We start from the raw sequence: 72,089 nt of genomic DNA on the forward strand, positions 1-72,089 counted from the left end.
AAAGAAATAGTATATATCGTTATACGTTATAACGTAATGCTGCATAACGTTATAAGGTATAAGGTAATAGTATATAACGTTATACGTTATAACGTAACAGTATATAACGTTGTACGCTTTAACGAAAAGCTACATAACGTTATACGTTATAAGGTAATAGTATACAACGTTATACGTTATAACGTAATGCTACATAACGTTATACGTTATAACGTTATTGTATATAACGTTATACGTTATAACGTAATGCTTCATAACGTTATACGTTATATGGCAATGGTATACAACGTTATACGTTATAACGTAACAGTATATAACGTTGTACGTTTTAACGAAAAGCTACATAACGTTATACGTTATAAGGTAATAGTATACAACGTTATACGTTATAACGTAATGCTTCATAACGTTATACGTTATAGCGTAATAGTATACTACGTTATACGTTATAAGGATATTGTATATAACGTTCCACGTTATAAGGTAACACTATATAACGTACTACGATACAAAGAAATAGTATGTAACGTTATACGTTATAACGTAATGCTGCATAACGTTATAAGAATTAAGGTAATCGTATACAACGTTATACAATATAACGTAGTGCTACATAACGTTATACGTTATATGGTAATGGTGTACAACGTTACACGTTATATCGTAACAGTATATAACGTTGTACGTTTTAACGTAAAGCTACAAAACATTATACGTTATAAGGTAATAGTATATAACGTATAACGTTATAAGGTAGCAGTATATAACGTATAACGATATAAGGTAATAGTATATAACGTTATACGTTATAACGTAATGCTACATATCGTTATACGATATAAGGTAATAGTATATATCGTTATACGTTATAACGTAATGCTACATAACGTTATTCGTTATAAGGTAATGGTATACATCGTTATACGCTATAACGTAATGCTACATAGCGTTATACGTTATATGGTAATGGTATACAACGTTATACGTTATAACGTAACAGTATATAACGTTGTAAGTTTTAACGTAATGCTACAAAACATTATACGTTATAAGGTAATAGTATATAACGTATAACGTTATAAGGTAGCAGTATATAACGTATAACGATATAAGGTAATAGTATATAACGTTATACGTTATAACGTAATGCTACATAACATTAGACGTTATAAGGTAATGGTATACATCGTTATACGCTATACCGTAGTGCTACATAACGTTATACGTTATATGGTAATGGTATACAACGTTATACGTTATAACGTAACAGTATATAACGTTGTACGTTTTAACGTAAAGCTACAAAACGTTATACGTTATAGGGTAATAATATACAACGTTATACGTTATACCGTAATGCTACATAACGTTATACGTAAAAAGGTAATAGTATATAACGTTATACGTTATAACGTAGTGCTACATGACGTTATACGTTATAACCTAATAGTATACTACGTTATACGTTATAAGGTTATTGTATATAACGTTCCACGTTATAAGGTAACACTATATAACGTATAACGATATAAAGAAATAGTATATAACGTTATACGTTATAACGTAATGCTGCATAACGTTATAAGGTATAAGGTAATAGTATATAACGTTATACGTTATAACGTAACAGTATATAACGTTGTACGTTTTACGGTAAAGCTACAAAACGTTATACGTTGTAAGGTAATAGTATATAACGTTATACGTTATAAGGTAATAGAATATAACGTTATACGTTATAACGTAATGCTACATGACGTTATACGTTATAACGTAATAGTATAGAACGTTATACGTTATAACGTAGTGCTACATGACGTTATACGTTATAACGTAATAGTATACTACGTTATACGTTATAAGGTTATTGTATATAACGTTCCACGTTATAAGGTAACACTATATAACGTATAACGATATAAAGAAATAGTATATAACGTTATACGTTATAACGTAATGCTGCATAACGTTATAAGGTATAAGGTAATAGTATATAACGTTATACGTTATAACGTAACAGTATATAACGTTGTACGTTTTACGGTAAAGCTACAAAACGTTATACGTTGTAAGGTAATAGTATATAACGTTATACGTTATATGGTTACAGAATATAACGTTATACGTTATATCGTAGTGCTACATAACGTTATACGCTATAAGGTAATAGTATATGACGTTATACGTTATAACGTAATGCTGCATAACGTTATACCTTATAACGTAATGCTACATAAGGTTATACGTTGTAAGGTAACAATATATAACGTGTAACGATATAAGGATATAGCATATAACGTTATACCTTATAAGGTAATAGTATATAACGTATAACGTTATAAGGTAACAATATATAACGTATAACGTTATACGGTAATAGCATATAACGTTATACGTTATAAGGTAATAGAATATAACGTTATACGTTATAACGTAATGCTACATGACGTTATACGTTATAACGTAATAGTATAGAACGTTATACGTTATAACGTAATGCTACATAACGTTATACGTTATAAGGTAATGGTATATAACGATATACGTAATAAGATAATAGTATATAAAGTTATACGTTAGAAGGTTACAGTATATAACGTTATACGTTATATGGTTACAGAATATAACGTTATACGTTATAACGTAATGCTACATAACGTTATACGTTATAAGGTAACAATATATAACGTGTAACGTTATAAGGATATAGCATATAACGTTATACCTTATAAGGTAATAGTGTATAACGTATAACGTTATAAGGTGACAATATATAACGTATAACGTTATAAGGTAATAGCATATAACGTTATACGTTATAAGGTAATAGAATATAACGTTATACGTTATAACGTAATGCTACATGACGTTATACGTTTTAACGTAATAGTATATAACGTTATACGTTATAACGTAATGCTACATAACGTTATACGTTATAAGGTAACAATATATAACGTGTAACGTTATAAGGATATAGCATATAACGTTATACCTTATAAGGTAATAGTGTATAACGTATAACGTTATAAGGTGACAATATATAACGTATAACGTTATAAGGTAATAGCATATAACGTTATACGTTTTAAGGTAATAGTATATAACGTTATACGTTATAACGTAATGCTTCATAACGTTATACGTTATAAGGTTATTGTATATAACGTTATACGTTATAAGGTAACACTATATAACGTATTACGATATAAAGAAATAGTATATAACGTTATACGTTATAACGTAATGCTGCATAACGTAATAAGATATAAGGTAATCGTATATAACGTTATACGTTATAACGTAATGCTAGATAACGTTATACGTTATAAGGTTATTTGTATAAAGTTATCGTTATAAGGTAACACTATATAACGTATTACGATATAAAGAAGTAGTATATAACGTTTTACGTTATAACGTCATGCTGCATATCGTTATAAGATATAAGGTGACCGTATATAACGTCATACCTTATAACGTAATGCTGCATAAGGTAATAAGATATAAGGTAATAGTATATAACGTTATACGCTATAACGTAATGCTACATAACGTTATACGTTATAAGGTAATTGTATATAACGTTATATGTTATAACGTAATGCTACATAACGTTATTCGTTATAACGTAATGGTATATAACGTTATGCGTTATAACGTAATGCTACCTATCGTTATACGTTATAAGGTAATAGTGTATAACGTTATACGTTATAGCGTAACGCTACATAACGTTATACGTTATAAGGTAATGGTATACAACGTTATACGCTATAACGTAATGCTACATAGCGTTATACGTTATAAGGTAATTGTATATAACGTTATAAGTTAGAACGTAGTGCTACATAACGTTATGCGTTATAACGTAATGGTATACAACGTTATACGTTATAACGTAATGCTACATATCGTTATACGTTATAAGGTAGTACTATATAAAGTTATACGTTATAACGTAATGCTACATAACGTTATAAGATATAAGGTAATCGTATATAACGTTTTACGTTATAACGTAATGCTGCATAACGTAATAAGATATAAGGTAATAGTATATAACGTTATACGCTATAACGTAATGCTACATAACGTTATACGTTATAAGGTAATAGTATACAACGTTATACGTTATAACGTAATGCTACATAACGTTATGCGTTATAACGTAATGGTATATAACGTTATACGTTATAACGTAATGCTACATATCGTTATACGTTATAAGGTAATAGTATATAAAGTTATACGTTATAACGTAATGCTACATAACATTATAAGATATAAGGTAATCGCATATAACGTTATACGTTATAACGTAATGCTACATAACGTTATGCGGTATAAGGTAATAGTTTATAACGTTATAAGTTATAACGTAATGCTACATAACGTTATACGTTATAAGGTTATTGTGTATAACGTTATGCGTTATGAGGTAACACTATATAACGTATTACGATATAAAGAAATAGTATATAACGTTATACGTTATAACGTAGTGCTACATTACGTTCGACGTTATAAGGTAATGGTATACAAGGTTATACACTATAACGTAGTGCTACATAACGTTATACGTTATATGGTAATGGTATACAACGTTATACGTGATAACGTAACAGTATATAACGTTGTACGTTTTAACGTAATGCTACAAAACGTTATACTTTATAAGGTAATAGTATATAACGTTATAAGTTATAACGTAATGATATATAACGTTATACGTTATAAGGTAATAGTATATAACGTATAATGATATAGAGTAATAGTATATAACGTTGTTCGTTATAACGTAATGCTACATAACGTTAGACGTTATAAGGTAATGGTATACAACGTTATACACTATAACGTAGTGCTACATAACATTATACGTTATATGGTAATGGTATACAACGTTATACGTTATAACGTAACAGTATATAACGTTGTACGTTTTAACGTAAAGCTACAAAACGTTATACGTTATAGGGTAATAATATACAACGTTATACGTTATACTGTAATGCTACATAACGTTATACGTTATATGGTAATGGTATACAACGTTAGACGCTATACCGTAGTGCTACATAACGTTATACGTTATATGGTAATGGTATACAACGTTATACGTTATAACGTAACAGTATATAACGTTTTACGTTTTAACGTAAAGCTACAAAACTTTATACGTTATAGGGTAATAATATACAGCGTTATACGTTATACCGTAATGCTACATAACGTTATACGTAAAAAGGTAATAGTATATAACGTTATACGTTATAACGTAGTGCTACATGACGTTATACGTTATAACGTAATAGTATACTACGTTATACGTTATAAGGTTATTGTATATAACGTTCCACGTTATAAGGTAACACTATATAACGTCTAACGATATAAAGAAATAGTATATAACTTTATACGTTATAACGTAATGCTGCATAACGTTATAAGGTATAAGGTAATAGTATATAACGTTATACGCTATAACGTAGTGCTACATAACGTTATACGTTATATGGTAATGGTGTACAACGTTATACGTTATAACGTAATGCTGCATAACGTTAGAAGATATAAGGTAATCGTATATAACGTTATACGTTATAACGTAATGCTAAATAACGTTATACGTTATAAGGTAATAGTATATAACGTTATACGTTATAACGTAGTGCTACATATTGTTATACGTTATAACGTAGTGCTACATAACGTTATACGTTATAACGTAGTGCTACATAACGTTATACGTTATATGGTAATGGTATACAACGTTATACGCTATACCGTAGTGCTACATAACGTTATACGTTATATGGTAATAGTACACAACGTTATACGTTATAACGTAATGCTGCATAACGTTATACGTTGTAACGTAATGCTACATAACGTTATACGTTACAACGTAATAATATACAACGTTATACGTTATAACGAAATGCTACATAACGTTATACGTTATAACGTAATGCTACATAACGTTATACGTTATAACGTAGTGCTACATAACGTTATACGTTATATGGTAATAGTACACAACGTTATACGTTATAACGTAATGCTGCATAACGTTATACCTTATAACGTAATGCTACATAACGTTATACGTTAAAAGGTAATAGTATACAACGTTGTACGTTATAACGTAGTGCTACATGACGTTATACGTTATAACGTAATAGTATAGAACGTTATACGTTATAACGTAGTGCTACATAACGTTATACGTTATAAGGTAATAGTATATAACGATATACGTAATAAGATAATAGTATATAAAGTTATACGTTAGAAGGTTACAGTATATAACGTTACACGTTATTACGTAGTGCTACATAACGTTATACGTTATAACGTAATGCTACATAACGTTATACGTTATAACGTAATGCTACATAACGTTATACGTTATAACGTAATAATATACAACGTTATACGTTATAACGTAATGCTACATAACGTTATACCTTATAAGGTAATAGTATATAACGTATAACGTTATAAGGTAACAATATATAACGTATAACGTTATACGGTAATAGCATATAACGTTATACGGTATAAGGTAATAGAATATAACGTTATACGTTATAACGTAATGCTACATGACGTTATACATTATAAGGTAATAGTATATAACGATATACGTAATAAGATATTAATATATAAAGTTATACGTTAGAAGGTTACAGTATATAACGTTATACGTTATATGGTTACAGAATATAACGTTATACGTTATAGCGTAGTGCTACATAACGTTATACGTTAAAAGGTAATGCTACATAACGTTGTACGGTATAAGGTAATCGTATATAACGTTATACGTTATAACGTAATGATACATAACGTTATAAGATATAAGGTAATCGTATATAACGTTTTACGTTATAACGTAATGCTGCATAACGTAATAAGATATAAAGTAATAGTATATAACGTTATACGCTATAACGTAATGCTACATAACGTTATACGTTATAAGGTAATAGTATACAACGTTATACGTTATAACGTAATGCTACATAACGTTATGCGTTATAACGTAATGGTATATAACGTTATACGTTATAACGTAATGCTACATATCGTTATACGTGATAAGGTAATACTATATAAAGTTATACGTTATAACGTAATGCTACATAACGTTATAAGATAAAAGGTAATCGCATATAACGTTATACGTTATAACGTAATGCTACATAACGTTATGCGGTATAAGGTTATTGTGTATAACGTTATGCGTTATGAGGTAACACTATATAACGTATTACGATATAAAGAAGTAGTATATAACGTTATACGTTATAACGTAATGCTGCATAACGTTATACGTTATAAGGTAATAGTATATAAAGTTATACGTTATAACGTAATGCTCCATAACGTTATACGTTCCAAGGTAACACTATATAACGTATTACGATATAAAGAAATAGTATATAACGTTATACGTTATAACGTAGTGCTACATTACGTTAGACGTTATAAGGTAATGGTATACAACGTTATACACTATAACGTAGTGCTACATAACGTTATACGTTATATGGTAATGGTATACAACGTTATACGTGATAACGTAACAGTATATAACGTTGTTCGTTATAACGTAATGCTACATAACGTTAGACGTTATAAGATAATGGTATACAACGTTATACACTATAACGTAGTGCTACATAACATTATACGTTATATGGTAATGGTATACAACGTTATACGTTATAACGTAATGCTACATAACGTTATACGTTATAAGGTAATAGTATATAACGTTATACGTTATATGGTAATGGTATACAACGTTATACGTTATAACGTAACAGTATATAACGTTGTACGTTTTAACGTAATGCTACAAAACGTTATACTTTATAAGGTAATAGTATATAACGTTATACGTTATAACGTAATGCTACATAACGTTATACGTTATAAGGTTATTGTGTATAACGTTATCCGTTATAAGGTAACACTATTTAACCTACTACGGTATAAAGAAATAGTTAATAACGTTATGCGTTATAACGTAATGCTGCATAACGTTATAAGATATAAGGTAATCGTATATAACGTTATACGTTATAACGTAATGGTACATAACGTTATACGATATAAGGTAATAGTATATAACGTTATACGTTATAACGTAATGCTACATACCGTTATACGTTATAAGGTTATTGTGTATAACGTTATACGTGATAAGGTAACACTATATAACGTACTACGATATAAAGAAATAGTACATAACGTTATACATTATAACGTAATGCTGCATAACGTTATACGTTATAAGGTAACAGTATATAACGTGTAACGTTATAGGGATATAGCATATAACGTTATACGTTATAAGGTTATTGTGTATAACGTTATACGTTATAACATAATGCTGCATAAGGTTATAAGATATAAGGTTATCGTATATAACGTTATACGTTATAACGTAGTGCTACATAACGTTATACGTTATAAGGTAATAGTGTATAACGTTATACGTTATAACGTAACGCTACATAACGTTATAAGATATAAGGTAATCGTATATAACGTTATACGTTATAACGTAATGCTTCATAACGTTATACGTTATAACGTAATGCTTCATAACGTTATACGTTATAAGGTTATTGTATATAACGTTATACGTTATAAGGTAACACTATATAACGTATTACGATATAAAGAAATAGTATATAACGTTATACATTATAACGTAATGCTGCATAACGTTATAAGATATAAGGTTATCGTATATAACGTTATACGTTATAACGTAATGCTGCATAACGTTATACCTTATAAGGTAATAGTATATAACGTAAAACGTTATAAGGTAGCAATATATAACGTATAACGTTATAAGGTAATAGCATATAACGTTATACGTTATAAGGTAATAGAATATAACGTTATACGTTATAACGTAATGCTACATGACGTTATACGTTATAACGTAATAGTATAGAACGTTATACGTTATAACGTAATGCTACATAACGTTATGCGTTATAAGTTTATTGTGTATAACGTTATCCGTTATAAGGTAACACTATTTAACGTACTACGGTATAAAGAAATAGTTAATAACGTTATGCGTTATAACGTAATGCTGCATAACGTTATAAGATATAAGGTAATCGTATATAACGTTATACGTTATAACGTAATGGTACATAACGTTATACGATATAAGGTAATAGTATATAACGTTATACGTTATAACGTAATGCTACATACCGTTATACGTTATAAGGTTATTGTGTATAACGTTATACGTGATAAGGTAACACTATATAACGTACTACGATATAAAGAAATAGTACATAACGTTATACATTATAACGTAATGCTGCATAACGTTATACGTTATAAGGTAACAGTATATAACGTGTAACGTTATAGGGATATAGCATATAACGTTATACGTTATAAGGTTATTGTGTATAACGTTATACGTTATAACATAATGCTGCATAAGGTTATAAGATATAAGGTTATCGTATATAACGTTATACGTTATAACGTAGTGCTACATAACGTTATACGTTATAAGGTAATAGTGTATAACGTTATACGTTATAACGTAACGCTACATAACGTTATAAGATATAAGGTAATCGTATATAACGTTATACGTTATAACGTAATGCTTCATAACGTTATACGTTATAAGGTTATTGTATATAACGTTATACGTTATAAGGTAACACTATATAACGTATTACGATATAAAGAAATTGTATATAACGTTATACATTATAACGTAATGCTGCATAACGTTATACGTTATAAGGTAACAATATATAACGTGTAACGTTATAGGGATATAGCATATAACGTTATACCTTATAAGGTAATAGTGTATAACGTATAACGTTATAAGGTGACAATATATAACGTATAACGTTATACGGTAATAGCATATAACGTTATACGTTATAAGGTAATAGAATATAACGTTATACGATATAACGTAATGCTACATGACGTTATACATTATAAGGTAATAGTATATAACGATATACGTAATAAGATAATAATATATAAAGTTATACGTTAGAAGGTTACAGTATATAACGTTATACGTTATATGGTTACAGAATATAACGTTATACCTTATAGCGTAGTGCTACATAACGTTATACGTTAAAAGGTAATAGTATATAACGTTATACGTTATAACGTAGTGCTACATAACGTTATACGTTATTACGTAGTGCTACATAACGTTATACGTTGTAACGTGATGCTACATAACGTTATACGTTATAACGTAGTGCTACATATCGTTCTACGTTATAACGTAGTGCTACATAACGTTATACGTTATAACGTAACAGTATACAACGTTACACGTTATAACGTAATGGTACATAACGTTATACGCTATAAGGTAATAGTATATGACGTTATACGTTATAACGTAATGCTACATAACGTTATACGTTAAAAGGTAATAGTATATAACGTTATACGTTATAAGGTTGTGCTACATAACGTTATACGTTATAACGTAATAGTATACAACGTTATACGTTATAACGTAATGCTACATAACGTTATACGTTATTAGGTAATAGTATATAACGTTATACGTTATAACGTAATGCTACATAACGTTATACGTTATAAGGTAACAATATATAACGTGTAACGATATAAGGATATAGCATATAACGTTATACCTTATAAGGTAATAGTATATAACGTATAACGTTATAAGGTAACAATATATAACGTATAACGTTATACGGTAATAGCATATAACGTTATACGTTATAAGGTAATGGAATATAACGTTATACGTTATAGCGTAATGCTAGGTAACGTTTTACGTTATATGGTAATAGTATATGTCGGAGATGAGAGCACAACGGGGCCACCCGTTGGAATTACTTGGAAAAACCTCAATAGCATTTACAAAATAACCCAAACACAGTCGTTCGAAACTTAAGACAATGAGCTTGGGCTCGGGGCGACGACCGGTCGTCGAGTGTAGCCACGGGATGAACGTTCCACCTAACAGCGATACGAACTTACATAGCTTTGGTTTAAAGAATTGGCCGTACCGGCACTTGACAATGAGACATTCCAGCGGCCACGCACAGACCCCATTCTTTGGGTGAGATGGTCGCCAGATGCCGACGTATCATTCGCAGTTTATGTTCAGATAGTCTGAGAAACCGTTACAGACCTTAGGATCTGGTTAACTAAAGTCCTTTAGATTGGAAAACAGTCTTTATTATATCAGCCAGTATATCTGTCACCTATTGCATCAAGATACGTGAGATCTGCTTTCCTCACGTACGACGTTTCCCGCTAGGAGCTCTCTCTCGAGAGCGGCTAGCATCCTTTTCTAACTACCAACATGGAGATTAACCAATTAACAGCAACGTCTATTTCCCTCACCCTCCGAGCGGAGGTTTTCTTTGACGAATCCTATGACCTCGTGCCCTTAGGCACATCCCACCATAGTTTTCCTCTGCAGCGTCGTCGCGACGGAGAGGCATTCTTTTTCTTACAGTTGCACTAGTTGGATACCTATTGTGTTTGTACGATCAGTGAATAATCTACGTCTTAGTAAAGAGTTAATCAAGCGATCCTTGCATCACAAGGAGTAAGTCGAGTTCGACTTAGACTTTGAAGTAAAGTAGATCAGTTATCCCGTGGGCCGTGGATTCGCTATACCGACCCCGTGATCATTGTCATTATCGTTCGAGTATCGACACCGGTAGTTTATCTTGTATTTGCGACAATAAAAGATATCATCGATCGTACACCGACGATGAGCGACCCTGGCGCAGATTCTTTACACGCCCCAAATCCAAGTGTTAACCCCAACCCGACATATATATTTATTTATTTATTTATTTATTTATTTGTTTATTTATTATTGTATATAGAAATATATGAAACATATCTATCTATCTATCAAACGAAAGATCTTACAAAAAGATTGCAAGTGTCACACACTCAAGGAAATCATCTGATTAGTAAATAAATAGACCGAACACTCTGAAAGCCACACCCGTTGAAACAATAGACTAACGAGACCCTCCCACAGGGACTAGGTCCTCGGTAGAGGAACCTTCGCAAACCAGCGTAAAACAGTCTGTCGTAGCATTTCGAAGTTATCTGTTGTAACCGTCACTCTGTTCGATTTCTGCAATAAATCTAATCTTTGCGTATCGAGTTCTATTTCCTTCACCCTATTCGTGAAAGAATCATATCGTTCGTGCCGCGGCGCGAGAACATCACCGGTGATCTGTTAATTTCGCGATCTTTTGTGTCTCCGACGTGACAAAATTGGCGATCCTGCCAGGATCCATTCATCGCATCAAGAGGAAACTTCAAAGGGAAGTCTACGGATTTTACAGCGAAGGATCACGGTCACCTCCTTGATCAAAAGAATATTTTCCTTCTGAAAATATCGCGTCTATCAAGATGAATCCAACTGACATGAATACGGCAAAGCAGAGTGAATCAATTATGACTATACTCGAACAACTTCAAAATCTGATTCACGAGTTCAGAAACTTCAAAAGTAATACGGATCAAAATATTAACAATATAAAAGAATTCGCGGAAACTTGTGATAGAAGTCGGGCCAAAGAAATACGAGGCCTTGCAAAGGCTATGGAACTAAGGTGCGACACCGAAACTGACCAACCGCTCACGAGCACGCCTTTAGCAACCGGTGTTGACCAAATGACAGACGACGAAACCGACGAACCAAATGTTTCACGAAAACAACGAAGTAATCACGTTACGACTAGACAGAGAAACGACCGCAACGAAGACCAAGGGCTTGACGCAGACAAGGCCATACAAACTATCGAGACACTACGGGGTCGAGATGACGTAGGCGTTGAAGATTTCATCTGATCGGTCCGCAAAGCAAGAGCCAGATGTAAGGCAAGTGAAAGAGAGCTATTATTAGACCTTATATTGATCCAAAGAATTATCGGTGATGCGAAAAGAAACATACGGTATCTAAGGATTGACTCGTTCGAAGAATTGTATTCGTGCTTGAGACAACATGTGCAAACACCAACAACTATCAGCAATTGTAGGGACAGACTAAAGAATTTAAAACAAGGGGCAACAGAAAGTGTGCAATCTTTCAACTCTAGATTCCGACAACAGCTCAATGAACTGAATTACGCAGTTCGAAACGAAAATCGTACACCAACCGAACGACGCATAGCCATAAATATTGAAGAACGCGAGGCGCTTAAAACATATTTACTCAACCTACGACATGAAATAGGACAGATGGTAGTGGTTAGCGACCCGAAAAACCTGAACCTTGCCTAACAACTAGCCGCTGATCGAGAACAATGGCTACGGGAAGCGAATCATGTCGCCAATCGCCCAAGGAACCAATCTTACAACACCATACCGGCACCCAAGCAAAATGTTACAGACCCACGACTGCGAAGTTTTGCTCGGTCATCTGGACGGTGGACCATTAGACGACCACGTGAAACCGAAGTGTCCCAAGTGTTTACGAACCGGACACACGGCCGGAGGTTGTTACCCCCAAAATTTTCCATTTGCCAACCAAGGAAAACTTCCACCTCGAGTAAACCAGACAACGGAGAACCGAGAAGAAACATCCCAAGAGTTAACTGTACCACCACCGGAAGATTATTGTCGATCGTGTTGCAACGAAGAGACGGAAAAAGAGCCAGATTTCTCGTCGATACTGGAGCAGGAATAAATCTCATAAAAGAAACCACTTCACTGAACGCTCAAACCTCCAGTCCAAAGACTTTCCTAATGGGAAACGACAAACACACCACAAACAAAGTTTGTAACCTAAATATTTTCAAGAAGGATCATCAGTTCCATATAGTTCCTGACAATTTTCCCCTAATCGGAGACGGAATAATCGGACTCCCATTCCTTAAGAAGTACCGATATAACGTCACTAACGATAAACTGACCCTAGACGAGATCACATTACCTTTCCAGAGCACCGATAACGAGATAGGACCAGGCGAAACTTTAACCTCAACCCAATACATCGGAGGAAAGCCCACCACAGTATGCTTTATCAACACTGGTAAGCAAATCTGCCATATTACAAACGAGATAGAAAAACCAGATAGATTAACACAAATTAATAAATTTGCGCGAGTAATACGCACTAAACATATTGATCCAGAAGTTCGAGAACCTCTTGAGAAAATCCTTCTTAACTACTTAGACGTTTTTAACATGGAAACAGACTCACTACCATGCACTAACTTAACCGAACATACGATCACGCTCAAAACAGACAAACCCATAAACGTCAAATCTTATAGACCGCCCGAATGTCATAAAAAAGAAATCGAGACTCAAATCAACGACATGTTACACAAACACATCATAGAACCATCGGATAGTCCATATAACGCACCAATTTGGGTAGTTCCAAAGAAATTAGACGCATCGGGTAAACAAAAGTGGAGGATTGTTATAGACTTTCGGAAGTTAAACGAGCAAACAGATCAAGACGCGTATCCTTTACCGAATGCGGACGAGATACTCGATCATTTAGGCAAGGCTAAATTTTTCTCAGCCCTAGACCTCTCGTCAGGATTTCACCAGATACCTATGGAACAAAAGTCAAAAAAATATACTGCGTTCTCAACCCCACAAGCTCACTTTCACTATAATCGCCTGCCCTTTGGACTCAAAAATGCACCGGCAACGTTCCAACGCATGATGGATACCGCGCTACGGGGCTTGGTAGGAAATAACTGCTTTGTATACTTAGACGATATCATAATATTCGGAAGCACCATCCAAGAACACAAGCGAAATCTAGCTATTGTATTAGACAAATTAGAAAATTTAGGGTTAAAAATACAACCAGACAAATGCGAATTTTTAAAACCAGAGTTAGAGTATTTAGGGCACGTAGTAACAAAAGAAGGAGTAAAGCCTAACCCCGAAAAGATCCAGGCCGTGAATGATTTTAAAATACCAAAAACCGCGACTCACGTAAGATCATTCTTAGGACTCGTTGGGTACTATAGGAAATTTATACGCAATTTTTCCAAAATCGCGAAACCACTGACGGACCTCACAAAGAAAGACACTCCATTCCACTGGACCGATAAACAACAGCTTGCATTTGACACACTGAAACAAAAACTCTGTGAAGCCCCTGTATTGCAATACCCGGACTTTGAAAAAACATTCACGTTAATAACAGACGCAAGTAACGACGGATTAGGAGCAATACTCTCCCAGGACGGACATCCATGCTGTTACATATCCCGAACCCTAAACCCTCCTGAGAAAAACTATTCCACAACCGAAAAGGAGTTACTAGCGATAGTATGGTCAATCAAAAGACTGAGACAATATTTGCTTGGTAGAAAATTTAAGATTCAAAGTGATCATCAAGCTTTGAAGTGGCTAAAAAATGTTAAGGATCCCTCATCGAGACTCATGCGATGGCGCTTGAGACTCGAGGAGTATGATTATGAAATAGAATACAAAAAGGGAAAAGAAAATACAGCTGCAGACGCTCTGTCCCGATTGTATCCTATCACCAATGAAGAAATTCAATCTGGCTTAGAAAACCCGAACTATTACGACGAATATATCGACTGGAAAACAAATATCACCCCAGCCCCAATAACTCAAAAGATTAACAGACCACACTTTAAACAAATTACAAAGACCGAATTAGGAGACTTTGACGAACAGCACTGGTTACATCAATTAACTAAACACTTTATTAACCAGACTGGACACTTGCATATAGGAATAAATGACAATAGCTTCAGTACATTAGAAAAGGTTAACATTCAACTCATGTTAAGGTTTCTAACAACTAGGTTCCCTCAAATAAAATTGGTATTTGGACAAGATCCGCCAGTAGACTACGACAACGAACAAAAACAAACTATACTGCGCGAGAACCATAACGAAATAGTAGGACACTTAGGTATACATCGCACCGTGAAACGAATACAAGAACACCATCACTGGACGAACCTAGAGCAGGACGTTACAGAATTTATACAAAACTGCGAAACCTGCCAACGAGAAAAATTAAACCGTATTAGGGCCAAAGAGCAACCCCTAATAACTGACACACCCGTTAACCCTAATGATAAAATCGCAATGGACACATTCGGACCCCTAACCAAAACCAGACGAGGCAACCAATTTATCCTATCTATCCAAGACCAATTAACCAAATATCTCGTTCTTATACCTTTAAAAGACCAAACAGCCAACTCGATTATTAACGAACTCCTGGATCACTATATATATATATATATTTTCTGCACCGAAAAGTATCCTCACGGACATGGGACGAAATTTCGTATGTAAACTGATGGATACATTCGAAGAGGCTTTCAAAATTCGACACGTAAAAACTACTTCTTTCCACCCTCAATCTAACGGATCTCTTGAACGGACACATGCTGTGGTAAAAGATCTCATTCGAACTTGTACGACCGACCGACAGAACGACTGGGACGAAAATTTAAAACTGATATGTATGGGATATAATACTTCAGTACACGAAACGACCGGACACACCCCATTCGAACTAACATTTGGACGACAAGCTAACATGCCATCCTCGATATCAAACACCCCCACCCTAACTAAAGATCAATTATTTAAACTCTGGAGGAACCGACATAATGCCTATATAGCGAAAGCGAGAGAAATCACTGAATCAAACAAAAGGCGGTATCAAAGAGATCAAATTCGAAAAATTATTAAAACACAAACTATATTCCGAGTAAAAGACAAAGTATGGGTACATAACGATCACAAAACCAACAAACTAGATCACGAGTGGCTAGGACCTGCAGAAATCCTCTCCTCCAATCCACCCACCTACCTTATCGAATATTCCAACGGTCACACGCAAAGAATCCACGGTAACAGGCTAAAACCCTACTTTTCAGGAAGAAAACCATAACATGGATCATTATAACACTCGAATACATTAAAAGCGATCTAGTGGTAAAACCACTAAATTACGCCAACATTTTCTTGGAACACATCGACGATTGCTATCTGTACAACAAACAAATAGATATCACCCTTATAGTAGGCCTTAACGATCCAATTGATCAAGTTGATAGATTACAACGCGTGATAGATTTAGTGACCCTGCGATTTTCTCGTTGAGAATTTACAATTCACATAATATATGAAATATTTCAATTTCAATTGAGAATGTATTAATTATTTTATCGAATTGTTCAAAACTCTATTTTGCAATACAGATCAAGAAAAAAAAGTTATTTAAAATAAAAGAAACGTTGAAGATATTTGAACTCTCTGAAAGTAATGATTTCTTGTTTAATCGCGCCTAGTTCAACCTTAGCATTCTTAAAGGAAACCATAGAATTACGTATAATTTAGTTGTATTACGTTAAATATTGCATGTCTATGTATATATTTATACCATTGATATATATATGTGGTATACATGATTGTCATATCATAAATCAAATGTTACTAAACATTAATGTATGAAAAAAAAAAAAAAAAAAAAACATAGAATAGAATGCTAATTATTCTATTATTCATTTCTACAATTAATCAATGAACTGTACAAAACAAAATCAATGATTTAAATAAACGTATTTAAACGTAGACATAAACGTACAAAATTAGAACAAATTATATTAAAGTGAAATAATAGTCGATTCTTGATTGTTGAGGCGGCGAGGTTTCGTTTCTATACAATGCGCGCGAGAAATTGAAATACCAAACCGCACTTATCAAACGCGTGGTAGACGACACCAAAACAGATCAACTCGAAAACCTTGCCAACAATATACACAAGATTGAAAACCACAATGAATGTAAAATAACTAAAATTTATCCGATACCTTTCAAACAAATCTCTGTATTCTCTGTAATTCTGTATAATGGAAACTGACTTGATATTAACCAACTCAGAACAATACATCTTAGCCGATAGTCACTACCTAGACTAAAAGAATTCAACCGAACGCAATAAAATTCACCAGAATGCGGGTCAAAATTAATTAATAATCAACAGACAGTCAAAACTTGCCCAACTGCTGTCTTCAAATTGGAAGGATTGATGTTCGTGCCTTTGCAGACAGGAAACCATTATATTATCATTCCTACGAAAAATGTACAAATGTAAACTTTTCGAATGTCTACACCGATCACTTGCCAAAAATGTATGTATCAGAATACTCTGTCCTACCGCTCGAGTAAACAGGATCGATCAAACATCAACAGCACCAAGGACGGTCACTTACCAAATCATCGCAGATGATGAAAATAGCGGGGTCATCCAAATCAGACGACCCACCAGAACCATACGCTTCCACGGAGTAAAGCGAATCTAAGAAGGGGGGAATGTCACACACTCAAGGAAATCATCTGATTAGTAAATAAATAGACCGAACACTCTGAAGGCCACACCCGTTGAAACAATGGATTAACGAGACCCCCTCCAAAGGGACTAGATCCTCGGTAGAGCGACCTTCCTAAACGAGCGTAAATACAGTCTATTGTGATATTTCGAATCTATCCGTTGTAACCGTTACTCAGTTGGATTTTCTATAATAAATTTGATCTTTGCGTATCAAATTCTATTTTCTTCACCCTATTTGTGAAAGAATCATTTCATTCGTGCCGCGGCGCGAGGATATCACCTGCGATTTGTTAATTTCGCGATCTTTTGTGCCTGCGACGTGACACAAGCATTATTTATACAAGTTATACAATAACAGGGAAGATTAGAAGAAGGATAGGAATGAAAGGATAGGAATAGAAAACGAAGCAGATTAAGATAAAAAGAAACTATAAAATTTGCAAAAGTATTATAAAGTAGCTCGTATAATAATCTGTTTGAAAGAAGGCGAAGAAAAAATGGGAAAATATTCTTAATGCAGCGGAAGACAACGTAAATATTCTACATCTGCTAATAAATCAAAGTGATTTAGCAAATTTTAAATCGTAATGAACAATAGGTAATAGTCTAGTATAGGGTGTATATTGAAGTTGAATGAGAGCGTGTGTGAAAAATCTATATAGATCAATATCATCCTATAGCCGGTAGGCAAAAATTAGTAAAATATATGTATAATACATAATGAGTAATATTAATTGCATAAGTTCTGTATTCATAGAATACGAACGTGAAGAATGAGCGAAGAGAACAAGTTTTAAAAACACAGTTTGGCCCAGTTGCGTAGGATTCTCTGTATTGAATTCATCTCAGATTTGTAAAGAGGCTAAGTCTTGTTCAATTTAATGTCGAAGTAACAACTGAGCGTCCAGTTTCGCCTTTCGGTATCATTGAACCTTACTTTGAGGAAAATAATCGGACTGTGACAGTAAGAGGAGAATGTCACTGGGAGATACATGTATATTGCTAGAATTTCCCGATACCGGGGAACACGGTAAGCTCTAGTTTCAGCAGGAAGATACAACGACACGTGGAGATTTTCTGCAAATTGCGCAAAAACTCTTTCCCATTCAACGGCAAACGAGATGTTCGGATTAACAGCTGCGAACACGTTCTTTTTCACGCTTGAAAATAAAAATTTATACAATGAAATCACGATTATCCGAACACGTTTCGTACACAAACAATTCGATCTTCTATAGAAAAACATTTGTTACAACCAACGATAATACCGACGGAAGGGTCATACAGCTTTGCAAGCAATTTTTAAAGGATTGCTGTCATACGGCGACGTAAACTTGTTTGGGTGTTAAATGTACGACGCTAAAAAGAACACGAAAAAAGCTAGTAAACTACGCTGAAGACACCATAAAGAAGAAATGGAAGATAATATTACGAAAGATATAAAAGAAGCTCCTTCTGCATTGAGTACAATACCAGGATTCAGTGATTGTGATAATGTCGACGCGACGTGATAGAACGGTTACAATGTGATGAAACTTCTTCAATAATTGACTATGGTACCATTGTTATGTGTGCTTGGAATAATGAATTGGAACACGAATATAACAGCAATGATGACATTCCCAACATTTTGAAGTATTTTAGGCTTTAGGTGTGGGGTTCGGATAATACGAGGTACAAAAGAAATGTAATTTTATCGAATTAAATCTGCAAGGGAAGTTGAGCGATTACGTAGCTAAAAGGATTCGAAATCAATAAATCTTTAGTCAAATATTTAGTTTCGTTAGTTGCATTCCGTATTTTTTTAATTCCATGTTCTTCCTTGAAATACAAATATAAAGATAAACATCAGCAAAGCGTCTATTTTGTTATCCGAAAGTTCGAAAATTCTTATCCGTACTCTTGTCCTTCAATTAGTCCGTATAACCGTTCTATAAACGTTCTACTGTATTATAAAGAACAATTTGTACAAAAAAAAGTGCTGACATATTAGGATTTCGAAACGCATTTTATTCCCAATAAGGTCATGATCCAATGTACAAGGTAACGTATAATGCGTCAATGACGTCTACATGCAGACTTACCAAACAACAGCTAGTATTTCACAATCACATAAATGAACACGTATGATAGGAACTTGGAAAATAGATGCACCAATATCGTACATCATTAAAATAATATCTCAAGGAATCTTTAAAAAGAGAACAGAAAACAATGTATTTCTTTTTCAATGAAAAATATACCAAATAGATTACAAGATGTTATTGGATAAAAATGAAATCTGAGGAGATAATATTAACATTAATATTAGTTAATGATAGTATGCACATATTTCTATCTTGGGAAAATATTATTGCTATATCATGAATTTTTTCATTAATTTTTATTTCTGTGTATATATAAGTATTTGCCTATCTGTCGCACCTGCTGTACATATACAGTGACTTGCAAAAGTATTCGTATTCCTGTTATAAAAAAGCTTTTATCTGAAGATTGTACGTATTTTAAAATTTTGCTATTTCGCTGCCACTATAACGAGACACGATTACCAAGACTATATTTTGCAAAATTTGAACCCAATCTGAAAATATACGTAACAGTTGCAAGATATTTACTGCAAATTTATATTTAGGGGAAAAAATTATACTGATATGTAAATATAAATAATTTTGTACCAAAATGCATTTCTAATTTCTTAGGTAAATTGAATACACGTCGGGAGTCCGCCGACTCTACGAGGGAGTGATCCGGTCCCGGGTCCTCTATGGGGCACCGGTGTGGGCCCAAGATCTGATGGCCAACCGTCGCAGTCGTACCCTGGTGAGGAGACTGCAAAGGACGATCGCTATCCGAATAGCCAGAGGATATCGAACAATATCCTACGAGTCGGCGACAGTGCTGGCGGCGTTCCCCCCCGTTCGAGCTGCGGGCCCTCGAGCTCTGTCGGGTGCATGAACGTCGCGTCCTGCAGCTCGACATCGCCGAGAGGTTAGCCCCGGAAGCGGTCGTCGAGGCCATGCTCCGTGGGCCCCAGGAGTTTAATGCTGTCCGCACCTACTGCGAGGAGGTCATACAGAAAAAGGAGAGGGCAGAAAGAGACCGGGAGAGAAGAGCCGATCCCAGTAGATCGTCGCACCAACATCGCAGAGGCTCCGCACGACGCAGGGGCGTGGCGCTAGGGGGAGTGGTCGCCCCCCTAGCTTCCCAACTCAAGCCGGGACGCCTCCCTAGACAACTACAATGGCAGGGAGATAGACGACGAGGTTGCACTCGGTAGTGATTCGCAAGAGACCCCGGGTGCACCTCTGAACGTCGGGATGACCACCGTGGGGTTTTAGTCGGTAGGAGTCCGACACTACACGGTCGTTGCTACGCAGCGCCGAGTGTCCATGAGGATTTCCCCACGATAAAAAAAAAAAAAAAAAAAAAAAAAAAAAGGTAAATTGAATACACAAAATTTGTAGTATATAATAAACTTTCCATTTATTTTCTTTTGTTCACCTCTAAAATACATGTAGCTAAAGTTTTGAACAAAACATATGTCAAGTACAAAGATATTAATTTAATAAATACAGTTAGTACAGATTTCTACAGCACGAACATACAATTAAATTTGATCATACGTTGACGATGTAAGATAATGTTGACAAATAGATCAGTACGTGCATATTTGTGTCGATGATTATGAAAATAATCTAAGTGGAGAATCTAAAAAAAGAAAGGAGCTTATCATTTATTTTGCGTCATGTCTATTTAAATCACAATAACTTGAAACCATCTTTGCAAAGTAACAGTAATCGAAACGTATCATTAAACATGATTCACATCATGCGTTCAAGCTTTAACTATCTCGAAACAAAAAAGACGTGACTTAAGCTACTTTCATAATCACCGATACATTTATACATATACAATAATCTTTATATCATAACAGCGACTAATTGTTAAATTATGCCACTCACACATTTGTTATATGGACAGTACATACAATTAGAGGGATCAATGTACAAAAGTTTTACGTAAATGAGTTATTAATCGCGTCCTACATTCTTTATTAATGAAAATCGTCAGATCAACTATTAAATTATAAGTTTAAAATGAATCAAACAGCACTAGTATGAATCATTTTATATGAGAAGTATAATATAATCCATAAAAACCATTTATTTGTAAACTATTTGCAAATAAAATTATTCTTATTATTCTTACAATAATCTCATAGTAAATTCTAACTTTCATGCTGCTTGCTTCCATACCCTTGGTCGAATATTGCTTGTTATTTTAATATACAATAGAACTTGGATTATATACACACATATACACATACATACATACATACATACATTATCCGAACGTTTTGTTACCTGAACGTTGTATAATACTCGCACTGTATTAACTGATTTTAAGAAACATTTTTCGAACCATTCATTCATTGTCTTCAGTATTGCAGTTAGTAAATGGGATTAATGTTTCCAGCAATTCTTCTCAGTACATTCGCTTGAAACATGCGATTATTCCACGATCCATTGATTGTATGAGCGGTGCAGCATCAAATGGAAAGTTCGTGAGTTGAACAAATTCATCTTTCGCATTTATGATCCCGCTATCGTAATATGCATCAAAGTTATCCACCAACATCGGAATCTTTTCTCTGTACGCGTCTTCAGTTGTCTTCATTTAACTGATTTTAAGAAATATGGATCGAACCATTCATTGAACATGTTACTGTTCATCAAAGGCTTGATGCTAGCTTTGTAGATGGTTGACAGATCGTTTATATTGAAAGTATCGAAATATGGAACTTTTATAACTGTGCCGATTATTAGTACCGACAACTTGTGGCATTCGGTAACATTTTCACAAAGAAATGTGGTAACTTGATCCTTGCGTGTTTCTTGCTTTGCTGTCGATTTCTCACTGCGAAAGATCATAGCTTTTTCTGGCACTGATTTTTCAACATTAGTCTTGTATTATCGGCAATGTCAACATCCTCCAATGTGTTCCCATCGTCTTGCAGAAGTTTTCTAAATACTAAACCTACCACTGCTGGTCAAATTGATCTTTTTTCAAATCTAACCTACTTAATGTATTGTACTAAATTAAAATATTATAATTAAATTTAATCTACTCAAATCTAATCTTATATAAACGTAACCTCAATTATCCTTATTTAATTAACATTATTTAATTATCCTTATTTAATTAACCTTATTCAATTAATATCCTTATTTAATTAACCTTGTTTAATTAACATTATTTAATTATCCTTATTTAATTATTTTTATTCAATTAACATTATCTAACTATCCTTATTTAATTAACCTTATTCAATTAATAACCTTATTTATCATATCGCTTCCTAACCTATGACTTTTCATAAAACATGCATACAATATATTCGTCGATATTTATTTCTAATTCGCTCTTTTTTTTTTCCTTCTAAGAAATATTTGTAGTCTGTCTTGCCTACCGCGGGCGGTTGATTTGGCCGCTCGATAAAATATTTTATTTACTCTTGTAATAAATGCAATCAGTACAAAGAAAAGGCTATCACAAGTAATCTTGTCATAAACCATAACCTATTCCACGATCATGACTTTGCTAAAATTACGAGTTTTATACGATTTGATAAGAAGAGAGGAAGAAGCCAACGTTTACGAACCAACAAATTTGTAATGGTATCTACAGTATGGGACCGATCTCTATATAAATAAAAGTGTAATTTTATTTAAGTCTATAGTTGAAATGAAATAAAAGTAAATTTTCTGAAAGTTTATCATTTTATATATATATATATATATATTTTTTTTTTTTTTCTTATAAAGTAACGTTATCTAAGTTAAATCATAAAAACTATTAAAAATTATTACTAAACTACTACTAAATTATTACTTAAAAAAAGATCATTTTGACCGGACACGGCAGGAATCAACATATAAGAAATGTCGATAGGTTAATTGCCGAAATCAGCTTTGATAATATCCTCTGTAGCCTTACTTGGATTCCGAAAATATTCATTGACATCCGCTTGAAGAGAATATCAATAAAGATTTTCGAAACGCAATAAAGCTACAGAGGATTTCTTTAAAGCTGATTTTAACAAACTTCTGCAAAACGAAGAGATCACATCGGAGAAAGTTTACAATGCCGATAACACAAAACTAATGTGAAGAGCAGTACCAGAAAAAACTTTGATCTTTCACAGCGAGATATCGACAGCAAAGCAAAAAATACGCAAGGATCAAATTACCATATTTCTTTGTGCAAATATTACCGAATGTCACAAGTTGCCGATACTAATAATCGGCACAGTTATAAAAGCTACATACTTCGACACTTTCAATATAAACGATCTGTCAACCATCTACAAAGCTAGCATCAAACCTTTGATGGACAGTTGCATGTTCCATGAATGGTTCGATCCATATTTCTTAAAACCAGTTAAAGAAAGATAACTAAAAACGGACACAGAGAGAAGACTCTATCGTTGGTAGATAACTCTGACGCGCATCACAATAGCAGGATAATAAGTACAAAAGATGAATTTGTTAAAATCAGGTACTTTCTATTTGACGTTGCACCGCTCATACAACCAATGGATCATGGAATAATCACATGTTTCAAGCGAATGTACCGAAAAGAATTCCTGGAAACATTAATCTCATTATCTAACTGCAGTACAGAGAAAGAACTGATAGATAACCATTACGAATTAAACATGAGCGATTGTTGTCGCATGGTATATGATGCGTCAAGTGTCAGTAATGTAATACTGAAAAATGAGTGGGACATGCGTTTGAAGCATGAAAGCGAACAAAGTTCGGAAGACTTCGAAATAATAAAAAAGGACATAGATGAAGAACTTGCAACCCTGAATAGATTATCAGTATGCGGAGGATGCGACAGAGTCGCTATGATGAATTGGTTTCAAATTGATAAAATACATAATAACGACATACAAGTAGATATCAACGATATTCTTCAAGATTTTATAAATGAAACCCTGGCTAAGGAACGGGCGAATTTACTGACGAAGATTTACTTTGAAGATATACTTTACAGAAGCTCTCAAGAAAAGACTTAGATGGTTTGAACTACAAAATGAAATTAACTCGGAGAAACTATTTATATGAAGACATATATATTAAAAAATATATTAAGAAATATAATATGTGACAAGAAAGCTATGGAACGCGTAAGATTTTATGTAGCATCCAATTGTTCGTTTGTACTATTTGATTTGAAATATATGACACTAGTATACGGAAAGCTCTTTTCCTACTATCCTGATATTTATTATCATGAATTACGATAAACAAGATTCAACAATATATGGAAAACAAGGAAAGATGCGAAACGGTCTCCTTGTATTTACGTCCTCCTTGCCTTTTATACCTCCAATTTGAGAAATTAGAGTTAAAGTAACTGTTAAACTAAATCTTTATAGAGAATATCGAGATGGATAGATTAATGTATTATCAAATATATGGTCCCACAAAAAAATAATGATGACCTTGAAATCTTATTTAAAAGAAGACTTTCAGAAAACTTCAACTTCATCCTGTGTAGTTTTTTTTTCATACAATCATTAAAAACGAAGATATTTAGATGTTGCCATTTGTATCCCATTCTGTATATCACCGAATATTTATCAGTTAGCAAAGCCGCTAGATACGTGAATAATCTATGCAAAACTTGAATTGAAATTAAATTTAGATTTATATAATTACTATATAATATATGATATAGAAACAAATACGTATAAACAGACTGGCTTCTTGTTTCCTCTTTTCTTTCTCGTATTCTTTATAATTTATCTTATTAAACGAAGAGAAAACTAATTGTAATTACTAGTATTTCCTAAGATTTACGAATTACTGAATATACGCTATTGAATGTGCAGTAGCGTTAAACTAAATCATTAAACACAACAAAGTTTGTACTCGTTAACACACGTCTCTAAAATATTTACTCCTCCTTAAAAGAAGGTAATAGTTTTTCGACATAACAGACTAATATTTCTTTAGAAGGAATGACAAACTACTTCGATCAATGCATGGAAAAATATAATCTTATTTTTAAAAATCTATATAACCTTCTTCTGACCTCAACGCCTACGTCTATCTATATTTCGCCTACAGGTTCTCGGATTTCCTCACGAACAATTTTATAGTCTTTAACCCCCGACATACCATGGTGCTCGCTGGTGTTGTTGAAATTGACGCTGCGTGATCGGTTTCAGTTGTCTGTTCGGATTTTTTTCATTTTGCTCGTACAGTGGACAACCTCGAAATCTTTCGGTTCACTTCGGCTCGTGTCACTTAGATTTTCGTCACTAGTGGACTATCCTTGCACGGAGATTCAGCTTTATCCAACAAACTCAATGAGCTGGAGTCGATGTGCTTTCGAGACTTTAACAGTATCCTCGACTTTTGTAAATTCTGAAGCTCCACTGCTTGCAATGGTAGCAGTGTCTCTTCCGACCTTTTGTTCGGCATCTTCGAAAGTTCGCTGCTCACGGGTATGATCAAGGACGTTCGTTCATCTTCGAAATTTTCGCTCGAAGATACTAAGGAACTCTTCAACGTTCCAGCGTCGCATCTTTTCAGTTTAGCAACGCTTTTTCTCTTTTCTTGTTCATATTATGAATTATTGTTTACCTGAAATTATTCCCAATTAATTATACTACTATTTCTATTTTTATAAAGTACAGTATATAATAAAATAACCAATTTAGTGATATTAAAATTAATTAAAAAGTTACACTATCGTTTATGACTAAATAAAGTTTCAAATATAAAAAACTGAATATAAAAACTAAATATAATAAACATTTAATATATATTAGATTATCCGAAATGTTTCTTTCATTTTATAAGGAAATAATAGATGCGCAGTGTTATTTGTTTTATATTAATTTCTTTATTTTATATTAGAGTTATGCACGAACATAATAATAGAAATATGACGGAATGGATCATACCTAATTCAATAAAATAATATAAAATAGAAATTGTTGTTCATCTATTATCACCTTATGAAACGAAAGAAACTTTTCGGACAACCTAATACCTTTAATTTGTTTTTTGTATAATCAATATGAGAAATCGTTAAATAAAATCATAACCGCAAAATATAATTGACCACTTAAATAATTGTTAGACTTCTTTGATTTTTAACTAGTGAACATTACTTTTTGATACTACGCGCGCGCGCGCGCGCGGTTGACGAAGAGTTAACGTCTCTACTATAATAATAATAATTAAAATTAAAATTAAAAAGAATAAGTAAGTAATAATTGCGACACACTAGACGCCTCCTCAGAGGATATACTTACATTGTTAAACTGCAATGCGATGTGCCCGCACTCTTGAAATTTGAAACATCTAGCACCTTTGCCTTTTGTTGGACATTTCGTACTTAGATGATCTTTGTTTTCGCACAGAAAACACCGTTGCACTGGTTTCTACGCAGCTCTGTCGCGACTCGTCCTCTCGGATTTTTCTTCAACCCGCTTGCTTTTCCTCTTTGCGTTTTATATCATGGCCTCACACAGGGCGAACTTCTCTTTCAATTTGCGAATATCATTGGCGCCATACAGTATTATTTTGTCGGTCACGAATTTCGTCCATATGCACTTGCTTAGGTATGCCGAATATTTTCTAGACGTACTATTGGTATGTCTCGGTGTCCTTGGTTCGATACGACAATCCCTTATGCACCTTGTGCGCGTCTACTTTTTGTGGAAACTCGGTACTCAATATTTCCTTCGTTATTTTGTAACTTTTAAAGCACATTTGATAGTCGACGAACAATTTTGCCGAACGCGTAAAAATCTCTTCACGTGCATTACTCCGTTACGCGTCAATCCAGCCACAAAGGTCGCACGTTTCCTCAATTTCTAGAAACCAGCTTTGCACATTGTTACTGCACATTGTTGTTACCAGCTCTGAATATTAAGACGAGAGCGCTCCTCTTGTCGACTCTCACGTGGGTTTCAAACACGTTGCGCTCTTCGTCCTTCATCTTTTGCCTCTTCGTCTTCTTCGTCCATGCTCGATTTCCAAGGCAATGAAAGCTCTTACACGCTTTTGCAGTTCTTTCTTCTTACCAACTGTTTTTTATCTTCGTTTCTGGAGTTTATCTTTGAACTCCGCAACTTTCACTGTTTCGATTCGTTCAGGCACATCGTTAACAATACACTGTTCTTCGATATCTACGATGGTACTATCCGCGTTTGATCCTTCGCTCGTCGTGATATCGACTTGATATCAATTCACTTGCACAATTACTACACGAATAGTTAAATTAGTTAACACGAGCACGAGGTCTCAGAATTTTATGAGACTTTATTTGTTATATAGATTTATTTATAATGATTGAAACTCATGACCAACAACTCACAACTCGACAACCACCGAGGGAAGACTGACAACTGCAACTGGTCGCAACTTATTGGTAACTGACCATTCTGTCTACCGAAACCGTCCTTTTATACCAAGGTTTTCGGTATTACCCCCACCATCATGCATTTTAGAATTATGAAGGACCCCAAATGGTCAGGTATACCTGACATTTTACAGTTAGTTGCAGTTCCAAAGGTTACATGAGTAACCTTGTCTGACCGCCAAGTCCTACACCTCGTTACGCTGACCCGCAATAATCCCAAGGAACCACCATAAACCAAATCTTCTTAGCTTAATCTCTATTTATATAAATATTTTCGGTTTATGGATGGTCCTTAAAGCAATCCTTAGGTTTATTGAACGCTCTTACTAATTACCATCTGCGATTAGTCGGTATTCTCCAAAACAATAGTTGATATTCATTAGTGTAAATAAAAAGCAAAACACAATTGAAGATGAATGAAAATTACTTCCATGTTAAGTTTAGTCACTGTAAGCATATATATCTGTGCAATATTGAAAGTTTAGAATGATTGCAATATGCATTTATTCAATTACATTCTACAAATTTATATATAGATTTTATCAAGTGTTAGTTATTTATTAATAATAAATATGGGACTTGCTTGACACAAGTCTATTTTCCTCGTTCCAGTTTCAATTTGGCAGTACATTTAATAGCAGTTACGACGAGAATTAAAGAGTTAACACTAGAGAAACATATTTCCATTATAATCTTTAAAATATAATAATTATATAAACGTTTTGTTTGAGTTGCAGCGAGTATCCGCATACTTGTGCATATAGCAGTGTATATAATTTTCTTAACACACTGGATTTGAGTAGCGATCGGGCAAACGCACATGCGTCATTCATGATTTCGTAGCCAGCGGCACATGGGGGGTTCCTATTGTCCTAAATTGGTGATTTATGACAACTGATCGATAGCACAGAACGACACTAAATTGAGTTTCCTAAATAGAATTCTCCTAAGTAATGGCCTTGTAAAGTGTCAAACGACATGTGCGTTTGAATAAAGTAGAGAATAACATCGGGGTTATTATACATTTTTATTTTCAAGATATCTGTATTTAATGATGGCAACTTTAGTATTGCTTATTTTCTGTCGAAAAAGACAAGCTGTTAACACGTTCGTCGCCACGTCGCACATATCTATGCGACGGGTATACTACCGTCGGGGCCCCGTCACCAAATGATGGTGACGCTCTTCTTGTTCGAGTTAATTAATTAAATATACGATATTATATATAGGATATACAACATAAAAATATTAAAAACACATTATACCATACTTTTTATTAATTTATATTCTGAATAATATATTACTGTATCCTATATCGTATGGTATTCGTTAAAACATTCCAAACACATTTGGGGTGATTTTGGGCACTTCGAAAAATAGTGAGACTCCGTTATCACTACTTTCCTCACTTTCAAATATATTTTCACGCTGTTTACCGAACATTTTGAAGATGAAAAAATCACTGATGTACGTCTCACAAGTATGCTTCTCGACTAAATGAAAGATCCGAGATATCTGCCATGAGATCCCTTGGAATACTCTAGCTGGATAGCTTATCGCTTTCTCCATTTCAGAAATAAATAATCTTTTCTTTATAATAAATCTAAGGCGATAAACAATGAATCGAAGGGGATAAACAATGAATCGAAGGCGATAAACAATGAATCGAAGGCGATAAACGATGAATTCCTGCTTGTCGCTCTATTTACGTTCTGCGTACCGGCGGTCGGATTTGGGCCCCGCAGGCAACTTAGCCGAATCACGCTGGGCGACGAACGTGTTAATACATACTATGCTTCCCTGTTGAGAAAGTTCGCAGAATGATTTTTTACTGTCATCTCAACAACGTTGCAGCGATCTGGTAGGGGAAGAAATACAGTTTATAGTTTTATCTATAAGCAGATTAAATTTCGCGAGCCTACGATAAGTCGTTCGACGCTTATGGAAAAGCATAAGCTTTTAATAATAAGCCTTTAATAAATCTTTAGCATACCTATTTTTCTTTCAGTCGTCACACGTCTCGAAAGCGGCTAGTGATCTTTTTTCAAATTGGCGAATCACTGTCTGAATAATCGCCGAAGAGCTTAGTATTACTTTATAAAGTGCACATCCAATTCCAAAAAATGATTTAAAAACGCGAAAACTTGATGCTAGAATTGCTGATCCCACGATTTGCTGATGTAATTCTACGAACATTTTTGACAGAATGTAAATGCTTTTCAACTTGTAACGATGTTAATAATTTATAGTAGCATGAGATGCAAATATTCTCAGTTCATCTTGTAAACATTCGTTGAGAAGTGTTGAAAATAGCTAAAGTCAAAGTGTACTTAGTATTTAGGCATTTTACGCAGGGTGCTCACACAGTTACTGATCAATGTTTCTACCCCAAATACTAAGTATACGAAAAAAAAAATTAACGTGGGAACCTTTTTACCACATTTTGCAATCAACATAATAATATATATTTTAATTTTTCATGCTTACAATATTTTCCGAAAAATGATGATTTCTAATTTCTTAAACAGAATGTGACATATTTTTTTTTTTTTTTTTTTGTACTATACATTACTGTTTCATACATTAATATAATTTTAATCATGTACAATATAGATAATTTCTTTTAAGATCTCAAGATTATACAAGATTGGAAATAAAAGAAATGTGTTTAAATATTGCGTATAATTTTACATTTACTAGTATCTCTTATTCATCAGGCTTAAGGAGCATGTTCAATACGACTATTACTGTCTATTATTCAAGATATAAATAAATGCGTACATTTTCAAGTAAATAAGTTCCCATCTTATAATTACGAAGCAGTGAACAATTTCCTAAACAACGTGTTTAAGTTTCAAATAAACGGATTTGAACTTATGAATTAGAGAAGTGACTTTCAAGACTGCAAACTAAAAAATTAACATATACCACAGATTATAATTGTATTACAACGCCAATGAGTTACATTTATTGAAAAACTCTAATGATGTTTACTTTAATAAGTACTTTACATTACAAGACACGTATGACGCGACTGAAACAACTCATTTACAATAAAAAATTTAGAAACTAAAAGCAGCGAAGAACATTCAATTTTTATTAACCGTTTGTGTCCCAACCAGCGCGATCGCGCTGTTTAGATTTTATGTCGAAAAGCCCCAGTACATTTCAACGCTACAAACGTCTGACGGTATTTTGAATTTTGTTGTTATATTCTTAATTATTTTTTATTGAAAAAAACTTGAAATATTTATAAACTAATAATACGCATATATAATAATATAGATGTATTTCATAAAAATAACAAATATGCGTCGCTAGTTTCTCTTCGCAATCAATAAAGACAAGCGCTATCGCTCTGTTCGGGATTTGTCGATCCTGTTTTTTCAAAGACCCCTGGGATTCAAACGGTTAAATATCATCAGATGTCTTAGAACCAGGACATTAGGGTTCAAGTACTAGTACTTCCGATCGATGGTGTACGTTGTTACGTTGATTATAAGAAAGGGTAAAATTGTGTATCCTTTCATTTTTCTCACATGTTTATCATATATGAGAAAAAAAGCTGGCTAGTATCTGTATAAAGATCCTGTATATTTAAATTATATATGTGAAAATTACAAAGAAGGAATTATCCGCTACGAGGAAAAACTAGATCAAAACGTCTAAAATGATCAACGTCTGTAAACGTCAAACTAACACTCCGTTGGGTGGCAAGATTTAGACAACGTCACATTTTGCCTCTGGCGGATATCGGTAAAGATTTAAAACAAGCCGCAGTGGATATCTTTAAAGTTGAATTTCATGAACATATGCAACAGGAGGGATACAAATTGGAGAACGTTTACAATGCCGAAACCACAGGACTACTGTGGAAAGCAGTACCACAATCAACTTTGCTCTCTGAGAAAGTGAAGTCATCGGAAAGCGAGAAGCACAAAGACCAATTTACTACATTCCTCTGTTCAAATGCTACCGGATGTCACAAGCTGCCGGTACTAACAATCTGCACGATTCAGGATCCTCCATCTACCCAGTGCACTTCCGGAACTAACACCAAGCCTATCATGGACAGTAACATATTCAATGAATGGTTCAATAAATGTTTCTTAAAATCAGTTATACAAAGACAACAGGAAAAAGGACGCAGAGAGAAAACTCTGTTGTTGTTAAATAACGCTGACTTGGAGCAGGCAAACAGAATAATAAGTACAAAAGATGAATTTGTTAATATCATGCATTTTTCACGTGACATTGCACCGCTCATACAACCAATGAATCATGGAATAATCGCATGCTTTAAGCGAATGTTCCGAATCGAATTGCTGGAATCATTAATGCCAACATCTAACAGCGTTTCAGAAGAAGAACTAATACACATCTATACCCACTTAAAAATGGACAATTATTGTAGTATGGTACATAATGCTTGGTCAAAAGTCAAGAATCCAATACTCAAAAACGCGTGGAACAAGCTTTTGAAGGATGAAAGCGAACCGAGTCCGAAATAATACAAAGAGACACAAATGAAGCACTTGAAAAACTGAATAGGTTACCAGGATGCAGAGAGTGCGACAGTATCACTGTGATGAACTGGTTTGAAACTGACAAGAAACATAACGACATGCAAGTCGATATCAACGATACTCTTATGGATTTTATAAATGTAACTTTGGATACAGAAACGTACACACTTTCTGACGAGAACTTTAAAGATATATTTGGTGATAGCCCTCCAAAAATGGCTTAGATCGTTTGAACTACAAAATGAAAGTAATTAGAAAGAATTACTTATATTAAGACATATATATTAAAAAATATATTATAAAGTACATACTATAATACTCCACGTTTGTACCGTGGGAATTACCTGTGTTTCTTCGGCGCGTGCAAGGGCTGGCGGCTGCAGCATCATTATCATTTCGATGTTTGCTCGGGCAACACGCGCGATCCGCTGCTCTCCCACAACAAGGGCCTCCTCCTTCGAGTTAGTTTGCGTAAGTTTGGTTTAGATGGATATTTGCATATTATGGTTGTTTTCGTGATTTTGATCCTTTTTCCTTTTCTTATTGTTTCTCTAGGCTTCGGTGATCGACGTTTGAACAATGTTTGCGGAGGCATTTCCATCAGGGGTTCCTATCCAGACTTCTCTGGTGCGTGTTTTGTCTTGTTTTTAGTACGCTTGATTCGTTCTGTTTCGTTCTATTTAAACTGTATTGTGTTGTTTCAGCGCCAGCGAAAGAGGGATTCCGAAGAACCCATAGGCGACTCGAGAAGACCCATCAAATGAAATTCCCGGAGAGGTTTTGGTGGCACATCTTCGTCACCATGCTTCTGGGAGAAAGGGAATTTCCCCGTTGTGCGTTATTGGTGTATGCGTGAGTTCAGCGAACTTTGTCCTGGAGCTCCTTGCATCGATTTTGACTTGGTGTAGCTGCTTCAATTTCGTTGGTTCGTTGTTTGATAATCGTAGGTTCCTTATTATTATAATATTTTTTTTTTTTAGATGCATCTTGTTTTTTTTGTGTTGAATATATATATATATATATATATATATACATTTTAAATGCGATAGTGTAAGGTTATCTTTTTTTTTTATGTTTGTTAAATATGTGTGTATTTATTTAATTTTATATTTCCCCTTTTTTAATTAATTATATATATATATATATATATTTTTACATTTATATTTGACAATGTAGTTGCGCATAGAATTTATTAAAGAAAAATGTTAATAATGTGTTTTCATGATTTGTTTCTTGCGCCTGATTTCCATTAATCCCTAATATTCCCGTCGCCATAACGCGTGTCATTGTGTCCGATGCGCGCGTGTAAATCTAACATGGCCGCTCATAAATGTCATCAGTGAGGTTATAGTGGCGGATCTTTAGTTTTGTTTGATATCGAAGTAATTTTCTGTCGCTCGTTTTTCCTTATTCTACCGCAATTAGAACATTTATTTATTAATATTGTTATTACTTTAAAGTGACAATAGTATTGTTCGTGTGAATATACATATATATATTTATATTGTGTGTGATTTTAATATGACTAATGTTTTGTAATTCTTCGATAGCGTTATTTATTGTTTTGAGTAGTTTATTTTATAGAGTGTTCGATAATATAAAACGCACACATGCACACACACACACACACACACACACACATATGCATATATACATATTTCTTCTGGCAGTGTAGTATTTATACCAAATGAAATGTTAATTATTTATTTTATATTAACTTCATTTAATCAGATAGAACACACACACGCGCACGTATATATGTATATATTTCTGGCAGTGTGATTTTCATTTAGATTCTTTAGCAATGTAATGTTGTGTATTTGAGGTTATGTGTCAATTATTTGATTTCATATATACATATCTTGTATTGTGACAACATAGTATTGAAGGTTTTATTTCTAAATTATTGTGTGCTTAATGTGTTTTTACATATTTGTGTTTGATGATAGAATTTCTGTATGCAAATCTTCAAGTCATTGCTGTGTTAATTATTTTGAACGTTTGGCCTATCGACAAGTTGTTACTTAGTCCCAAGTGTTACGTTGTGTGTTCTATTTCTTTTATAGATTATTAGTAGTGGTTTAGTTTAGAATATAGATTATTTATATATATATTTTTTATATATAGACATGCATGTTTCATAATGTAGTTCCTATTTTATAACTCTTTATCGGAATGTAGGCTAGTTTTAAGTATGTATCTTAGATTATTGATTTGATTTAATAATGTAGAATGCGCACACATATATATATTTCTGATAATGTAACCTTTATTTCTTTAATAGTATAACATTGTATGTTTTATGTATTCGTTAGACTATTAGCTTTTTGATTTCATATATACATATATTTCATAAATTGATAATATTGTATTCGTTGCATAGTATTGGAAGTACTGTCTCTAATATTTACTAGGTTATTACATGTTTGGCATATATGTTTATACTTATATGTAACTCTCCGAGTTGTTGCAGCGTTGATTGATTAAAATATATTTATATATACATATATTCCTGGCGTTTCAATCATTTCCATTTCTGTAGTTATTCTTATTTCCTGGTTTACTTGTTTGGTTCATGACTCGTTCAATCCATTAGTTGGTTCTATTTATTTTATTTTATACTGGTTGGGTTTATATTATATTGAACCATAGGTTTTCAAATTCCAAGTCGGTTATTGGTAGGTTTATTTAGAGTTGTGTGTATATGTATTTTGTTTATTGGTTGGATCTATTAGTCGCCCTCATTTTGTTAATCCTTCCTTTCGTTTCGTAGTGCCTTATTCGCGCGTTTTGTATAGAGTGGTTTTCTTGTTCTTGTTACAGCACGTGCGGAGCGCGGGACGTGACAGTTATCTAGCACTACGATATCACGTATAACGTTATATACTATTACCTTCTAACCTATAGCGTTATACACTATTACCTTATAACGTATAACGTTATATACTATTACCATATAACATATAGCGTTATGTAGCATTACGTTCTAACGTATAACGTTATATACTATAACCTTATATCGTTATACGTTATATACTGTTACCTTATAACGTCTAATATTATATACCATTACCTTATAAAGTATAACGTTATGGAGCATTACGTTATAACGTATAACGTTATATAATATTACTTTATAACATATAACATTATGTAGCATTACGTTATAACGTATAACGTTGTATACTACTTCGGTAGAACGTATAACGTTATGTAGCACTACGTTATAACGTATAACGTTACATACTATTACCTTATATCGTTATACGTTATATGCTATTACCTTATAACGTATATCGTTGTATACTGTAACCTTATAACGTATAACGTTATATACTGTAACCTTCTAACGTATAACGTTATGTAGCATTACGTTATAACGTATAACGTTGTGTACTATTACGTTATAACGTATAACGGTATGTAGCACTACGATATCACGTATAACGTTATATACTATTACCTTATAACATATAACGTTATATACTATTACCTCATAACGTATAGCGTTGTATACTATTACCATATAACGTATAACGTTATGTAGCATATCGTTATAGCGTACAACGTTATGTACTATTACCTTATAACGTATAACGTTGTATACTATTACCTTATATCGTTATACGTAATATACTATTACCTTATAACGTATATCGTTATATACTGTAACCTTATAACGTATAACGTTATATACTGTAACCTTCTACCGTATAACGTTATGTAGCATTACGTTATAACGTGTAACGTTGTGTACTATTACGTTATAACGTATAACGTTATGTAGCTCTACGTTATAACGTATAACGTTATGTAGCTCTACGGTATAACGTATAACGTTATATAATATTACTTTATAACATATAACGTTCTGTAGCCTTACGTTATAACGTATAACGTTTTATACTATTTCGGTAGAACGTATAGCGGTATGTAGCACTACGTTATAACGTATAACGTTACATACTATTACCTTATATCGTTATACGTTATATGCTATTACCTTATAACGTATATCGTTGTATACTGTAGCCTTATAACGTATAACGTTATATACTGTAACCTTCTAACGTATAACGTTATGTAGCATTACGTTATAACGTATAACGTTGTGTACTATTACGTTATAACGTATAACGGTATGTAGCACTACGATATCACATATAACGTTATATACTATTACCTTATAACATATAACGTTATATACTATTACCTCATAACGTATAGCGTTGTATACTATTACCATATAACGTATAACGTTATGTAGCATTACGTTATAGCGTACAACGTTATATACTATTACCTTATAACGTATAACGTTGTATACTATTACCTTATATCGTTATACGTTATATACTATTACCTTATAACGTATATCGTTATATACTGTACCCTTATAACGTATAACGTTGTATACTATTTCGGTAGAACGTATAACGGTATGTAGCACTACGTTATAACGTATAACGTTATATACTATTACCTTATATCGTTATACGTTATATGCTATTACCTTATAACTTATATCGTTGTATACTGTAACCTTATAACGTATAACGTTATGTACTGTAACCTTCTAACGTATAACGTTATGTAGCATTACGTTATAACGTATAACGTTGTGTACTATTACCTTATAACGTATAACGTTGTATGCTATTACCTTGAAACGTATAACCATGGAGCAGAAGCATGGACCAGAAAGAAACATGGAGCAGAAGCATGGAGCAGAAGCATGGAGGAGAATCGTGGTGCAGAAAGAAGAATGCAGCCGAATCAAGTAGCGGAATCATGGAGCAAACCGAAGCATGGCGCAAGCAGAAGCATGGTCCAAGAAGAAGCATGGAACAAGCATAAGCATGGAGCAGAAGGAAGCATGGAGCAAGCCGAAGCATGGGCCACAAAGAAGAATGGACCTGAAGGATGGAGCAGAGGTATGGAGCAGAAAGAAGCATGGAGCAGAAGCATGGTGCAGAAGCATGGAGCAGAAGCATAGAGCTGAGGCATGGAGGAGAAGCATGGTGCTGAGGCATTGAGGAGAAGCATGGAGCAGATGCATGCAGCAGAAGCATGGAGCAAGGAGAGGCATGGAGCAAGCCGAAGCATGGAGCAGAAAGAAGAATGGAGTGGAATCTAGGAGCAAACGGAAGCATGGAGCAAGCGGAAGCATGGAGCAGAAAGAAGAATGTACCCGAAGGATGGAGCAGAGGTATGGAGCAGAAAGAAGCATGGAGCAGAAGAATGGAGCAGAGGCATGTAGCACAAGCATGGAGCAGAAGCATGGAGCAGAAGCATGGAGCAGAAGCATGGAGCAGAAGCATGGAGCAAGCAGAAGCATGGAGCTAGCAGAAGCATGGAGCAAGCAGAAGCATGGAGCAAGCAGAAGCATGGAGCAAGCAGAAGCATTGAACAGAAGCATGGAGCAGAATCATGGAGCAGAGGCATGGAGCAGAAAGAAGCATGGAGCAGAATCATGGAGCAGAGGCATGGAGCAGAAAGAAGCATGGAGCAGAATCATGGAGCAGAAGCAGTGATAACTACAAAAGAAGTTCTAATAGGAAAAGCCGATGAATTATACGAGCGAGAACAATAGGAGGAAATACATAACCTTCTAATAAATTATAAAGTAATTACATTGCGTATATCACTTATAAATGTAGATAACAAAACTGAACATTTGTATAGGATAGCGGTGATATTGAAATTATATGGCGTTTGTGTAGAGCAATGTATAAATTGTCTAAGACTGTGAGTGAAGTAGATGGAAAGAAATGAATTTTCGAATCTTATGATTTAATACTTAAAGCACTTGAAATAAATGAGGATAATTGGGCTGCATACAAATGGGCATCGATTCTTCGCAATTGTAAGACTCTTTATGAAGGAGTGAAGGCACAAATAAAAGAGTCATATAATATTAAGAAACATATGCTGGTATATTTCATGATAATATATTAATATTTCTTTCCCTGATACGATGTCAAGCAATTGTATCGAATATGTTTAATATCGCAGAGAGCAATGGAACTAAATGCAAAAGAACCACCTCTTATGTACATGCTTGGTACTTGGTGCTATCAAGTTGCTGATTTAACATGGTATCAAAGAAAAATTGCATCTGTAATATTTGGAGAACCACCATCTTCATCTTCTGAGGAAGCTCTAAAATATTTTGAAACCGCAGAGGAAATTGATCCCAATTTCTATAGTCAAAATTTATTAATGTTGGGCAAAACCTACTTAAAATTAAATCAAAAAGAGCTATCTATGAAATATTTAAAAATTGCCCTTGAATATCCTGCAAAGAACGAAGATGATCGAGATGCTAAACAGGAAGCACAAAAGTTGTTAAAGAAACTTTAACAAACTTGACGGAAATTATGATCTATTATATGATAAATGGATATTATTATAGGATATGGAATTGAAGGGATAAAGTAAATTTAGAATCTATCTTTTAAGTAGAAGTATAAAATTTATTTACTATAAAGTACAGTACAACTTATGTGTGATGAACTTTTTATACGCAACATCTAATTTAAGATTTAAGATTACTATATACATGTATATTTTATAAAATGTTTTATTTCAAAATGTAACATGTAGCAAATTTTAAATAGTTAATAGCAGTTGAAGAAAATTCGTATATACAATATGTCATTAAACTACCTTTCTCGCAAAAATTAGTTAAAGAAATATATTGTAACAGAATTAAAGTATCAAAATGTTAATGTAACATTGTCACAAATATCACGGTTTAATAAAGTAGTTTCCAAGTCGAATTATCGGTCAGGTGATTCTTCATTTTCCTCTTCCTCTCCGCGAGCCATAATTCCATCTTTTTGGAAAGCAGAGAGAAAATCAAGATATTGGCGTGTTTGAAGGCCGATTATCTCCCTTGGCACTCTTCCCATCAGATGGTATACAAAGGAACGATGCAGGCCAATCTGCATAGTGTGTTGACCAATCGGGGAAGTATACTGCACCACAACGTAATCCGGTGGTAGATCTTCCGGAACATGTGATATGGTGTGCAAGGCGTTAAATCCAAGTTGAGATTCCGCCATCGTTTCGTTATAAGGCACAATCTGGAAACAAAAAATAAAAAAAAAAAATTTAATTTACGAATTGCGTGAAAAATCAGTGGAAGAAACGATTGAAAGGAAATAAGATACTCACTGTTCCAAATGTGACGAAAATGTATAAGGACGCTACCAATCGTAAAGCACTTCCAAACCTGAAGAACTTTTAAACGTTCCGCTCGATATTCGAACTGGAAATGCCCCCTCGAGCGAAATGCCGAGTTTATATAGTCGTCGGTGAGTTCCATGTGTATTACTACAGCATGGATTAGGACTTTTTGGGGGGACCCCCTAACTAGCAGGTAGGTAAAACCCAAGTAGTTGTTTGTTTGTTTGATGTTTGAAATATTGTTTAAGGGACAGACGGATTAGCAGGTGCGATGGTCGCCTCGGGTATTCCTTTGTCACCCTCTTCTCAATTATGGAAAATTCGAGAATGCGTTAGAGGATAAACAATCACAATAGAGTTGGAGAAAAATGCGATTCTAATTTATTATTAGTCATCGAGTAGGAAGCGAATACATTGCTTTTTTTTTTTTAATTTACGCTTTCTAATAAATAATAATTTATGTGTTACTTCTATATGGGTTACATGGTTATCACCACTGGGTTATTGGAGCAATAATCGTCTCGGGCGGTAGTTTATATTTTGTGTTTACATTCATAGGAGTTCGCTAATATTATAATTATGAATTATTCGAAGTACGTATATCGCTTAAATATATTCGAACGAATAATATACTTTATACAGAATTATATACTGAAACATTGAACGATACATCTACCACCGCTTTATTATTTCTTATGCATTAATTATCATAAATATACAGACTGAATATCGTCTTTACAATTACGTACTGTTGACTATCACATTAAATAACGAGAGCTTTAGAAAAATTGAATTTGATCGCGTACCTATCGTCGTCTTAAGCATGCAAGTCGATTAAATTAAGCAGAAAAAGGAACACATTGTCGATCAACGTTATTATGCTCGTTAACTTTACAGGAACAGCATGTTGAGATCGATGTTGAATAATTTCTGACGAAATGCAACAATATCACCGAAGCCGAAAAGAGAGCCGCCGACGTCGAGCGATACTTCAGGATAGATTGAAGTCGACGAACAACAACCAATAGACCAGGCCTACGAATCAACACCATAAGAGCAAGACCACCCACGGTGGTTCTACGATCCGACGGACGACGATATAAATTCCTCGTTGATAGCGGAGCAGCAATTAATATACTTAACGTTATAACCTAATGCTACATAACGTTATATGTTATGAGGTCATAGTATATAACGTTATACGTTATAAGGTAATAGTATATAACGTTATACGTTATAAGGTAATAGTATATAACGTCTAACGATATAAGGTAATAATATATAACGTTATACGTTATAAGGTTATAGTATATAAAGCTATACGATATAATGTAATGCTACATAACATTATACGTTATATGGTAATAGTATATAACGTTATACGTTATAACGTAGTGCTTCATAACGTTATAAGTTATAAAGTAATCGTATATAACGCTACACGTTATATTGTAATGCTACATAACTGTATACGTTATAAGGTAATAGTATATAACGTTATAGTATATAACGTAATGCTACATGACGTTATACTTTATAAGGTAATGGTACACAACGTTAAACGCTATAACGTAATGCTACATAACGTCATACGTTATATGGTAATGGTATACAACGTTATACGTTATAACGTAATGCTACATAAAGATATACGTTATAAGGTAATGGTATATAACGTTTAACGTTATAAGGTACCAGTATATCACGTATTAGCATATAAGGTAATAGTATATAACGTTATACGCTATAACGTAATGTTACATAACGCTATACTTTATAAGGTAATGGTACACAACGTTATAGGTTATAACGTAATGCTACATAAGGATATACGTTATAAGACAATAGTTTATCACGTATAACGTTATAAGTTACCATTATATCACGTAGAAGCATATAAGGTAATAGTGTATAACGTTATACGTAATAACGTTGTGCTACATAACGTTATAAGTTAGAAGGTAATCGTATATAACGCTATACGTTATAATGCAATGCTACATAACGTTATACTTTATAAGGTAATGGTACACAACGTTATACGCTATAACGTAATGCTACATAAGGTTACATGTTATGAGGTAATAGTATATAACGTTTTACGTTATTAGGTAATAGTATATAACGTATAACGTTATAAGGTAACAGTATATAACGTATAACGATATAAGGTAATCGTATCTAACGTTATACGTTATAACGTAATGCTAAATAACGTTATACGTTATAAGGTAATGGTGTACAACGTTATACGTTATAACGTAACAGTATATAACGGTATACGTTATAACGTAATGGTATATAACGTTATACGTTATAACGTAATGCTACATAACGTTATGTGTCATAAGGTAATAGTATATAACGTTATACGTTATAACGTAATGCTGCATAACGTTATACGTTATAAGGTTATTGTGTATAACGTTATACGACATAAGGTAACACTATATAACGTTATACGTTATAAGGTAATTGTTTATAACGTTATAAGTTATAACGTAGTGCTACATAACGTTATGCGTTATAACGTAATGGTATATAACGTTATACGTTATAACGTAATGCTACATAACGTTATACGTTATAAGGTAATTGTTTATAACGTTATAATTTATAACGTAGTGCTACATAACGTTATGCGTTATAACGTAATGGTATATAACGTTATACGTTATAACGTAATGCTACATATCGTTATACGTTATAAGGTAATAGTATATAAAGTTATACGTTATAACGTAATGCTACATAACGTTATACGTTATAAGGTTATTGTGTATAACGTTATAAGTTATAACGTAGTGCTACATAACGATATGCGTTCTTACGTAATGGTATACACGTTATACATCATAACGTAATGCTGCATAACGTTATAAGATATAAGGTTATCGTATATAACGTTATACGTTATAACGTAATGCTACATATCGTTATACGATATAAGGTACTAGTATATAACGTTATGCGTTATAACGTAATGGTATACAACGTTATACGTTATAACGTAATGCTATATATCGTTATACGTTATAGGGTAGTAGTATATAAAGTTATACGTTATAACGTAATGCTACATAACGTTATACGTTATAAGGTTATTGTATATAACGTTATACGTTATAAGGTTATTGTATATAACGTTACACGTTATATGGTAACACTATATGACGTATTACGATATCAAGAAATAGTATATAACGTTATACATTATAACGTAATGCTGCATAACGTTATAAGATATAAGGTTATCGTATATAACGTTATACGTTATAACGTAATGCTACATATCGTTATACGTTATAGGGTAGTAGTATATAAAGTTATACGTTATAACGTAATGCTACATAACGTTATACGTTATAAGGTTATTGTATATAACGTTATACGTTATAAGGTTATTGTATATAACGTTACACGTTATATGGTAACACTATATGACGTATTACGATATCAAGAAATAGTATATAACGTTATACGTTATAACGTAATGCTGCATAACGTTATACGTTATAACGTAATGGTATATAACGTTATACGTTATAACGTAATGCTACATGTCGTTATTCGTTATAAGGTAATAGTATATAAAGTTATACGTTATAACGTAATGCTCCATAACGTTATACGTTATAAGGTTATTGTGTATAACGTTATACGTTATAAGGTAACACTATATAACGTACTACGATATAAAGAAACAGTATATAACGTTATACGTTATAACGTAATGCTGCATAACGTTATAAGATATAAGGTAATCGTATATAACGTTATACGTTATAACGTAATGGTACATAACGTTATACGATATAAGGTAATAGTATATAACGTTATACGTTATAACGTAATGCTGCAAAACGTTATAAGATATAAAGTAATCGTATATAACGTTGTAGGTTATAACGTAATGCTACATACCGTTATACGATATAAGGTAATAGTATATAACGTATAACGTTATAAGGTAACAGTGTATAACGTATAACGATATAAGGTAATAGTATAAAACATTATACGTTATATCGTAATGCTACATTACATTAGACGTTATAAGGTAATGGTATACAGTGTTATACGCTATAACGTAGTGCTACATAACGTTATACGTTATATGGTAATGGTATACAACGTTATACGTTATAACGTAACAGTATATAACGTTGTACGTTTTAACGTAAAGCTACAAAACGTTCTACGTTATAAGGTAATAGTATATAACGTTATAAGTTATAACGTAATGCTACAAAACGTTATACGTTATAAGGTAACACTATATAACGTATTACGATATAAAGAAATGGTATATAACGTTATACATTATAACGTAATGCTGCATAACGTTATAAGATATAAGGTTATCGTATATAACGTTATACGTTATAACGTAATGCTACATATCGTTATACGATATAAGGTAATAGTATATAACGTTATACGTTATAACGTAATGCTACACAACGTTATACGTAATAAGGTAATACTATATAACGTTATACGTTATAACGGAATGCTACATAACGCAATACGTTATAAGGTTATTGTGTATAACGTTATACGTTATAACATAATGCTGCATAAGGTTATAAGATATAAGGTAATCGTATATAACGTTATACGTTATAACGTAATGCTACATAACGTTATACGTTAGAAGGAAATAGTATATAACGTTATACGTTATAACGTAATGCTACATAACGCCATAAGATAAAAGGAAATCGTATATAACGTTATACGTTATAACGTTGTACTACATAACGTTATACGTTATATGGTAATGGTATACAACGATATACGTTATAACGTAACACTATATAACGTTGTACGTTTAAAAGTAATTCTACAAAATGTTATACTTTATAAGGTAATAGTATATAACGTTATACGTTATAACGTAATGCTTCATAACGTTATACGTTATAAGGTTATTGTATATAACGTTATACGTTATAAGGAAACACTATATAACGTATTACGATATAAAGAAATAGTATATAACGTTAGACGTTATAACGTAATGCTGCAAAACGTAATAAGATATAAGGTAATAGTGTATAACGTTATACGCTATAACGTAATGCTTCATAACGTTATACGTTATAAGGTAATTGTATATAACGTCATGTGTTATAACGTAATGCTACAAAACGTTATACGTTATAAGGTATTAGTACATAACGTTATACGTTATAACGTAATGGTATATAACGTTATACGTTATAACGTAATGCTACATAACGTTATGTGTCATAAGGTAATAGTATATAACGTTATACGTTATAACGTAATGCTGCATAACGTTATAAGGCATAAGGTAATCGTATATAACGTTATACGTTATAACGTAATGCTACAAAACGTTATACGTTATAAGGTATTAGTACATAACGTTATACGTTATAACGTAATGGTATATAACGTTATACGTTATAACATAATGCTACATAATGTTATAAGATATAAAGTAATCGTATATAATGTTATACGTTATAACGTAATGCTACAAAACGTTATACGTTATAAGGTAATAGTATATAATGTTAGACTTTATAAGGTAATAGCATATAACCTTGTACGTTATAAGGTAATATTATATAACGTATAACGTTATAAGGTAACAGTATATAACGTATAACGTTATAAGGTAACAGTATATAACGTATAACGATATAAGGTAACAGTATATAACGTATAACGATATAAGGTAATATTATATAAAGTTATACGTTATAACGTAATGCTACATAACGTTATAAGTTATAAGGTTATTGTGTATAACGTTATGCGTTATAAGGTAACACTATATAACGTATTACGATATAAAGAAGTAGTATATAACGTTATACGTTATAACGTAATGCTGCATAACGTAATAAGATATAAGGTAATAGTGTATAACGTTATACGCTATAACGTAATGCTTCATAACGTTATACGTTATAAGGTAATTGTATATAACGTCATGCGTTATAACGTAATGCTGCATAACGTTATAAGGCATAAGGTAATCGTATATAACGTTATACGTTATAACGTAATGCTACAAAACGTTATACGTTATAAGGTATTAGTACATAACGTTATACGTTATAACGTAATGGTATATAACGTTATACGTTATAACGTAATGCTACATAACGTTATGTGTCATAAGGTAATAGTATATAACGTTATACGTTATAACGTAATGCTGCATAACGTAATAAGGTATAAGGTAATAGTATATAACGTTATACGCTATAACGTAATGCTACATAACGTTATACGTTATAAGGTTATTGTGTATAACGTTATACGTTATAAGGTAACACTATATAACGTATTACGATATAAAGAAGTAGTATATAACGTTATACGTTATAACGTAATGCTGCATAACGTTATACGTTATAAGGTTATTGTGTATAACGTTATACGACATAAGGTAACACTATATAACGTATTACGATATAAAGAAGTAGTATATAACGTTCTACGTTATAACGTATTGCTGCATAACGTTATAAGATATAAGGTAATCATATATAACGTTATACGTTATAACGTAATGCTGCATAACGTAATAAGATATAAGGTAATAGTGTATATCGTTATACGCTATAACGTAATGCTTCATAACGTTATACGTTATAAGGTAATTGTATATAACGTCATGCGTTATAACGTAATGCTGCATAACGTTATAAGGCATAAGGTAATCGTATATAACGTTATACGTTATAACGTAATGCTACAAAACGTTATACGTTATAAGGTATTAGTACATAACGTTATACGTTATAAGGTAATTGTTTATAACGTTATACGTTTTAACGTAATGCTACAAAACGTTTTACTTTATAAGGTTATAGTATTTAACGTTATACGTTATAACGTAATGCTACAAAACGTTATACGTTATAAGGTAATAGTATTTAACGTTATACGTTATAACGTAATGCTACATTACGTTATACGTTATAAGGTAATAGTATATAATGTTAGACTTTATAAGGTAATAGCAAATAACCTTGTACGTTATAAGGTAATATTATATAACGTATAACGTTATAAGGTAACAGTATATAACGTATAACGATATAAGGTAATATTATATAAAGTTATTCGTTATCACGTAATGCTACATAACGTTATACGTTATAACGTTATTGTGTATAACGTTATGCGTTATAAGGTAACACTATATAACGTATTACGATATAAAGAAGTAGTATATAACGTTATACGCTATAACGTAATGCTACATAACGTTATACGTTATAACGTAATGGTATATAACGTTATACGTTATAACGTAATGCTACATATCGTTATACGTTATAAGGTAATAGTATATAAAGTTATACGTTATAACGTAATGCTCCATAACGTTATACGTTACAAGGTAACACTACATAACGTATTACGACATAAAGAAATAGTATATAACGTTATACATTATAACGTAGTGCTACATTACGTTAGACGTTATAAGGTAATGGTTTACAATGTTATACACTATAACGTAGTGCTACATAACGTTATACGTTATATGGTAATGGCATACAACGTTATACGTGATAATGTAACAGTATATAACGTTGTACGTTTTAACGTAATGCTACAAAACGTTATACCTTATAAGGTAATAGTATATAACGTTATAAGTTATAACGTAATGATATATAACGTTATACGTTATAAGGTAATAGTATATAACGTATAACGATATAGAGTAATAGTATATAACGTTGTTCGTTATAACGTAATGCTACATAACGTTAGACGTTATAAGGTAATGGTATACAACGTTATACACTATAACGTTGTGCTACATAACATTATACGTTATATGGTAATGGTATACAACGTTATACGTTATAACGTAACAGTATATAACGATGTACGTTTTAACGTAATGCTACAAAACGTTATACGTTATAAGGTAATAGTATATAACGTTATACGTTATAACGTAATGCTACATAACGTTATACGTTATAACGTAATGCTACATAACATTAGACGTTAGAAGGTAATGGTATACAACGTTATACACTATAACGTAGTGCTACATAACGTTATACGTTATAACGTTATTGTGTATAACATTATGCGTTATAAGGTTACACTATATAACGTATTACGATATAAAGTAGTAGTATATAACGTTATACGTTATAACGTAATGCTGCATGACGGAATAAGTTATAAGGTAATAGTATATAACGTTATACGCTATAACGTAATGCTACATAACGTTATACGTTATAAGGTAATTGTATATAACGTTATAAGTTATAACGTAATGCTACATAACGTTATGCGTTATAACGTAATGGTATATAACGTTATACGTTATAACGTAATGCTACATATCGTTATACGTTATAAGGTAATAGTATATAAAGTTATACGTTATAGCGTAATGCTACATAACGTTATAAGATATAAGGTAATCGCATATAACGTTATACGTTATAACGTAATGCTACATAACGTTATGCGGTATAATGTAATAGTTTATAACGTTATAAGTTATAACGTAATGCTACATAACGTTATACGTTATAAGGTTATTGTGTATAACGTTATGCGTTATGAGGTAACACTATATAACGTATTACGATATAAAGAAGTAGTATATAACGTTATACGTTATAACGTAATGCTACATAACGTTATAAGATATAAGGTAGTACTATATAAAGTTATACGCTATAACGTAATGCTACATAACGTTATACGTTATAAGGTAATAGTATACAGCGTTATAAGTTATAACGTAGTGCTACATAACGTTATGCGTTATAACGTAATGGTATACAACGTTATACGTTATAACGTAATGCTACATATCGTTATACGTTATAAGGTAGTACTATATAAAGTTATACGTTATAACGTAATGCTACATCACGTTATAAGATATAAGGTAATCGTATATAACGTTTTACGTTATAACGTAATGCTGCATAACGTAATAAGATATAAGGTAATAGTATATAACGTTATACGCTATAACGTAATGCTACATAACGTTATACGTTATAAGGTAATAGTATACAGCGTTATACGTTATAACGTAATGCTACATAACGTTATGCGTTATAACGTAATGGTATATAACGTTATACGTTATAACGTAATGCTACATATCGTTATACGTTGTAAGGTAATAGTATATAAAGTTATACGTTATAACGTAATGCTACATAACGTTATAAGATATAAGGTAATCGCATATAACGTTATACGTTATAACGTAATGCTACATAACGTTATGCGGTATAAGGTAATAGTTTATAACGTTATAAGTTATAACGTAATGCTACATAACGTTATACGTTATAAGGTTATTGTGTATAACGTTATGCGTTATGAGGTAACACTACATAACGTATTACGATATAAAGAAGTAGTATATAACGTTATACGTTATAACGTAATGCTGCATAACGTTATACGTTATAACGTAATGGTATATAACGTTATACGTTATAACGTAATGCTACATATCGTTATACGTTATAAGGTAATAGTATATAAAGTTATACGTTATAACGTAATGCTCCATAACGTTATACGTTACAAGGTAACACTACATAACGTATTACGATATAAAGAAATAGTATATAACGTTATACATTATAACGTAGTGCTACATTACGTTAGACGTTATAAGGTAATGGTATACAACGTTATACACTATAACGTAGTGCTACATAACGTTATACGTTATATGGTAATGGTATACAACGTTATACGTGATAATGTAACAGTATATAACGTTGTACGTTTTAACGTAATGCTACAAAACGTTATACCTTATAAGGTAATAGTATATAACGTTATAAGTTATAACGTAATGATATATAACGTTATACGTTATAAGGTAATAGTATATAACGTTATACGTTATATGGTAATGGTATACAACGTTATACGTTATAACGTAACAGTATATAACGTTGTACGTTTTAACGTAATGCTACAAAACGTTATACTTTATAAGGTAGTAGTATATAACGTTATACGTTATAACGTAATGCTACATAACGTTATACGTTATAACGTAATGCTACATAACATTAGACGTTATAAGGTAATGGTATACAACGTCATACGCTATAACGTAGTGCTACATAACGTTATACGTTATATGGTAATGGTATACAACGTTATACGTTATAACGTAACAGTATATAACGTTGTACGTTTTAACGAAAAGCTACATAACGTTATACGTTATAAGGTAATAGTATACAACGTTATACGTTATAACGTAATGCTACATAACGTTATACGTTATAACGTTATTGTATATAACGTTATACGTTATAACGTAATGCTTCATAACGTTATACGTTATAACATAATGCTTCATAACGTTATACGTTATAGCGTAATAGTATACTACGTTATACGTTATAAGGATATTGTATATAACGTTCCACGTTATAATGTAACACTATATAACGTATTGCGATACAAAGAAATAGTACGTAACGTTATACGTTATAACGTAATTCTGCATAACGTTATAAGATATAAGGTAATCGTATATAACGTTATACGTTATAACGTAATGCTACATATCGTTATACGATATAAGGTGATAGTATATATCGTTATACGCTATAACGTAATGCTACATAACGTTATTCGTTATAAGGTAATGGTATACAACGTTATACGCTATAACGTAGTGCTACATAACGTTATACGTTATATGGTAATGGTATACAACGTTATACGTTATAACGTAACAGTATATAACGTTGTACGTATTAACGTAAAGCTACAAAACGTTATACGTTATAGGGTAATAATATACAACGTTATACGTTATAACGTAATGCTACATAACGTTATACGTTAAAAGGTAATAGTATATAACGTTATACGTTATAAGGTAGTGCCACATAACGTTATACGTTATAACGTAATAGTATACAACGTTATACGCTATAAAGTATTGCTACATAACGTTATACGTTAATAGGTATTAGTAAATAACGTTATACGTTATAACGTAATGCTACATAACGTTATACGTTATTAGGTAATAGTATATAACGTTATACGTTATAACGTAATGCTACAAAACGTTATACGTTATAAGGTAATAGTATATAAAGTTATACGTTATAGCGTAATGCTACATAACGTTATAAGATATAAGGTAATCGCATATAACGTTATACGTTATAACGTAATGCTACATAACGTTATGCGGTATAATGTAATAGTTTATAACGTTATAAGTTATAACGTAATGCTACATAACGTTATACGTTATAAGGTTATTGTGTATAACGTTATGCGTTATGAGGTAACACTATATAACGTATTACGATATAAAGAAGTAGTATATAACGTTATACGTTATAACGTAATGCTACATAACGTTATAAGATATAAGGTAGTACTATATAAAGTTATACGCTATAACGTAATGCTACATAACGTTATACGTTATAAGGTAATTGTATATAACGTTATAAGTTATAACGTAGTGCTACATAACGTTATGCGTTATAACGTAATGGTATACAACGTTATACGTTATAACGTAATGCTACATATCGTTATACGTTATAAGGTAGTACTATATAAAGTTATACGTTATAACGTAATGCTACATCACGTTATAAGATATAAGGTAATCGTATATAACGTTTTACGTTATAACGTAATGCTGCATAACGTAATAAGATATAAGGTAATAGTATATAACGTTATACGCTATAACGTAATGCTACATAACGTTATACGTTATAAGGTAATAGTATACAGCGTTATACGTTATAACGTAATGCTACATAACGTTATGCGTTATAACGTAATGGTATATAACGTTATACGTTATAACGTAATGCTACATATCGTTATACGTTGTAAGGTAATAGTATATAAAGTTATACGTTATAACGTAATGCTACATAACGTTATAAGATATAAGGTAATCGCATATAACGTTATACGTTATAACGTAATGCTACATAACGTTATGCGGTATAAGGTAATAGTTTATAACGTTATAAGTTATAACGTAATGCTACATAACGTTATACGTTATAAGGTTATTGTGTATAACGTTATGCGTTATGAGGTAACACTATATAACGTATTACGATATAAAGAAGTAGTATATAACGTTATACGTTATAACGTAATGCTGCATAACGTTATACGTTATAACGTAATGGTATATAACGTTATACGTTATAACGTAATGCTACATATCGTTATACGTTATAAGGTAATAGTATATAAAGTTATACGTTATAACGTAATGCTCCATAACGTTATACGTTACAAGGTAACACTACATAACGTATTACGATATAAAGAAATAGTATATAACGTTTTACGTTATAACGTAATGCTGCATAACGTAATAAGATATAAGGTAATAGTATATAACGTTATACGCTATAACGTAATGCTACATAACGTTATACGTTATAAGGTAATAGTATACAGCGTTATACGTTATAACGTAATGCTACATAACGTTATGCGTTATAACGTAATGGTATATAACGTTATACGTTATAACGTAATGCTACATATCGTTATACGTTGTAAGGTAATAGTATATAAAGTTATACGATATAACGTAATGCTACATAACGTTATAAGATATAAGGTAATCGCATATAACGTTATACGTTATAACGTAATGCTACATAACGTTATGCGGTATAAGGTAATAGTTTATAACGTTATAAGTTATAACGTAATGCTACATAACGTTATACGTTATAAGGTTATTGTGTATAACGTTATGCGTTATGAGGTAACACTATATAACGTATTACGATATAAAGAAGTAGTATATAACGTTATACGTTATAACGTAATGCTGCATAACGTTATACGTTATAACGTAATGGTATATAACGTTATACGTTATAACGTAATGCTACATATCGTTATACGTTATAAGGTAATAGTATATAAAGTTATACGTTATAACGTAATGCTCCATAACGTTATACGTTACAAGGTAACACTACATAACGTATTACGATATAAAGAAATAGTATATAACGTTATACATTATAACGTAGTGCTACATTACGTTAGACGTTATAAGGTAATGGTATACAACGTTATACACTATAACGTAGTGCTACATAACGTTATACGTTATATGGTAATGGTATACAACGTTATACGTGATAATGTAACAGTATATAACGTTGTACGTTTTAACGTAATGCTACAAAACGTTATACCTTATAAGGTAATAGTATATAACGTTATAAGTTATAACGTAATGATATATAACGTTATACGTTATAAGGTAATAGTATATAACGTTATACGTTATATGGTAATGGTATACAACGTTATACGTTATAACGTAACAGTATATAACGTTGTACGTTTTAACGTAATGCTACAAAACGTTATACTTTATAAGGTAGTAGTATATAACGTTATACGTTATAACGTAATGCTACATAACGTTATACGTTATAACGTAATGCTACATAACATTAGACGTTATAAGGTAATGGTATACAACGTCATACGCTATAACGTAGTGCTACATAACGTTATACGTTATATGGTAATGGTATACAACGTTATACGTTATAACGTAACAGTATATAACGTTGTACGTTTTAGCGAAAAGCTACATAACGTTATACGTTATAAGGTAATAGTATACAACGTTATACGTTATAACGTAATGCTACATAACGTTATACGTTATAACGTTATTGTATATAACGTTATACGTTATAACGTAATGCTTCATAACGTTATACGTTATAACATAATGCTTCATAACGTTATACGTTATAGCGTAATAGTATACTACGTTATACGTTATAAGGATATTGTATATAACGTTCCACGTTATAATGTAACACTATATAACGTATTACGATACAAAGAAATAGTACGTAACGTTATACGTTATAACGTAATTCTGCATAACGTTATAAGATATAAGGTAATCGTATATAACGTTATACGTTATAACGCAATGCTACATATCGTTATACGATATAAGGTGATAGTATATATCGTTATACGCTATAACGTAATGCTACATAACGTTATTCGTTATAAGGTAATGGTATACAACGTTATACGCTATAACGTAGTGCTACATAACGTTATACGTTATATGGTAATGGTATACAACGTTATACGTTATAACGTAACAGTATATAACGTTGTACGTATTAACGTAAAGCTACAAAACGTTATACGTTATAGGGTAATAATATACAACGTTATACGTTATAACGTAATGCTACATAACGTTATACGTTAAAAGGTAATAGTATATAACGTTATACGTTATAAGGTAGTGCTACATAACGTTATACGTTATAACGTAATAGTATACAACGTTATACGCTATAAAGTATTGCTACATAACGTTATACGTTAATAGGTATTAGTAAATAACGTTATACGTTATAGCGTAATGCTACATAACGTTATACGTTATTAGGTAATAGTATATAACGTTATACGTTATAACGTAATGCTACAAAACGTTATACGTTATAAGGTAATTGTATATAACGTTATACGTTATAACGTAATAGTATACTACGTTATACGTTATAAGGTTATTGTATATAATGTTATACGTTATAAGGTGACACTATATAACGTATTACGATATAAAGAAATAGTATATTACGTTATACGTTATAACGTAATGCTACATAACGTTATACGTTATTAGGTAATAGTATATAACGTTATACGTCATAACGTAGTGCTACATAACGTTATACGATATAAGGTTATTGTGTATAACGTTATACGTTATAAGGTAACACTATATAACGTATAACGATATAAAGAAATAGTATATAACGTTATACGTTGTAACGTAATGCTGCATAACGTTATAAGATATAAGGTAATCGTATATAACGTTATACGTTATAACGTAATGCTACATATCGTTATACGATATAAGGTAATAGTATATATCGTTATACGTTATAACGTAATGCTTCATAACGTTATACGTTATAACATAATGCTTCATAACGTTATACGTTATAGCGTAATAGTATACTACGTTATACGTTATAAGGTTATTGTATATAACGTTCCACGTTATAAGGTAACACTATATAACGTATTACGATACAAAGAAATAGTATGTAACGTTATACGTTATAACGTAATGCTTCATAACGTTATACGTTATAAGGTTGTTGTATATAACGTTATACGTTATAAGGTAACACTATATAACGTATTACGATATAAAGAAATAGTATATAACGTTATACGTTATAACGTAATGCTGCATAACGTTATAAGATATAAGGTAATAGTATATAACGTTATACGTTATAACGTAGTGCTACATAACGTTATACGTTATATGGTAATGGTATACAACGTTATACGTTATAACGTAACAGTATGTAACGTTGTACGTTTTAACGTAAAGCTACAAAACGTTATACGCTATAGGGTAATAATATACAACGTTATACGTTATACCGTAATGCTACATAACGTTATACGTTATAAGGTTATTGTGTATAACGTTATACGTTATAACATAATGCTGCATAAGGTTATAAGATATAAGGTAATGGTATATAACGTTACACGTTATAACGTAGTGCTACATAACGTTGTACGTTATATGGTAATGGTATACAACGTTCTACGTTATAACGCAACAGTATATAACGTTGTACGTTTTAACGTAAAGCTACAAAACGTTATACGTTGTGAGGTAATAGTATATAACGTTATACGTTATAAGGTAGTGCTACATAACGTTATACGTTATAACGTAATAGTATACAACGTTATACGCTATAAAGTATTGCTACATAACGTTATACGTTAATAGGTAATAGTATACAACGTTATACGTTATAACGTAATGCTACATAACGTTATACGTAATAAGGTAATAGTATATAACGTTATACGTTATAACGTAATGCTTCATAACGTTATATGTTATAAGGTATTAATATATAACGTTATACTTTATAAGGTAATAGCATATAACGTTATACGTTATAAGGTAATAGTATATAACGTATAACGTTATAAGGTTACAGTATATAACGTATAACGATACAAGGTAAGAGTATATAACGTTATACGTTATAACGTAATGCTACATAACATTAGACGTTATAAGATAATGGTATACAACGTTATACGCTATAACGTAGTGCTACATAACGTTATACGTTATATGGTAATGGTATACAACGTTATACGTTATAACGTAACAGTATATAACGTTGTACGCTTTAACGAAAAGCTACATAACGTTATACGTTATAAGGTAATAGTATACAACGTTATACGTTATAACGTAATGCTTCATAACGTTATACGTTATAGCGTAATAGTATACTACGTTATACGTTATAAGGATATTGTATTGTTCCACGTTATAAGGTAACACTATATAACGTTTTACGATACAAAGAAATAGTATGTAACGTTATACGTTATAACGTAATGCTGCATAACGTTATAAGATATAAGGTAATCGTATATAACGTTATACGTTATAACGTAATGCTACATATCGTTATACGATATAAGGTAATAGTATATATCGTTATACGCTATAACGTAATGCTACATAACGTTATTCGTTATAAGGTAATGGTATACAACGTTATACAATATAACGTAGTGCTACATAACGTTATACGTTATATGGTAATGGTATACAACGTTATACGTTATAACGTAACAGTATATAACGTTGTACGTTTTAACGTAAAGCTACAAAACGTTATACGTTATAGGGTAATAATATACAACGTTATACGTTATACCGTAATGCTACATAACGTTATACGTAAAAAGGTAATAGTATATAACGTTATACGTTATAACGTAGTGCTACATGACGTTATACGTTATAACGTAATAGTATACTACGTTATACGTTATAAGGTTATTGTATATAACGTTCCACGTTATAAGGTAACACTATATAACGTATAACGATATAAAGAAATAGTATATATCGTTATACGTTATAACGTAATGCTGCATAACGTTATAAGGTATAAGGTAATAGTATATAACGTTATACGTTATAACGTAACAGTATATAACGTTGTACGCTTTAACGAAAAGCTACATAACGTTATACGTTATAAGGTAATAGTATACAACGTTATACGTTATAACGTAATGCTACATAACGTTATACGTTATAACGTTATTGTATATAACGTTATACGTTATAACGTAATGCTTCATAACGTTATACGTTATATGGCAATGGTATACAACGTTATACGTTATAACGTAACAGTATATAACGTTGTACGTTTTAACGAAAAGCTACATAACGTTATACGTTATAAGGTAATAGTATACAACGTTATACGTTATAACGTAATGCTTCATAACGTTATACGTTATAGCGTAATAGTATACTACGTTATACGTTATAAGGATATTGTATATAACGTTCCACGTTATAAGGTAACACTATATAACGTACTACGATACAAAGAAATAGTATGTAACGTTATACGTTATAACGTAATGCTGCATAACGTTATAAGATTTAAGGTAATCGTATACAACGTTATACAATATAACGTAGTGCTACATAACGTTATACGTTATATGGTAATGGTGTACAACGTTACACGTTATATCGTAACAGTATATAACGTTGTACGTTTTAACGTAAAGCTACAAAACATTATACGTTATAAGGTAATAGTATATAACGTATAACGTTATAAGGTAGCAGTATATAACGTATAACGATATAAGGTAATAGTATATAACGTTATACGTTATAACGTAATGCTACATATCGTTATACGATATAAGGTAATAGTATATATCGTTATACGTTATAACGTAATGCTACATAACGTTATTCGTTATAAGGTAATGGTATACATCGTTATACGCTATAACGTAATGCTACATAGCGTTATACGTTATATGGTAATGGTATACAACGTTATACGTTATAACGTAACAGTATATAACGTTGTAAGTTTTAACGTAATGCTACAAAACATTATACGTTATAAGGTAATAGTATATAACGTATAACGTTATAAGGTAGCAGTATATAACGTATAACGATATAAGGTAATAGTATATAACGTTATACGTTATAACGTAATGCTACATAACATTAGACGTTATAAGGTAATGGTATACATCGTTATACGCTATACCGTAGTGCTACATAACGTTATACGTTATATGGTAATGGTATACAACGTTATACGTTATAACGTAACAGTATATAACGTTGTACGTTTTAACGTAAAGCTACAAAACGTTATACGTTATAGGGTAATAATATACAACGTTATACGTTATACCGTAATGCTACATAACGTTATACGTAAAAAGGTAATAGTATATAACGTTATACGTTATAACGTAGTGCTACATGACGTTATACGTTATAACCTAATAGTATACTACGTTATACGTTATAAGGTTATTGTATATAACGTTCCACGTTATAAGGTAACACTATATAACGTATAACGATATAAAGAAATAGTATATAACGTTATACGTTATAACGTAATGCTGCATAACGTTATAAGGTATAAGGTAATAGTATATAACGTTATACGTTATAACGTAACAGTATATAACGTTGTACGTTTTACGGTAAAGCTACAAAACGTTATACGTTGTAAGGTAATAGTATATAACGTTATACGTTATAAGGTAATAGAATATAACGTTATACGTTATAACGTAATGCTACATGACGTTATACGTTATAACGTAATAGTATAGAACGTTATACGTTATAACGTAGTGCTACATGACGTTATACGTTATAACGTAATAGTATACTACGTTATACGTTATAAGGTTATTGTATATAACGTTCCACGTTATAAGGTAACACTATATAACGTATAACGATATAAAGAAATAGTATATAACGTTATACGTTATAACGTAATGCTGCATAACGTTATAAGGTATAAGGTAATAGTATATAACGTTATACGTTATAACGTAACAGTATATAACGTTGTACGTTTTACGGTAAAGCTACAAAACGTTATACGTTGTAAGGTAATAGTATATAACGTTATACGTTATATGGTTACAGAATATAACGTTATACGTTATATCGTAGTGCTACATAACGTTATACGCTATAAGGTAATAGTATATGACGTTATACGTTATAACGTAATGCTGCATAACGTTATACCTTATAACGTAATGCTACATAAGGTTATACGTTGTAAGGTAACAATATATAACGTGTAACGATATAAGGATATAGCATATAACGTTATACCTTATAAGGTAATAGTATATAACGTATAACGTTATAAGGTAACAATATATAACGTATAACGTTATACGGTAATAGCATATAACGTTATACGTTATAAGGTAATAGAATATAACGTTATACGTTATAACGTAATGCTACATGACGTTATACGTTATAACGTAATAGTATAGAACGTTATACGTTATAACGTAATGCTACATAACGTTATACGTTATAAGGTAATGGTATATAACGATATACGTAATAAGATAATAGTATATAAAGTTATACGTTAGAAGGTTACAGTATATAACGTTATACGTTATATGGTTACAGAATATAACGTTATACGTTATAACGTAATGCTACATAACGTTATACGTTATAAGGTAACAATATATAACGTGTAACGTTATAAGGATATAGCATATAACGTTATACCTTATAAGGTAATAGTGTATAACGTATAACGTTATAAGGTGACAATATATAACGTATAACGTTATAAGGTAATAGCATATAACGTTATACGTTATAAGGTAATAGAATATAACGTTATACGTTATAACGTAATGCTACATGACGTTATACGTTTTAACGTAATAGTATATAACGTTATACGTTATAACGTAATGCTACATAACGTTATACGTTATAAGGTAACAATATATAACGTGTAACGTTATAAGGATATAGCATATAACGTTATACCTTATAAGGTAATAGTGTATAACGTATAACGTTATAAGGTGACAATATATAACGTATAACGTTATAAGGTAATAGCATATAACGTTATACGTTTTAAGGTAATAGTATATAACGTTATACGTTATAACGTAATGCTTCATAACGTTATACGTTATAAGGTTATTGTATATAACGTTATACGTTATAAGGTAACACTATATAACGTATTACGATATAAAGAAATAGTATATAACGTTATACGTTATAACGTAATGCTGCATAACGTAATAAGATATAAGGTAATCGTATATAACGTTATACGTTATAACGTAATGCTAGATAACGTTATACGTTATAAGGTTATTTGTATAAAGTTATCGTTATAAGGTAACACTATATAACGTATTACGATATAAAGAAGTAGTATATAACGTTTTACGTTATAACGTCATGCTGCATATCGTTATAAGATATAAGGTAACCGTATATAACGTCATACCTTATAACGTAATGCTGCATAAGGTAATAAGATATAAGGTAATAGTATATAACGTTATACGCTATAACGTAATGCTACATAACGTTATACGTTATAAGGTAATTGTATATAACGTTATATGTTATAACGTAATGCTACATAACGTTATTCGTTATAACGTAATGGTATATAACGTTATGCGTTATAACGTAATGCTACCTATCGTTATACGTTATAAGGTAATAGTGTATAACGTTATACGTTATAGCGTAACGCTACATAACGTTATACGTTATAAGGTAATGGTATACAACGTTATACGCTATAACGTAATGCTACATAGCGTTATACGTTATAAGGTAATTGTATATAACGTTATAAGTTAGAACGTAGTGCTACATAACGTTATGCGTTATAACGTAATGGTATACAACGTTATACGTTATAACGTAATGCTACATATCGTTATACGTTATAAGGTAGTACTATATAAAGTTATACGTTATAACGTAATGCTACATAACGTTATAAGATATAAGGTAATCGTATATAACGTTTTACGTTATAACGTAATGCTGCATAACGTAATAAGATATAAGGTAATAGTATATAACGTTATACGCTATAACGTAATGCTACATAACGTTATACGTTATAAGGTAATAGTATACAACGTTATACGTTATAACGTAATGCTACATAACGTTATGCGTTATAACGTAATGGTATATAACGTTATACGTTATAACGTAATGCTACATATCGTTATACGTTATAAGGTAATAGTATATAAAGTTATACGTTATAACGTAATGCTACATAACATTATAAGATATAAGGTAATCGCATATAACGTTATACGTTATAACGTAATGCTACATAACGTTATGCGGTATAAGGTAATAGTTTATAACGTTATAAGTTATAACGTAATGCTACATAACGTTATACGTTATAAGGTTATTGTGTATAACGTTATGCGTTATGAGGTAACACTATATAACGTATTACGATATAAAGAAGTAGTATATAACGTTATACGTTATAACGTAATGCTGCATAACGTTATACGTTATAAGGTAATAGTATATAAAGTTATACGTTATAACGTAATGCTCCATAACGTTATACGTTACAAGGTAACACTATATAACGTATTACGATATAAAGAAATAGTATATAACGTTATACGTTATAACGTAGTGCTACATTACGTTCGACGTTATAAGGTAATGGTATACAAGGTTATACACTATAACGTAGTGCTACATAACGTTATACGTTATATGGTAATGGTATACAACGTTATACGTGATAACGTAACAGTATATAACGTTGTACGTTTTAACGTAATGCTACAAAACGTTATACTTTATAAGGTAATAGTATATAACGTTATAAGTTATAACGTAATGATATATAACGTTATACGTTATAAGGTAATAGTATATAACGTATAATGATATAGAGTAATAGTATATAACGTTGTTCGTTATAACGTAATGCTACATAACGTTAGACGTTATAAGGTAATGGTATACAACGTTATACACTATAACGTAGTGCTACATAACATTATACGTTATATGGTAATGGTATACAACGTTATACGTTATAACGTAACAGTATATAACGTTGTACGTTTTAACGTAAAGCTACAAAACGTTATACGTTATAGGGTAATAATATACAACGTTATACGTTATACTGTAATGCTACATAACGTTATACGTTATATGGTAATGGTATACAACGTTAGACGCTATACCGTAGTGCTACATAACGTTATACGTTATATGGTAATGGTATACAACGTTATACGTTTTAACGTAACAGTATATAACGTTTTACGTTTTAACGTAAAGCTACAAAACTTTATACGTTATAGGGTAATAATATACAGCGTTATACGTTATACCGTAATGCTACATAACGTTATACGTAAAAAGGTAATAGTATATAACGTTATACGTTATAACGTAGTGCTACATGACGTTATACGTTATAACGTAATAGTATACTACGTTATACGTTATAAGGTTATTGTATATAACGTTCCACGTTATAAGGTAACACTATATAACGTATAACGATATAAAGAAATAGTATATAACTTTATACGTTATAACGTAATGCTGCATAACGTTATAAGGTATAAGGTAATAGTATATAACGTTATACGCTATAACGTAGTGCTACATAACGTTATACGTTATATGGTAATGGTGTACAACGTTATACGTTATAACGTAATGCTGCATAACGTTAGAAGATATAAGGTAATCGTATATAACGTTATACGTTATAACGTAATGCTAAATAACGTTAACGTTATAAGGTAATAGTATATAACGTTATACGTTATAACGTAGTGCTACATATTGTTATACGTTATAACGTAGTGCTACATAACGTTATACGTTATAACGTAGTGCTACATAACGTTATACGTTATATGGTAATGGTATACAACGTTATACGCTATACCGTAGTGCTACATAACGTTATACGTTATATGGTAATAGTACACAACGTTATACGTTATAACGTAATGCTGCATAACGTTATACCTTATAACGTAATGCTACAAAACGTTATACGTTGTAAGGTAATAGTATATAACGTTATACGTTATAATGTAATGGTATTTAACGTTATACGTTATAACGTAATGCTACATAACGTTATACGTTATAAGGTAAGAGTATATAACGTTATACGTTATATCGTAACGGTACATAACGTTACAAGATATAAGGTAATCGTATATAACGTTATAGGTTATAACGTAATGCTTCATAACGTTATACGTTATAAGGTTATTGTATATAACGTTACACGTTATTACGTAGTGCTACATAACGTTATACGTTGTAACGTAATGCTACATAACGTTATACGTTATAACGTAATGCTACATAACGTTATACGTTACAACGTAATAATATACAACGTTATACGTTATAACGAAATGCTACATAACGTTATACGTTATAACGTAATGCTACATAACGTTATACGTTATAACGTAATGCTACATAACGTTATACGTTATAACGTAATGCTACATAACGTTATACGTTATAACGTAGTGCTACATAACGTTATACGTTATATGGTAATAGTACACAACGTTATACGTTATAACGTAATGCTGCATAACGTTATACCTTATAACGTAATGCTACATAACGTTATACGTTAAAAGGTAATAGTATATAACGTTGTACGTTATAACGTAGTGCTACATGACGTTATACGTTATAACGTAATAGTATAGAACGTTATACGTTATAACGTAGTGCTACATAACGTTATACGTTATAAGGTAATAGTATATAACGATATACGTAATAAGATAATAGTATATAAAGTTATACGTTAGAAGGTTACAGTATATAACGTTACACGTTATTACGTAGTGCTACATAACGTTATACGTTATAACGTAATGCTACATAACGTTATACGTTATAACGTAATGCTACATAACGTTATACGTTATAACGTAATAATATACAACGTTATACGTTATAACGTAATGCTACATAACGTTATACGTTGTTAGGTAATAGTATATAACGTTATACGTTATAACATAATGCTACATAACTTTATACGTTATAAGGTAACAATATATAACGTGTAACGATATAAGGATATAGCATATAACGTTATACCTTATAAGGAAATAGTATATAACGTAAAACGTTATAAGGTAGCAATATATAACGAATAACGTTATAAGGTAATAGCATATAACGTTATACGTTATAAGGTAATAGAATATAACGTTATACGTTATAACGTAATGCTACATGACGTTATACGTTATAACGTAATAGTATAGAACGTTATACGTTATAACGTAATGCTACATAACGTTATACGTTATAACGTAATGTTACATAACGGTATACGTTATAACGTAATAATGTACAACGTTATACGTTATTAGGTAATAGTATATAACGTTATACGTTATAACGTAATGCTACATAACGTTATACGTTATAAGGTAACAATATATAACGTGTAACGATATAAGGATATAGCATATAACGTTATACCTTATAAGGTAATAGTATATAACGTATAACGTTATAAGGTAACAATATATAACGTATAACGTTATACGGTAATAGCATATAACGTTATACGGTATAAGGTAATAGAATATAACGTTATACGTTATAACGTAATGCTACATGACGTTATACATTATAAGGTAATAGTATATAACGATATACGTAATAAGATAATAATATATAAAGTTATACGTTAGAAGGTTACAGTATATAACGTTTTAGGTTATATGGTTACAGAATATAACGTTATACGTTATAGCGTAGTGCCTCATAACGTTATACGTTGTAACGTAATGCTACATAACGTTATACGTTATGACGTAATGCTACATAACGTTATACGTTATTAGGTAATAGTATATAACGTTATACGTTATAACGTAATGCTACATAACGTTATACGTTATAAGGTAACAATATATAACGTGTAACGATATAAGGATATAGCATATAACGTTATACCTTATAAGGTAATAGTATATAACGTATAACGTTATAAGGTAGCAATATATAACGTATAACGTTATAAGCTAATAGCATATAACGTTATACGTTTTAAGGTAATAGTATATAAGGTTATACGTTATAACGTAGTGCTACATATTGTTATACGTTATAACGTAGTGCTACATGACGTTATACGATATAACGTAATAGTATAGAACGTTATACGTTATAACGTAATGCTACATAACGTTATACGTTATAAGGTAATAGTATATAACGATATACGTAATAAGATAATAGTATATAAAGTTATACGTTAGAAGGTTACAGTATATAACGTTACACGTTATTACGTAGTGCTACATAACGTTATACGTTGTAACGTAATGCTACATAACGTTATACGTTATAACGTAATGCTACATAACGTTATACGTTATAACGTAATGTTACATAACGGTATACGTTATAACGTAATAATGTACAACGTTATACGTTATTAGGTAATAGTATATAACGTTATACGTTATAACGTAATGCTACATAACCTTATACGTTATAAGGTAACAATATATAACGTGTAACGATATAAGGATATAGCATATAACGTTATACCTTATAAGGTAATAGTATATAACGTATAACGTTATAAGGTAGCAATATATAACGTATAACGTTATAAGGTAATAGCATATAACGTTATACGTTATAAGGTAATAGAATATAACGTTATACGTTATAACGTAATGCTGCATGACGTTATACGTTACAACGTAATAGTATAGAACGTTATACGTTATAACGTAATGCTACATAACGTTATACGTTATAAGGTAATGGTATATAACGATATACGTAATAAGATAATAGTATATAAAGTTATACGTTAGAATGTTACAGTATATAACGTTATACGTTATATGGTTACAGAATATAACGTTATATGTTATATCGTAGTGCTACATAACGTTATACGTTATAAGGTAGCAATATATAACGTGTAACGATATAAGGATATAGCATATAACGTTATACCTTATAAGGTAATAGTATATAACGTATAACGTTATAAGGTAACAATATATAACGTATAACGTTATACGGTAATAGCATATAACGTTATACGGTATAAGGTAATAGAATATAACGTTATACGTTATAACGTAATGCTACATGACGTTATACATTATAAGGTAATAGTATATAACGATATACGTAATAAGATATTAATATATAAAGTTATACGTTAGAAGGTTGCAGTATATAACGTTATACGTTATATGGTTACAGAATATAACGTTATACGTTATAGCGTAGTGCTACATAACGTTATACGTTAAAAGGTAATGCTACATAACGTTGTACGGTATAAGGTAATCGTATATAACGTTATACGTTATAACGTAATGATACATAACGTTATAAGATATAAGGTAATCGTATATAACGTTTTACGTTATAACGTAATGCTGCATAACGTAATAAGATATAAAGTAATAGTATATAACGTTATACGCTATAACGTAATGCTACATAACGTTATACGTTATAAGGTAATAGTATACAACGTTATACGTTATAACGTAATGCTACATAACGTTATGCGTTATAACGTAATGGTATATAACGTTATACGTTATAACGTAATGCTACATATCGTTATACGTGATAAGGTAATACTATATAAAGTTATACGTTATAACGTAATGCTACATAACGTTATAAGATAAAAGGTAATCGCATATAACGTTATACGTTATAACGTAATGCTACATAACGTTATGCGGTATAAGGTTATTGTGTATAACGTTATGCGTTATGAGGTAACACTATATAACGTATTACGATATAAAGAAGTAGTATATAACGTTATACGTTATAACGTAATGCTGCATAACGTTATACGTTATAAGGTAATAGTATATAAAGTTATACGTTATAACGTAATGCTCCATAACGTTATACGTTCCAAGGTAACACTATATAACGTATTACGATATAAAGAAATAGTATATAACGTTATACGTTATAACGTAGTGCTACATTACGTTAGACGTTATAAGGTAATGGTATACAACGTTATACACTATAACGTAGTGCTACATAACGTTATACGTTATATGGTAATGGTATACAACGTTATACGTGATAACGTAACAGTATATAACGTTGTTCGTTATAACGTAATGCTACATAACGTTAGACGTTATAAGATAATGGTATACAACGTTATACACTATAACGTAGTGCTACATAACATTATACGTTATATGGTAATGGTATACAACGTTATACGTTATAACGTAATGCTACATAACGTTATACGTTATAAGGTAATAGTATATAACGTTATACGTTATATGGTAATGGTATACAACGTTATACGTTATAACGTAACAGTATATAACGTTGTACGTTTTAACGTAATGCTACAAAACGTTATACTTTATAAGGTAATAGTATATAACGTTATACGTTATAACGTAATGCTACATAACGTTATACGTTATAAGGTTATTGTGTATAACGTTATCCGTTATAAGGTAACACTATTTAACCTACTACGGTATAAAGAAATAGTTAATAACGTTATGCGTTATAACGTAATGCTGCATAACGTTATAAGATATAAGGTAATCGTATATAACGTTATACGTTATAACGTAATGGTACATAACGTTATACGATATAAGGTAATAGTATATAACGTTATACGTTATAACGTAATGCTACATACCGTTATACGTTATAAGGTTATTGTGTATAACGTTATACGTGATAAGGTAACACTATATAACGTACTACGATATAAAGAAATAGTACATAACGTTATACATTATAACGTAATGCTGCATAACGTTATACGTTATAAGGTAACAGTATATAACGTGTAACGTTATAGGGATATAGCATATAACGTTATACGTTATAAGGTTATTGTGTATAACGTTATACGTTATAACATAATGCTGCATAAGGTTATAAGATATAAGGTTATCGTATATAACGTTATACGTTATAACGTAGTGCTACATAACGTTATACGTTATAAGGTAATAGTGTATAACGTTATACGTTATAACGTAACGCTACATAACGTTATAAGATATAAGGTAATCGTATATAACGTTATACGTTATAACGTAATGCTTCATAACGTTATACGTTATAACGTAATGCTTCATAACGTTATACGTTATAAGGTTATTGTATATAACGTTATACGTTATAAGGTAACACTATATAACGTATTACGATATAAAGAAATAGTATATAACGTTATACATTATAACGTAATGCTGCATAACGTTATAAGATATAAGGTTATCGTATATAACGTTATACGTTATAACGTAATGCTGCATAACGTTATACCTTATAAGGTAATAGTATATAACGTAAAACGTTATAAGGTAGCAATATATAACGTATAACGTTATAAGGTAATAGCATATAACGTTATACGTTATAAGGTAATAGAATATAACGTTATACGTTATAACGTAATGCTACATGACGTTATACGTTATAACGTAATAGTATAGAACGTTATACGTTATAACGTAATGCTACATAACGTTATGCGTTATAAGTTTATTGTGTATAACGTTATCCGTTATAAGGTAACACTATTTAACGTACTACGGTATAAAGAAATAGTTAATAACGTTATGCGTTATAACGTAATGCTGCATAACGTTATAAGATATAAGGTAATCGTATATAACGTTATACGTTATAACGTAATGGTACATAACGTTATACGATATAAGGTAATAGTATATAACGTTATACGTTATAACGTAATGCTACATACCGTTATACGTTATAAGGTTATTGTGTATAACGTTATACGTGATAAGGTAACACTATATAACGTACTACGATATAAAGAAATAGTACATAACGTTATACATTATAACGTAATGCTGCATAACGTTATACGTTATAAGGTAACAGTATATAACGTGTAACGTTATAGGGATATAGCATATAACGTTATACGTTATAAGGTTATTGTGTATAACGTTATACGTTATAACATAATGCTGCATAAGGTTATAAGATATAAGGTTATCGTATATAACGTTATACGTTATAACGTAGTGCTACATAACGTTATACGTTATAAGGTAATAGTGTATAACGTTATACGTTATAACGTAACGCTACATAACGTTATAAGATATAAGGTAATCGTATATAACGTTATACGTTATAACGTAATGCTTCATAACGTTATACGTTATAAGGTTATTGTATATAACGTTATACGTTATAAGGTAACACTATATAACGTATTACGATATAAAGAAATTGTATATAACGTTATACATTATAACGTAATGCTGCATAACGTTATACGTTATAAGGTAACAATATATAACGTGTAACGTTATAGGGATATAGCATATAACGTTATACCTTATAAGGTAATAGTGTATAACGTATAACGTTATAAGGTGACAATATATAACGTATAACGTTATACGGTAATAGCATATAACGTTATACGTTATAAGGTAATAGAATATAACGTTATACGATATAACGTAATGCTACATGACGTTATACATTATAAGGTAATAGTATATAACGATATACGTAATAAGATAATAATATATAAAGTTATACGTTAGAAGGTTACAGTATATAACGTTATACGTTATATGGTTACAGAATATAACGTTATACCTTATAGCGTAGTGCTACATAACGTTATACGTTAAAAGGTAATAGTATATAACGTTATACGTTATAACGTAGTGCTACATAACGTTATACGTTATTACGTAGTGCTACATAACGTTATACGTTGTAACGTGATGCTACATAACGTTATACGTTATAACGTAGTGCTACATATCGTTCTACGTTATAACGTAGTGCTACATAACGTTATACGTTATAACGTAACAGTATACAACGTTACACGTTATAACGTAATGGTACATAACGTTATACGCTATAAGGTAATAGTATATGACGTTATACGTTATAACGTAATGCTACATAACGTTATACGTTAAAAGGTAATAGTATATAACGTTATACGTTATAAGGTTGTGCTACATAACGTTATACGTTATAACGTAATAGTATACAACGTTATACGTTATAACGTAATGCTACATAACGTTATACGTTATTAGGTAATAGTATATAACGTTATACGTTATAACGTAATGCTACATAACGTTATACGTTATAAGGTAACAATATATAACGTGTAACGATATAAGGATATAGCATATAACGTTATACCTTATAAGGTAATAGTATATAACGTATAACGTTATAAGGTAACAATATATAACGTATAACGTTATACGGTAATAGCATATAACGTTATACGTTATAAGGTAATGGAATATAACGTTATACGTTATAGCGTAATGCTAGGTAACGTTTTACGTTATATGGTAATAGTATATGTCGGAGATGAGAGCACAACGGGGCCACCCGTTGGAATTACTTGGAAAAACCTCAATAGCATTTACAAAATAACCCAAACACAGTCGTTCGAAACTTAAGACAATGAGCTTGGGCTCGGGGCGACGACCGGTCGTCGAGTGTAGCCACGGGATGAACGTTCCACCTAACAGCGATACGAACTTACATAGCTTTGGTTTAAAGAATTGGCCGTACCGGCACTTGACAATGAGACATTCCAGCGGCCACGCACAGACCCCATTCTTTGGGTGAGATGGTCGCCAGATGCCGACGTATCATTCGCAGTTTATGTTCAGATAGTCTGAGAAACCGTTACAGACCTTAGGATCTGGTTAACTAAAGTCCTTTAGATTGGAAAACAGTCTTTATTATATCAGCCAGTATATCTGTCACCTATTGCATCAAGATACGTGAGATCTGCTTTCCTCACGTACGACGTTTCCCGCTAGGAGCTCTCTCTCGAGAGCGGCTAGCATCCTTTTCTAACTACCAACATGGAGATTAACCAATTAACAGCAACGTCTATTTCCCTCACCCTCCGAGCGGAGGTTTTCTTTGACGAATCCTATGACCTCGTGCCCTTAGGCACATCCCACCATAGTTTTCCTCTGCAGCGTCGTCGCGACGGAGAGGCATTCTTTTTCTTACAGTTGCACTAGTTGGATACCTATTGTGTTTGTACGATCAGTGAATAATCTACGTCTTAGTAAAGAGTTAATCAAGCGATCCTTGCATCAGAAGGAGTAAGTCGAGTTCGACTTAGACTTTGAAGTAAAGTAGATCAGTTATCCCGTGGGCCGTGGATTCGCTATACCGACCCCGTGATCATTGTCATTATCGTTCGAGTATCGACACCGGTAGTTTATCTTGTATTTGCGACAATAAAAGATATCATCGATCGTACACCGACGATGAGCGACCCTGGCGCAGATTCTTTACACGCCCCAAATCCAAGTGTTAACCCCAACCCGACATATATATTTATTTATTTATTTATTTATTTATTTGTTTATTTATTATTGTATATAGAAATATATGAAACATATCTATCTATCTATCAAACGAAAGATCTTACAAAAAGATTGCAAGTGTC

At 31.8% G+C, this 72,089-nt stretch overlaps 1 pseudogene; it reads left to right on the top strand.

Annotated features, from left to right (window-relative positions):
• Nucleotides 1-38,116: 38,116 nt before the first annotated feature.
• On the top strand, nucleotides 38,117-39,792 carry LOC139991638 (regulator of microtubule dynamics protein 1-like; annotated as a pseudogene).
• Nucleotides 39,793-72,089: the final 32,297 nt, after the last annotated feature.

The sequence above is a fragment of the Bombus fervidus genome, chromosome 10, assembly GCF_041682495.2.
Source record: "Bombus fervidus isolate BK054 chromosome 10, iyBomFerv1, whole genome shotgun sequence".
In the NCBI taxonomy this organism is placed as follows: Eukaryota; Metazoa; Arthropoda; class Insecta; order Hymenoptera; family Apidae; genus Bombus; species Bombus fervidus.